Raw genomic sequence first — 70,672 nt, forward strand, 5'->3', positions numbered from 1 at the left:
CCACTCGGTAGGATTTTTCAAACTTAGGCGAGTGCTGGACTGCAACTAAGCCCCCGAATGGGAGGATTGCTCTCCACTCGGTAGGATTTTTCAAACTTAGGCGAAACGGATTCGCAGCTAAGTCACCCACTGGGGGATTTCGTATGCAAACAAAAGTGATAGCAGTTATTGGAACACTCTTATCTTTGATAAAAATGTACTGCAGGAAATTTTTCCTTATTACATCTCGTCCGAGTGAGAATTCAAGTGTAAAATGGGCGGAGCAGTTCCGCATTCCAAGCTCGTGGTTCGTCGATCTGGCGATCAACATTGTAGAGGTGATATGCTCCATTGTGGAGGACTCTGGTGACGATGAAGGGGCCTTCCCAAGTAGGAGCAAGTTTGTGTGGTTTCTGCTGATCCACTCGGAGGACCAAATCTCCTTCTTGGAAGGCTCGGCTCTTCACATTTCTGGCATGGAATCGACGCAAGTCTTGCTGATAGATGGTCGATCTGATCATAGCCATTTCCCTCTCCTCCTCTAGGAGGTCGACTGCGTCTTGCCGGGCTTGCTCTGCTTCGTCTTCATTATAAAGCTCGACTCTGGGGGCGTTGTGAAGTAGATCGCTCGGCAGGACGGCCTCGGCTCCGTAAACCAGAAAGAATGGCATTCTTCCAGTCGACTGGTTCGGGGTGGTCCTCAGTCCCCACAAAATTGACAGAAGCTCATCGACCCAAGCGCCTGCTGCGTGCTTGAGATCACGCATCAGTCGAGGCTTCAGTCCTTTGAGAATTAGACCATTTGCTCTTTCAGCTTGTCCGTTCGACTGGGGATGCGCGAACGACGCGTAGCCGACTCGTGTGCCTTGAGAGGCGCAAAAAGCTCTGAACTTGTCTGAATCGAAGTTTGACCCATTGTCAGTGATGATGCTATGCGGGACCCCATATCTGAATATCAACTCTCTGATGAAACTAATAGCAGTGCTAGCATCAAGATTTTTGATAGGCTTGGCTTCAATCCATTTGGTAAACTTGTCGACTGCCACAAGCACATGTGTGAATCCGCTCCTGCCTGTTCTCAGTGGACCAACCATGTCCAGTCCCCAAACAGCGAAGGGCCAGACGAGTGGAATGGTCCTCAGAGCTGATGCCGGCTTGTGCGACATATTGGAGTAGAACTGGCAGCCTTCACACTTGTCGACTATCTCTTTCGCCATTTCGTTTGCCCTGGGCCAGAAAAAACCCGCTCGGTATGCTTTGGCCACAATGGTCCGAGAGGACGCATGGTGACCACAGGTCCCCGAGTGGATATCATCAAGGATCATCTCACCTTCTTCTGGCGTTATGCACTTCTGACCGATTCCAGTCGCGCTTTCTCTATACAACTGTCCTTTTATGACTGTGAAAGCTTTAGATCGACGGACGATCTGTCAAGCCTCTTCTTCGTCCTCTGGAAGTTCTTTCCTCAAGATATACGCGATGTATGGTATCGTCCAGTCGGGAGTGATAGCCAAGACCTCCATGACTAGGTCGACCACAGCAAGAATTTCGACTTCAGTCGGATCTGTGGCACTTTTCGGTTGCGGGGCTTCTTCTGTGAAAGGATCCTCCTGGACTGACGGCGAGCGGATGTGCTCCAAAAACACATTGCTGGGAATGGCTTCTCTCTTGGAGCCTATCTTTGCCAGATCATCAGCTGCTTGATTTTTCAGTCGGGGGATGTGATGAAGCTCTAACCCCTCGAATTTCTTTTCTAGCTTTCTTACTGCTGCAGTAGCCAGTCATAGCTGGGCTTCTGACGTCCCACTCCTTCATCACCTGATTAACCACCAAATCTGAGTCACCGTAGACCATGAGGCGCCGGACGCCGAGTGAAATGGCCATGCGCAACCCATACAAGAGTGCTTCATATTCTGCTTCATTATTGGAGGAATCGAAGTGAATCTGGAGAACATATCTGAGCTTATCTCCTTGGGGGGAGACCAATACTACCCCAGCACCGGAACCATTCAGCATCTTAGATCCATCGAAGAACATGGTCCAGTGCTCCGAGTGAACTTGGGTCGGAAGCTGCTGTTCAATCCACTTGGCGACGAAATCTGCAATTGCTTGGGACTTGATAGCCTTCTTTGCTTCAAACTTGATATCTAGGGGAAGGAGTTCAATCGCCCACTTCGCCACTCGACCAGTTGCATCTCTGTTGTGCAAAATCTCTGACAGTGGAGCGTCGCTGACGACTGTAATGGAATGGTCAGAGAAGTAGTGTGCAACCTTCTTCGTGGTCATGTAAATCCCATATACAAGCTTCTGGTAATGGGGATATCTTTGCTTCGAAGGAGTCAAAACTTCAGACACATAATATACTGGGCGCTGAACTCTGAAGGCCTTTCCTTCTTCTTCCCGCTCGACCGTAAGTACTATACTGACAACTTGTCCCGTGGCCGCAATGTAAAGCAGCAGAGGCTCTTTACTGATTGGGGCAGCAAGCACCGGCTGGGTGGAGAGCAGAGCTTTGAGCTCTGCGAACGCTGCATCAGCTTCTGGAGTCCACTCGAACTTGTCAGACTTCTTCATCAGTCGGTAAAGAGGCAACGCCTTTTCACCGAGACGAGAAATGAATCGACTTAGAGCGGCCAAGCAACCTGTAAGCTTCTGGACATCATGTACACGCACAGGGCGCTTCATCCGGAGTATGGTGCCAACTTTCTCGGGATTGGCGTCGATTCCTCATTCGGAAACAAGGAAACCGAGTAACTTTCCACCTGGAACTCCGAATGTGCACTTTGATGGATTGAGTTTGATATCATATCTCCTGAGGTTAGCAAAGGTTTCGGCGAGGTCAGTCAGTAGGTCGGAACCTTTCCGTGACTTAACCACAATATCATCCATGTATGCTTCTACGTTCCGACTGATCTGAGTGAGCAAACACTTCTGAATCGTCCTCATGAACGTGGCTCCAGCATTCTTGAGGCCGAAGGGCATGGTGATGTAACAGAAGCACCCGAATGGGGTGATGAAAGCCGTTTTGATCTCGTCGGGTCCATACAGACGGATCTGAAGGTACCCTGAATAAGCATCTAGAAAATACAAACGCTCACACCCCGCGGTCGAGTCGACTACCTGGTCGATGCGGGGGAGGGGGAAATGATCTTTCGGGTAGGCCCGATTGATATGTTTAAAGTCAATGCACATGCGAAGTGACTTGTCCTTCTTGGGGAACATGACAACATTGGCGAGCCACTCGGAGTGGTAAATCTCTCGGATGAACTCCGCTGCTAAGAGCCGAGCCACCTCCTCGCCAATAGCTTTCCTCTTCTGGACGGCGGACCGTCGAAGATGTTCTTTCACAGGCTTGAACTTCGGGTCGACTCGTAGACGGTGCTCAGCCAGCCCCCTGGGAACTCCAGGCATGTCAGAAGGGTTCCATGCGAAGATGTCCCAGTTCTCACGGAGGAACTGGATGAGCGCTTCTTCCTATTTGGAGTCGAGCGTCGTTGAGATGTGAGTCGGGGCAGCATCAGGGTCGGTCGGGTGAATGTGGGCTGGCTTTGTTTCACCGGACGACTGAAAAGTAGATTCTGAAGCAGGCTTCTTGGCTCGTAGCAATTCACTCGGATCAGCAGTCTTCTGGTACTCTTGCAGCTCAACAACTGCCATCTGAGCGTCAGCAATCTTTAAGCCTTTCTGAAAACACTCTTCTGCCTTCTTCCGATTGCCTGTAACAGTGATCACACCTTTGGGACCAGGCATCTTCAACTTGAGATACACATAACATGGTCGAGCCATGAAGCGTGCGTAAGCTGGCCTGCCTAAAATGGCATGATAAGCACTTTGGAAGTCCACAACCTCGAATGTCAACTTTTCCTTGCGGTAATTCTTTGAATCACCGAAAACCACATCAAGAGCGATCTGGCCGGGTGATTCGGCTTTCTTCCCAGGAATGACTCCGTGGAAGCTCGTGTTACTGGTACTGAGCCTGGACATCGGAATGCCCATTCCTTTCAATGTTTCAGCATACAATATGTTCAGGCCACTGCCACCATCCATCAGGACTTTGGTCAGTCGAGTGCCTTCGACAACTGGGTCGACCACCAAAGCTTGCCTCCCAGGGGTGGCAATGTGCGTAGGGTGATCAGACTGGTCGAATGTGATGGCAATCTGAGACCACTTCAGATAACTGGGTGTTGCCAGAGCAACCATATTCACCTCACGGTTGATGACTTTCAGTCGACTTTTGCTTTCGACATCAGCAAAAATCATCAGGGTGGAATTGATTTGGGGGTATCCATCGTCACTATCTTCCTTGTCCTCAACTCTGTCCGACTCTTTTTCCTTATCTTTGGACTGTTTGCCCTGAAACTGCTGGATCAGGAGCCGACACTATCGAGTGGTATGCTTTGGGTAAATAAAATTACCCTCTTCATCTTTCTTGGTGTGGATGTGACATGGCAGATCCAAAACATCATTTCCATCTTGATCCTTGACTTTCTTGGGCTTCCAGGGGCCTTTGGGTTTTCCCTTGAAATTTCTCTGGGTTACGGCCAGGGCCTTCCCAGGGGCGGCTGGCTCGGCCTTCCGCTTCTGCTTCCGACTGGAATTGCCTCCGGTTTCCTGGGCGACTGCTTTCTGCTTGCCACTCTGGAGTCGATCTTCATCTTCTCCGTTAGCGTATTTGGTGGCAATTTCCATCATCTGATTCAGGGACATTTCTCCGGTCCGACCGAACTTCAGGTTCAACTCTCTGTTCTTGACGCCTTCTTTAAAGGCACAAACTGCTTGGTGATCCGGTACGTTCTCAACTGTGTGATGCAAAGTGATCCACCTCTGAATGTAATCCCTCAGAGTTTCACTCGGTTTCTGCACGCAAGACCGCAATTCTGTAAGGCCTGCTGGTTGCTTGCATGTTCCTTCAAAGTTCGTGACAAACACTCGAGAGAGATCCTCCCAAGTGTAGATGCTACTGGGTGCTAACTGATTCAGCCACGCTCTGGCCGAGCCCTCTAACAGGAGAGGCAAATGCTTCATAGCCACCTCATCATTGCCGCCACCAATCTGGACAGCCACTCGGTAGTCTTCGAGCCAAGTGTCAGGCTTAGACTCGCCGGTGAACTTGCTGACTCCAGTCGCCAACCGAAAGTTGGGAGGAATCACTGCGGCCCTGATGGCTCGACTGAAACACTCTGGCCCCGAAACACGTACTCTGCTACTGGCAGGCGCATCTCTGTTGTGGCCTTCCCGATGAGCTCTGTTCCTGTCAAGCAAACCTTGAACGAGGATAGATCTCGCGTCAAAGCCTGGGTCCCTGGGGTCGACTGGAATCCTCTGCCCAACACTATGAGGACGCCTGTCATCTCGATGTCGAGGCGCATATGACCCACTCCTTGGGGGAGGGGTTGGCACTCGACGTCGATCATCACGATCGGATCGGTGATCATACTGCTCATTCCTTCTGTACTGATCATGCCGGTCACCACGTCCCTCACGCCTCGGGGGCGATCTCGGGCTGTGAGCTGACTGGACTATATCTGTTGCAACGGATCGACTGTGGATCCTATTCCGCGACTGAGAAACAGCGGAATTCTGGTTTCCCGCCGCCCGGAGCAACGCTCTGATCTGCAACAAGCCCCTGCCAGCCTCTGACTGGGAGGGCTGAATCGATTCTGCTATACGGGTCGCGGCGGCCAAATTCTGAACTGGGGTTCGGTATACCTGCGTCGGCGGGAAGAGCTGACGTCGACTAGACTCGGGAGCCCGCTGACGTGCTTGCTCGTCGAGTGCTCGCTGGAGATTCTCCAATCGAGTGCGCTCGGCCAAGTTAGCCAAGCGCGCGTCCTCCAAGGCCCGGGCCTCGGGGGTCTCTCCGACGATAGGAGTGTGGAGTGCGTCCATATTCCGGCGGCGAAGCTCCTCTCGCTGTAATGACGTGAGAGGTTCGGGGAGATACTCATCGTGGGGATGCGACGGGTCGCCCCCACCCGCGCCTCCATCAGCGCGAGGGAAACCGGGAGGACTGTGCGTTCCATCGACCGCCAGAACCTCAGCCGCTGGGTCGCTGCTGTCGCACTCAGATGCGGTCTCCGCGGAGCCAGTCGACAGGTCGAACAGGCCGCAGAGGGATTCGTCGAGCTCGATTGCCGCGACTTGTGGGGCGGCCGACTGGCGAGCCACGGCATGCCTCACCCACCTCTAAAGTCTCGACCGACCGGAGCGCTTGCGCCGGTGGGAGACAGAGCGGGGAGACGATACGGGGGCCGACCGATACTGGGTCGACGGCTGCCGCAGGAGGACGCCACGAACGCATGCGCGGAAATGCGTCGCACCGCGGACGGGGAGCGCGTCGATGTCGAGTGGTGCCTCCTGAAGCCAGGCGGAGTCGTCGGCGATGAACGTGAGCGCGCCGAGGCGGATCTCGCGGCCCTCCACCAAAACTCCGCACGAAACCATGATCAAAGGGATCGGAAAAATCACAACTTCTCCAATCAGGCGCTAAGATTCCTGCCCCATGGTGGGCGTCAACTGTCGTGGTTCTAACTCTGACAGTGATGTAGGGGGGTGTGTATGGAGAGGCTAGATCTCAGATATTGGGAAGTTGTAAACACACGAGGATTACGAGTTCAGGCCCTTCTCGGAGGAAGTAACAGCCCTACGTCTCGGTGCCCGGAGGCGGTCGATTGGATTATGTGTGTATGAATAACAGGGGTGCGAACCCTTCATACTGAGGAGGGGGGTGGCTTATATAGAGTTCGCCGGCCCTCTCCTGCCCTCAGTGATGCAGGGTTTAAGGTACATTTAAGGTTGGGCGTTACTGGTAACGCCTCTAATAAAGTGCTATAATGACCATAAAGACTACTTAATAGCCGACCGTTTGCCTGTGGAGTGACTTTAGGTCTCCTGGCAGTCGAGTGGTTGACTTCATGGTCGAGTGATAGCTTCTTGGTCGAGTGTCTTGAACCCGTCGAGTGGGATACCTTCAAGTCGATTGAAAGATGACTTCTTCTAGGGATGTCCTTGGGTAGGGCTCTTTGGACAGGTCCGTGCCCCTACCCTAGGTACATAGCTTCATCAGGCACCTCTAGACACAAGTTGATCTTCGTGATCGTTCCTTAGCCGTGTGCGGTGCCCCCTTCCACGATGTTACACCTCAGTCATATTGTAGTGGTGCTTAGGCGAAGTCGTGCGACGGTTGAACATCAAGATCGTCACCATGCCGTCGTGCTGACGGAACTCTTCCCCGAAGCTTTGCTGGATCGGAGCCCGGGGAGCGTCATCGAGCTGAACGTGTGCCAAGAACTCGGAGGTGCCGGAGTAACGGTGCTTGGATCGGTTGAACCGGGAAGACGTACGACTACTTCCTCTACGTTGCGTCAACGCTTCCGCTTCGGTCTACGAGGGTACGTAGACAACACTCTCCCCTCTCGTTGCTATGCATCACCATGATCTTGCGTGTGAGTAGGAATTTTTTTAAAATTACTACGTTCCCCAACAGTAGTTTTGTAGTTGCCCTAGTTGCAAGTCCACCATCGACTCGCAACTGTCGCCCCGTATTTTATCTTTTTCATTCCACTTGGAATTGAACCCTCGACTTTGCAATTGGGTCTTTTTTGTTTGATGACACTTGCAAGTCAGCTCTCAACTTGCATCCGGGTTCTTTCTTTCATTCCACTTGCTAGTCAACCCTCAACTCGCAACTGTGCGCCCGTAGTTTTTCTTTCATGCCACTTGCAAGGCGAACCCTCAACTTTGCAACCGGGTTCCTTGTTTTGTTCCCACTTGCAAGTCAACCCTTGACTTGCAACCGGGGTCTTTTGCTTGATGCCACTTTCGCAAACGGTGTTTTGTGTGTAGTTGTATTTGCTGAAGATTGTTTTACCAACACACATGCAAGTCGGGTCTTTGATTGTTGCATTTGGGGTAGAATTTTTTACATAACTATAGGCTACCCGTATTTTTTTGCAATCTCGGCACATGATTTTTTTGCATACAACTGAGCTACCAGTTTTTTTGCAGGTTATCGGTTGACTCACAAATAGGTAGCCTTCTAAAGGTTTCCTTTTATTGAAATGTCAAATATGTTTTTTTAACTTAACAACCTACCACTTTTTATGGTGCGGCTGCATGTTTTTTCTTTTACAGGGGTCTTTCTGCATGTTTTCCAAAAGAAGAGTACCAGATCTTTTTTTCCCTCCAAATATCCACCCACCGTTATTTGTGTGGCTCTGCTGTGGGAGACAAGAGAAGGGAGAAGAGACGGGGGTGAAACACTCCGCATCTGCCGTTCCCACGGTGGTCGTCCTCGTCGTCCAACCCTGCGCGCCCGACGAGGACCGCGGCATCCGCACCTTCACCAAGCAGTCCGCGGCGGACAAGCGCCCCAGCTATGGGCACCGCCCACGAGCTCTGCGCCGGACGGTCCGGTCAAGGTAATAAGGCCGGCTCCTCTCCCCCCTCGTTCACCTACATAGCTTAATTTTGCCCGTTGCCATTTCGTCAGCTGTGTTTGCGAGGAGTCAGGAGCAAACTTGTTTTGTTGTTGGATAGATCTCTGTTCATGTCATGTGTAGGAAACCACCCAGGTGTTTTGTAAGCCGGTTGTATAGGGGTGGGGTAGGGGATACGCGAGGGGGAGCCATGGAGCTTCGGCTACAGGAGGTTGTTGCCTCAGCCAACAATGAATGGCAGGAGCCATATACGTCGATTTTTGTTGTCGGTGTTTTGTCTAGAGTCAGCAACAAACAAATTATACTGTGTGTTGAAGCTAGCATCTACACTAATGAATTCAGCTTAGCTTCTGGTAGTTGTTTTTTGTCTGCCCATTATTGTGCTGGGGGGAGGGGTGTTAGTTGATGACAATGAGGTTAAGCAGGCTGTTTTTTATTTGATCTGTAAGTTTTCAGACTTTAGACTGTAAATTAAGTTATTGTTCACATCTCTAGGGTATAAAAACAGAATTCATAGTGTTTTACTGAAATGCAGAATCCAACACGCTGAATTCAGAGTGTTTTGCAGAGCATACCACACATTCTGAATCTGTTAGTTTTTAGAATTTGGGATTCACGATGTTTTATTTTTCATTTTTGATCTGCAAGTTTAGAGTGTGGGATTCAGGATGTTTAGCACACATTTTTTAGTTGGATTCGGAATGTGGGATTTCCAGGATGTTTATTTTCAGAGAGAGCATACATTTTTGAGTATGTAAGCTCAGTGATTGAGATTGTTGGATTTAGGCTTTTTTCATTTTTTTTCATTTTTCAGTCTGTATGTTCAGTGATTAACATGTGTATCTGTGTCGTGCATGAGAGGGCGATGTGTCCTCAAGGTTTTTGTTTCCCAGTAGTAGTGTAGCTTTTAGTAGAGGGACACATTCTCAATTTTTTTGATAACCAACTTCAGTGAGACAAAAGCAAGTTTTTTCTTAATTTAATGGTTAATGTTTTCTCCCTGCCCCAGAGAATTATCTGAATGTGCACAACGCGTATGAAAAATGCTTGAATATGCATAACGCCTCAAGTTGCCTGAACAAAGCAGAGTGTACAAAAATGTCCGTAAGAATGTTTATAATGTACACAATAGCGTTTCGACATAGAGTCAGTGGTTTTTGCAAGTTGTTCTTTCATGTTTTTTTTTCAATGTACACAATAGCTTTTCGACGTAGACTCAGTGGTTTTTGCTGTCCTCATGTTTGGTTTACGATTTTCATTTTCCCTATCACTGTAAGAGATTTACCTTTTTTGTTGGTGCTCATGTTTTTGGTGCAAATGTTCGTGTCTTTTTTTAAACAGGAGCTTTGCAAGCAAAGATACAAATTCTGACCAGTTGGAGTTGAACAACAATAATCAACAACATGACTCAGGGAATGACAGCATGACTGACCAGCAGGAGCAAACATCTCGTGGCATTTGTTCACAAGCTACGTAAACTATAGTTGATTTGACAGAAAGTGATGCATCAGACGGCATGTTGCTTGATGGCTTGAGAACAATCGTAAGTATGTTCTAAACTACAGGAAGCTACTCTTTTCCTTTTTGTGTTTGTTTTCCTTTTTCTTGTATTTTTATTTTTCTCCTCTTTGATTTTCATAAGTTGAATTCTCTGACAAAAACTTCATTTATTTGTATAGTTGCAGAAAAGACAAGAGAGGAAGCAGGAAATGAGTGTTTTAAAAGAGCAAAGGAACAAGGTACTCGTTGACAAAGAAAACTACTTCAATATTTTTTTCTACTAACGAGGCCCAGGTCTGTGTACACATGTGGCCTTTTCCTTCTCAAACAAACAAGAACAAACAAACAAAAAGCCCAACAAAAACAAGGGCAGGTTGCGGGGGTTGTTGGGCTGGAAGGGATGGGCTGCCCACACAACAAACAAACTGGTCGACACGAGGTGATCGGGGAGCAACCACGCGTATTGTTTGTCAACAAGTGGGGACAGATTAGATGATGATGTCAGATTAGTGGGGACACGAGGTGATCCTGATGTGAGATGATGAGTATCTCACATCTAGATGTAACATAGACATACCTTTTTTTTAATTCATCAATAATTCTTGGACATTTTTAAATCCATGGAATATCTTAAATTTTATTTAAAAAAAATTCGTGAACATTTTAATAATCCATGAACATTTTTTGAATGTACATTTATTTTTTAGTTCTGGTGAAAATACCACTAGTCGATATTGTTCATTGAACAACAATTTTTTCTTCAGAGGAGCGAGCGCCACCATATAAAAAATAACGAGCAAAGTTTACGAAGAGAACACCATTTGGCCAGCCCGCCAGAGGTTATAGGAGCAATCCGGGGCTAAAGGCGCTGAATAAAGTGTTTCCCACCTGCACCATGTGTTTCTCAAAAAAAAAAAAGAAACCTGCACCATGTTTGGCTGATTGTCGCCTTTTTAATGTGTCTTTTGTCCATCAGTTTGGAAAGGTTTTAGAACCTTTCGTGTATGGGTTTTTCTATATATATTTTTGCCGGCATTACCTTTTCCACAGGGTTGTTTCATTCTCTTTTATTAATCTTTTTTGTTTCATTTTATTATATAAATTCATGTGTATTTTTAAAAATCCTGAATTGTTTTTCAAATTTGCATCTTCCTCTATTCTCCTTCAAAGCATTAGAATAAAAAAAGACACCAGCTAGCGAACGACATGCAAGCAAGCAACAACTAGTGCTGCTTGAGCCCGGTCCAACACCCTCGCCAGAGCGCGACACCTGTATCACTGAGTGGAACAGGAGCGATCGCTGAGTAAGACATCATGGTCGGTATTCGCCCCTCAGTCATTGATATGAAAAAATTCACAAAGAATGAACATAATTATCGATATGGAAATTTTTTATGGAGAAGCAACATAACTAAAACTAATCTTCTACCAATAATATAACAATCCAGAGACTGATTGCAATGAGAATAGCCCAATGGTGACTTTTGATTTCGGTGTGCAATTCACACCTAAACTAGACTGGAATCAGCTGAGCTACACTCTGACTCTAATGACTAGCACAATTAACATAAATAATCACTACTATTAAAGGAGAGTTTCTAGGTTTGCCTCACCTCCTCCTGGGTTTTTTCCTCCCCATGCCCCCTCTCTTTTGGTTTCCTCTAGATTTTTTTAGTAATTTAAACGAAAATTGCACAAAACAAAACCAACGTACATAATTCTAAATCAAAACGATACTTTATTTCTATGTCATACTCATTCTCTCCTCTTAGTTTGCTTGCTATTTTTTTCACGATCACCAATATATACTCCAAAAAAATTGGTAATCAATTCACGGATAAGAATCAATCAGAAGACGGTAATCTTCATAAATATTTTGTAGTCAAATCATGAAAATGAATCAATCATAAGACAATAATCTTCATAAATATTAGGCAATGAATACAAAAACTACATGAATCATGCACAATGACAAAAAATACTCAGGATCAACTTCCTAAACTGAAGGCACCTGATTTTCCAGGATTACTAATCTCTCACATGTCCTTCCAAATCATAAAGCGACGGCCCACATCTTCCTAACACACCATCCTTCCCTCCTAAAAAACCTCGTTCTTCCTCTTCTCCACCATACACACACAGTAATGCTAGACGTACAGGCACTTACAGGCTGAATTTAGTTACACGCTGACATGGCAAAGTGGAATTGGAAAGAAGGGAGTGAGGCGGGCCGCCCCGGGGAGAAATCAGGAGGGGCAAAGAAATTTAACGAAGGGCCCCGTAAACTGCGTGTAACAAGCTCGTATGTCTAGGATTATTGATACACACACGTTGTCGGTGTCAAAACCGGCGGATCTCGGATAGGGGGTCTCGAACTGTGCGTCTAGGCGGATGGTAACAGGAGGCAGGGAACACGAAGTTTTACCCAGGTTTGGGCCCTCTTGATGGAGGTAAAACCCTACGTCCTGCTTGATTAATATTGATGATATGGTTAGTACAAGAGTAGTCTACCACGAGATTAAAGAGGCTAAACCCTAGAAGCTAGCCTATGGTATGACTGTATGTTATTGTTGTCCTACAGACTAAAACCCTCCGGTTTATATAGACACCGAAGAGGGCTAGGGTTACACAAGGTCGGTTACAAAGGAGGAGATATGCATATCCGTATTGCCTAGTTTGCCTTCCACGCCAAATAGAGTTCCATCCGGACACGAGACGAAGTCTTCAATATAGTATCTTCATAGTCTAACAGTCCGGCCAAAGGTTATAGTCCGACTGTCCGAAGACCCCCTAATCCAGGACTCCCTCAGTAGCCCCTGAACCAGGCTTCAATGACGATGAGTCCGACGCGCAGTATTGTCTTCGGCATTGCAAGGCGGGTTCCTCCTCTGAATACATCACGGAAGAATTTGAATACAAGGATAGTGTCCGACCCTGCAAAATAAGTTTCCGCATACCACCGTAGAGAGAATAATATTTCCACAAATCTAATCTGCTGACACGTTTTGGCAACACGACATTATGCCATGGCCCGATAATTATTCGAACCGTTTTTCTTCAACCAGCTCGACACATAACGCGAGGCAGTTTTTTGACACGTCTTGTCAAAGCAGAGATCGTGTTCCCTAATTACGGGATTCTCATCAATACGGTCGTGGGTAACCCAACCGTATCTAGAACTCCTAGATTATAGGCAAGTCCCAAACGGCTACGGGGAGGACGCTTGATATTCACCCTCTTCATAAAGGGACAAGGCTTTTACTCTTTCCCTCCCGTGCTCAATCGAATCCTTCCCCCACCTCGAGTTCTAACACCCAAAGCCCAGGTCAGGTGCTCCGGACCCTCAATCATGTCCGGATCTAGCCTTCAAGGCCGGTGGATGCCCTCCTCCGTTACGGAAGAAGATATTAAGAAGTTGAGGGAGGCCAGATACCTGACCGCCGAGGTTTGGCATCGGCTGCCCGCCTGAGGGCAGGCCGTCCCTACTCCTGAACCCAACGAAGACGTCGTGTTCATCTCCCACTTCCTTTGAGGTCTAGGCCTCACTCTGGATCCCTTCGTCAGGGGGCTGATATTTTATTACGGGCTAGATTTCCACGATCTAGCCCCAGACTCCTTTCTCCACATCTCATCATTTATTGTTGTATGTGAGGCTTTCCTCCGCATTACCCCTCACTTCGGCCTATGGCTCAAGACCTTTGATGTGAAGCCGAAGATGGTCGAGGGGCAGCATGTAGCGTGCAGAGGCGCATTAATAAGCAGGATCACCGGAGCTCCATGGCCGAAGGGTTCTATTCCAGAGGTGTCCGGATTATGGCAACGGGAGTGGTTTTACATCACAGCTCCCAGAAGTACCAAGTGGGCGGTTGCCCTGCTTTCCGCTCAGGCCCTCCACCACAACTGATGTCATGGATTAGCAGAGGGCTGAGGTGGGGTCCCGCCAAGGACGTGCATGTACTGCAAAGCCGCATTCAAAATCTCTTCGAAGAAGATTTCAGTTTGATTATGGTAATGCAAGTCATGCTGGTTCGATGAATCCAGCCATGCAAACGCCGGCCTCTTCGCATGTGGGAGTTCAACCCAGAAGGACCGCGCGCTATTCAGAATTTCCTCAACCTGACGCACGAGGAGATGTATAGATCATTCTTCAGACCCCAGATAGAGTGTCCGGATACCACCGAGGACGTGGGCCTGAGCAACAACCGCACCGCCGACCAAGTAAGTTATCCTCTAGCCGAACACACTGTCTTTCATTTATCATGACGTTATTCTGAGAAATCGCTCTTTGACCAGGACTGGATAACAAAGGCGAAGATGATTCGGTGTTCGGCCCCCCTTCCTGAGGGTTTGGAAAATCCGGTACTGGAAAAGATACTCGAGCTAGCACCTTGCCCAGAGCCCTCAAAGGAAGACAAAGGGGGAATAATGAGGGCGAAAGCGGGCCTCCACCGCTACCTATTCCGACCGAGGGAACGAGCGCCTCCGTGTGGGAGGATAACCGAGGGGAGGAATCTGACATTCTCTCACCACGGGGAAGGAAGAGGACTACCTCTGAAGATCCGGAAACCAAGGTTTCCAAGCGGGAGAAGAAATCTCCACCGGAGGGTCCTGCCTTGGAGGGTGCTCTTGCCGCACAAAGTCCGCGCGGGGATCAGCCCTCTAACAAGCTGTAAGTAATCAAAAAGTACTTTAATAGTGAAGATATATTACCTTACCCCTGAGGAAAATAACCGAAGTATTTATCTTGCAGTTCGGATCTTAGCCCTTCTCAGTAGAGCTCGTCTTCGGGGGATCTTCTTCCGGAGATGATGGAGAGCGAAACGCCTCCCCCGGACTCCTCCGCTCAAGAAGCGAGCGACCTTGAAGTGTCGTCACGGAGGGCCTCTCCGGATCCGGTGAGGTCAGAAGATAATCCTATAGTCACCCGAAGTCCCCAGTGTCCGGCTCTCGAAGAGAGCAAACAGAAGAGTCCGGCACCGACTGGTATGCGACGTACTGAGAGAGCTGTTGGAGCGAGCGGCCATCTCAGAAGAACACCGTACCTTGATGGGTACTGTGATGGGAAGGATTTCATCCGCCGAAAGCGGGTTGCATGATGCCTTTATGAGTCTACTGGCGGGCTTTGAGGTATGTAAAAATGATGTACATTTGTGATGGTACCGCACATTTTTAGGTGTGCCCTGTGTAGATAGTAGCCCCTGAGACTCTGGTTGTCACCGAGAACGGCGGCAATCAGAGGATCGTAGTCCCAGGCAATAACCATACCGCTTTAATGTGCAGGTAGTGGGAGCTCCGGTGGCTAGCCGGACTCATGACTTTGCCGAACTGAAGCGGCAACTGGATGCGGCGGATGCCGACATCGAGCTTGTTAACAAGAGGCTTGACGAGGCACAGGGTAAGCGGTATTTTCTGGTGAATGTCACGTAGTAAGAGCAGCATGATGCCAGTATCTTTAATATGTTGTGACTGCAGATGGAGCTGCCATCGTGGAAACCCTGCGGGCGGAACTTGCCCGAGCCAAAGAACAAGTAAGGATTAGTAATGCGGCTGCTTTGAAGGTGGCCAAAGAGTTGACAGCCGAGAAGGCCGCACATTGCGAGAGCAAAGAGAAGATGGCCAAGATAGTCGTAAAGTTAAAAGACACTGCCGACCATTGCCAGTTCCTTGAAAAAGAAAACTGAGCGAAGGCAACGGACCTTGAAAAGGCCACGATGGCGAACAAAGACACCCACTCTGCTATGAGAGCGAAGAAGGAGGAGCTGCGTGAAGCCGGGGATATTGCGGCTGGGAAGCCCTTTATGCTGCGGAGGAAGTTCGGAGATCCGCGGTATGCCCCTCTGGATCGGCTGTGGAGTTCGGCAGACGCATATATGGACTTGGCGGCGAGCGCTGTCGATGCAGCCAAATACTTTGAGATCAAATAGATCGTGAAGTGAACAAGCTGTTCTGGTCACAATTTAACGTTCCAGAGCGTCCGCTTCCGTTGACTGATCAGCTAGCCGAATGGGCCGAACTCAATAGGTTGTCTGGACTCGCCATGAGGTCTGTCGTGGATCAGTTGTGGTCGGAAAAGCCGAAGCCGAACAGCTATTTCAGCTTAGTGCAGCAGTTCCTTGGTGCGGTGCCGCGCATCAATGCGATGAAGAGGTCGGCGTGCATAGAAGGCTCGCGGATGGCCCTTGCCCGTGTTAAAGCATACTGGCGGAGATGGATGCTACCACTGTTGCGGCGTAGGGTTCGGCCATAGGCCGAGTGGCTGCCGAGCACTATTTCGAAGAGGTTCTCGAGGGTGCTCGTTTGATAGAGGCCCAATGCTCGAAGAATATTATGTTTGAGTGACATGTATTCCTATTGTAAACATAATGTTTTTATGAAATTCATTAAGGTTGTGTTTATACTTTTGCCTGAAAGTAATATGATGCCTCCTGTGCGGCCGTTTATGTATACATGTGTATAACCTGAAAGATTGCAGTCGTCGGCTTCAGCCCCCACACATATAATGCAAAGGTGTTCGCAGAAGACGCGTGTTCACACTTAACCCAACGTCTTGGTCCTATTAAGGAGGTGATAGCACAGCGAACGAGGCAACCGGACTATGATGCTTTAACACTTTCACTTAGTCATAGGAGTTTGACGGTGGGGTTACTATATAGCCCCTGGTGGCTTCGCACTCTCCCGAATCCGGGGTGCGTACATGCCTGGCTGGGAAACGGCCCTTCGTTAAGGCGGAGGAATTCTAACATTCTGATAGGTCATCGAGTGCTTGACCAGTCTCACGCTATATCATGACAGTCAGTTTTCGGCTTTCTCTACTGAGGTGCTCGTCCGGATGACCCGGAGCACAATCGCAGTAGTTCTCCTAGTGCTACCTTAGCCGATAGAGCGGAACGTAAGGTACCAAAACATATGAGCCGGGCAAACCCAATATTTGACCAAAGACATGATTCGGAGCTGATACATATAGGGCCAAACTCACGACGCCGAACACTCCCTAAAGTATTCGGTCTTTATGGTATGAACCAGGCCTAATCAGTGCCCTTTGTAAGAAGCCCCTGGTGTTCAGGTACGTGCATTATTTTAACGTGGCCACATGCCAAGACGCCAGCATCCTTCTCAATTGTACTGAGAATCCGAGGGGTGTGTGTCAACAAGAGACAGTAAAAAAGGTTGACACAGGGTCTTAATCTAAAAAGAATCCTTGAAACGGGTCCCTGCTGCACGTCTACGCCTGTGTCTCCGTTGTGCCGTATCCTGGACGGGTGTAGCACGGTAGTCATCTGTAAAAGAGAGGAACTTAGGTGAAAAGTTGTCGTGCAAAAAGGTAGGTTTTTTGAAAAAACCATGTATAAATTAAGATGAGTAAAAATTGCCACTTGTCTGCGCGCGTTGAGCCCCTTGTATTTGTGATAGGGGTGTGGCCATCAAACATGTACAAATTATATACAACTACGCCGGACTCGTCTAACCGTGTCCGTGGTCTTGACGACCTATCGAATACTTTAGTTGGTGAGGCCGTTTTAGTGTGCGGCTGCCCAGGCAGCCGCATTCTCTTCGGCGCGCAAGGATCGCTCCATATTTCCATTTACTGTAATAATGCCAAGTGGACCGGGCATCTTAAGCGTGAGGGAAGCGTAATGCGGTATTGCATTAAAGCGGGCGAAAGCTTCGCGTACAAGTAGTGCTTGATAGCCACTTTGGAAAGGAGCAATGTGGAAGGTTAAATTTTTGCTACGGAAGTTATCGGGGAAGCCGAATATAACTTCTAGTAGCAGGGAGCCCGTGAAGTGAGCCCCTGGGCCTGGCGTTACTCCTTTAAAGGTAGTATTGTTGTGGCAAATTTTCGTTGGGTCTATCCCCATTTTGCGGATTGTGTCCTGATATATCAGGTTTAGACTGCTGCCGCCGTCCATCAGAACTCGTGTGAAATGGTATCCGTCAATTATTGGGTCTAATACCAAGGCAGCCCATCCTGCATGCCGGATATTTGCTGAGTAATCCCGATGGTCGAAAATGATCGGTTGAGCCGACCAGTGGCAGGACTCCACGGTGATAGGCCCTTGGGCATATTTCTCTGGGAGTGCCGCTTTATTTCTTCCCTTGATCACGTGTAACACATTTATCGTTTTGACTTCTGGTGAAATTTTTTTTTGTTCCCCAGTGTCTTGCTTGAGAGGCTCATCCTCGTCTTCGCTTGGTGTATCCTTCCCCTTGTGTACCGCGTTCAGCTTGCCGGACTGCTTGAAAACCCAACATTCTCTATGGGTATGATTAGCGGGTTTACCAGGGGTGCTATGGATCTGACATATTTGGTTCAGAATTTTGTTCAGGCTGGACAGTTCATCTCTGACGCCTTTAGGGGGCGGCTTTTGCTGACCTGGCCGAGAGCTTCTGAATCTGGCGTTTACTTCCATACTCTTCGGGCTTTCTTCTTTATTCCGGCGCTTATTATTTTTGTTGTGTCGTGATTTCCTGTTTTCATCTCTAACTACGGATGTACTTGGGTCGCTGGTGCTGCATCTGGCTAGCCAGCTGTCCTCACCCGCGAAAAGCGGGTCATGAGGCTTGTTAATGCTGCCATTGTTATCGTGTTTTCTTGGCCGAGGTGTCTGGCAAGCCATTCGTCGCGGACGCTATACTTAAAAGCTGCCAAGGCTTCGGCGTCCGGGCAGTCGACTATTTGGTTTTTTAGTAAGAAACATGTTCCAAAGCTTTCGGGCTGACTCTCCGGGCTGTTGAGTTATATGACTCAAATCATCCGCATCCGGAGGTCGGACATAAGTCCCTTGAAAATTTGCCCGAAAAGCATCTTCGAGCTCTTCCCAGCTTTCAATGGAGTTTTCGGGGAGGCTTTTAAGCCAGTGCCGAGCTGGCCATTTGAGCTTGAGGGGTAAGTACTTGATGGCGTGGAGGTCATCTCCACGAGCCATATGGATATGAAGGATATAGTCATCAATCCAGACCCCAGGGTCTGTTGTTCCGTCGTATGCCTCTATGTTTTCGGGTTTGAATCCCTCTGGGAATTCATGGTCCAGCACCTTATCGGTGAAACATAGGAGGTGTGCGGCACCCCTGTATCTGGGTTTACCGTGTTGTTCGGATGTTTGTTGTGTTGCATCGTATGCTGGAGCGCGCTTGCGTGGTCCATAGATGGATCTGGTTGCGCCGTCCTTTTGATGCGAGCCCTCGCGTGGATCGCGTATTGGCTTATGTGCAGCGTTGTTTGCCGCTCTATGTTGGCCGCGAGGTTGTCTATCCGGCCAGGTGGCCGTTTTAATTTTTGGTTGCGGGGGATCTAAGACCTCCTCATCGAATTCAAGTAGCAACTTCCGCTTCGGGTAGCTCTTGGTGGGGCAATTACCGCCGTACTTCGCTGCTGTATTGAGTACTTTACTCCATCTGATTTTAAGTGTGTCTTGCGCAGCCTTGAGCCTTTGCTTCTGCTTTTTTAGACTCCTCGCGGTGGCAACGAGTCTTTGACGGGCATTCTGTTGCTCCGGGTGTCTGTCCGGTGTGATGTCATCCGGACTGTTATCTTTGACAGAATCGGTTGTTCGGTTAGATTCTCCGTGTTGCCGTGGTCCGGCGATGGTTCACCCTTCTCTAACGCTGAGTCTATATGATTGTTGTTTCTGCCGAGGCGGGATTTGGAGCGGCGCTTACGCCCTCGCTTTGACTGCTTCTCGAGGGGACAACCCTTTATTGCGTCCTTATGTTCCTCGTGGTCGTTTTCTTTTGGTGTGTCCATCATGTATACGTCATGTGAGGGAGTGGGCGTCCAGTGCCATGTGGGCAGTGGTTCCTATTCGTCTCCTGCATCGTTGTCCATACCGTCGATGTTTTCGGAGTCGAAGTCGAGCATGTCGGTTAGGTCATCGACAGTGGCTACTAAGTGGGTGGTGGGTGGGCGGTGAATTTTGACGCCATCCGCATCCCAATCCAGCCGGATATAGTTCGGCCAGGATTCTCCTGACAAGGAGAGAGACCTTAATGAGTTCAGTATGTCGCCAAGGGGCGAGTGCTGAAAAATATCCGCGGAGGTAAACTCCATGATCGGCGTCCAATTGGATTCGTTAGGAACGGGCGCAGGCGGTTCGGAGTCCGTGGCCGGAGAGAGATCCGGCAGTTTGTCAACACGGCTCACGTGCAGAGTAAGGTCGATGTTCGGCTCGATCGCCAATGGGGGTAAGGCCTCCATGGCGGGGTCCATCCACCCGTCCATGGACGACGCAACTGGCTCCGAATTGTGGGTCGGAGCGGCTGCCGGTGCGATCTCCTGAACACTGTCGAATGGTAGAGCTAAATCGTACTTATCATGACCGCGTGACGCACAAGGCAGAGGCTCGAATCCGTCGAAGATAAAGTCTCCGCGGATATCGGCCGTGTAGCTTAAGCTTCCAAACCTGACCTGACGGCCAGGGGCGTAGCTTTCAATCTGCTTCAGATGGCCAAGCGAATTGGCCCGCACTGCAAAGCCGCCGAATACAAAAATCTGTCCGGGGAGAAAAGTCTCACCTTGGACTGCATCGCTAACGATGATAGAAGGAGCCATCAAGCCTAACGGCGACGACACAGAGGAACTCTCAATGGAAGCACCAATGTCGGTGTCAAAACCGGCGGATCTCGGGTAGAGGGTCCCGAACTGTTCGTCTAGGCGGATGGTAACAAAAGGCAGGGGACACAAAGTTTTACCCAGGTTCGGGCCCTCTTGATGGAGGTAAAACCCTACGTCCTGCTTGATTAATATTGATGATATGGGTAATACAAGAGTAATTTACCACGAGATCAGATAGGCTAAACCCTAGAAGCTAGCCTATGGTATGATTGTATGTTATTGTTGTCCTACGGACTAAAATCCTCCGGTTTATATAGACACCGGAGAGGGATAGGGTTACACAAGGTCGGTTACAAAGGAAGAGATATGCATATCCGTATTGCCTAACTTGCCTTCCACGCCAAGTAGAGTTTCATCCGGACACGAGACAAAGTCTTCAATTTAGTATCTTCATAGTCTAACAGTCCGGTCAAAGGTTATAGTCCGACTGTTCGGAGACCCCTAATACAGGACTCCCTCACACGTTATCATGGGAGGGTGCTTGAGGAGCCTGTGGACATTCATATCGAATTTCACCCGGATAAGCAGACTTATGTCGCAACCATGTTACCACCGTCGATGCACCGTATCACGACAACAACTCCCCAGCCTAGTTGCCTCGCAGCCTGTTGGACGCCGCACTGAGTTGGCGTGATAAGGCAAGCTCGACGGTGCCGCGTGCATTGTCCCATCGATGCTTGTGCGTGTTGGCGAGCAAGCCCGCCGCGCCAGGGTGGCAATCTTCTTTTGACTCTAAATATATTTACCATCTGCAGTTCCATGTCCAAGTTAACTATGACTTACAACATGTGCTATACAATGTGCATCCTCACATGATGACCATGCATATTTCTTTGGCATGCATTATTACATTTTTTTGGTTGATATTAATATAGTTGGGCGATGTTTCTGATAAACTGCCGAGCGTGCTGAACTAATCAAAGAGCCTCCAATAAAGAAGCCCAGGCTTGAAGAGACTCTGACATGACACATGTTACGTCTTGGTGGCATGCTACCACGATGGAACCCCTCTGTGATGAAATATATGTTTTTGTATATGGTATAACACCGTGCCGCCTGTGAAAGCCAGAAAAATAAGCTCGACTAGCTCTCGTCCAGACAAAATTAATAAAGAATAAATTATAAATGCCTGTTGATGTTGAACTAAGAAATATTCTCGTTCATAATTATCACTCTTCTGCATTATTTATTTTCACTTGTTTAGTGACTTCATCGTTCATCTAACACTTTTGAAGGACTCTATGGAAAACATGCGACTCATGTAGAGTATGTCTGATTCTAGAGTGCCCTATTCTACATATAGTAAAATAATAAAGAAAAATATAAATTATTATTGGAAGAGTCTGTACATCTTTGTTTCGTCAAACATCGTTGGCAACGCACCGTATTATGCTACTCCATATACTAGACTCATGTCGTGGCTCGTTCAGTTGCTACACACGAACAACACACGGCACCCATTGACGCACGCAAAGAAGCACTTCCCCTGCATCGATACCGGCACCGACACCACACCTCCTCTGGTCGCCACCCGCTGGCCGCAGTAGGAGAAGCACGTCACAGACGAGCCACTGCAGGTGCTTACGTGAGGCTGCGGCTGCTGCTGCTGCTGGATGGGCGGCGGCGCCAGTGCTGAGGAGCCACGGCAAGGGCTTGTGTGAGGCGGCTGCTGCTGGATCGGTCGTGGCGGCGCCAGCGAGCCGGTAATGCTCATCTTGACCCCGCGCAGCATGAGCTCGACAAGAAGCCACGCCGTGTTGCGCGCGTCGTCCAGCCCGCAGTGCAGGCGTCCCTCCCAGTCCAGTCCCGCCGCGCGGACCGCCTCCTGCAGGGTGAACCGCCCTCCGCCGCCGAGCGCCGCCTGGAAGGGAACCCTCAGGTTGATCCACTGATCGAAGTAGGAGGGCTTCTCGATGCCCTTGAAGCGGCACTCGAACTCGAGCATGGTGCGGCAATCCCAGTCTCCCCACGTGACGACGGCCAATCGGCCGCCGCATCTCTTGGCCCCTGCCCCCGTCGTCGCCGCGCTCAGCCAAGCGTCGTGCAGCCGGAGCGCCTGGCCGAGGTCGACGCCGCCGTCGACGTCCTCCTGCCGGATGCCGGTGAGGTCCCTGCAGAACTGGGTGAGCACGGGGTGGTGTTTCGGGCGGATGTAGCGGCGAAACGCGGACTCGAGGCGGCCGGTGGCGGCGTCGACGAGGACGGCGGGGAACTCGATGATCTCCTGCGGGTAGATCCGCGCGTCCTTCTCGCACGTCGCCTCGAAGTCCACTACCAAGAAGTAGTCGAAATCTTGCTGCAGCTCATGGCCCTGCCCCTGTGCGCACGGCACTCTGCCCGCCGCCATGATCGGCTCCATGCTGTTCACCCGCGCTCTGAGCAGGAGCGGATCGCCTCGCAAACTCAGTACCGGGTAAACTCGGGATTGAATCAGTGTGAGCAAGCGAAAACCAGGGCGGCGATATCCCCCTCTTAAAGCCGCGGCACCGGAGCAAACACTGTACGAGGCGAAATCGGATTCATTTTCGTGGTCGTTCGCGCAGGCGCATCCGGATCCCAGGCGGACCTGGCAACCGACCTCATGACGAGCTTCTACGCTTTGGTAAGAACAGTTAACCAAAACATACCAAAGGCTGTGATTGGCGGGAAAAAGAAAGGACTGCCACGCACGCTGCCCGTTCGGTTTTGCGCCACTCTCCGGAGTGGAGTTCCCCCGCCCCGCACCGCACGTACTCGGTGCTGGCAGTTCGAGTTCAATTCACAGCGTTCTTTACCAACCGTTTGGTTTCTCGGTTTCGGGCATAGTTCCAACCTCCCAGTTCGCACACGCACCTACGTAGGACGCTGCGGAAGAACAACCGGCTGGAGGAGCCGGAGATCGATCGATGGGGGCGGACGATGGTCGTCGCGACGACGACGGCTGGCAGTGCCGGCCGCTGGGGCTCCTGATCGGCCTGCCGTTCGCCGCCCTCGCGTTAGTGCTCTCGCTCGCCGGCGCCGTCGTCTGGATCCTCGGGTGCGTGCGCGTCTCTTCCTGGCTGCTCCCTCGACCCTCATGCATGCCAGCCCCATCTTCTGGGTGCTTGCGACATTGGCTTAAACTTTGGTTTCTCTGCTACGGCTTGTTAGCATAACGTGAGTGTGTGTCTGAACTCGTTTTCTCTTGGTAGGTCGGCGCTGAGCTGCGTGTGCCCGTGCTGCGTGTGCTGCGCGGCGGCGGCGAACCTGGCGGTGGGCCTCGTCCAGATGCCCGTCAAGGTCATCCGCTGGTTCATCAGGCAGATCCCCTGCTAGGCTGCTCAATTGTACTTCTGGAGTAAATGTTGTCATCTTGTTTTCAGTTGTACTCCCTTCGTCTGAAATTACTTGTCATAGAAATAAATAAAAGTAGATGTATCTAAAATTAAAATGCGTCTAGATACATACATTTTTATTATAAGTATTTTAGGACAGAGGGAGTAGTATGCATGCTTGCTGAACGAGAGGCCGGAGATATGATTTGGTCGTGTTTCCTTCCCACGTCTCACCTAAATAAACGACGCCGCGTAGAGGCAAAACATGTTCTTTCTCGAGACATTTTAGGACGATGCTTTTCACGACCCTGACACAACTTCATATGTATCTCTTATATGAATCTGGATGGTTGAAATGGAAAACGAACGATTGTACTCTCTTCGTTCGGAATTATTTGTCGCAGGTATGGATGTATCTAGATGTATTTTAGTTCTAAATACATCCATTTCTGCGACGAGTAATTTGAAACGGAGAAAGTAAAAGTTAACATGAGCTCCGGTTTTTTAGGGTGCAACCCATTTTGCATTCTTAGCATCTACTCCGGACGTGTACAATCTGACCTCTCAAACATCTAATCAGACAACTTGAACATTGTCCGGACAGATGAGGGGAGGAAAGGAGTCGCCCAAGCACAACCCTCACTTTGTCCCGACGTGTCCGGTAAGTCCACAAATTCCTATATTCAATTCATATGTGGGAAAGATATGAGGATGTTCGGGCAGCCCTCTATGTAGGATGCGGCCTACCTCGGACCACCTTTTCTCTTTCTTCATGCCCATCAATCAGATGCATTTGACTGGGCAATTTGGGAGAATGTAGGGGACATGATTACATGCATGCACAAGTGAAGACTCAAAACGGACACGCCCGGTCACTGACCGAGCACATCCACGGATGTTTGGGGATCAAAATTAGTCAGTCCTGATTATATATGCTCTTACAAGCTTTGGGTCGGCCTCAGGAGGTCCACCTTGACGAGGCGGTGCTTATGAAATTACTTGGAGAGTAGGCGATGGTTCTCAAATTAAGATTTGGGAAAATCCATGGATACTGAGCAGTCCTACACAGAAAGTTATGACACCGAGAGGTAAAATTTTGATTACAAGAGTTTCTGAACTCATTGATGCCGAAAAAAGGACGTGGGATGAACAGTTATTAAATGATATATTTTGGCCTATTGATGTGCAACGAATTATGAACATCCCTTTGGCAATGGGTATGATGGATGATTTTGTCTCATGGCACTTTAACAGAAGTGGGATTTTTTTGTTAGACCGGCTTATCATGAAGAATGGCTTACCACGAAAGTTGAGAATGACAAACTCAGTTCAAGCCTCAAGTACTAGTCCAGTCTGGCGAACCATTTGGAAATTGCGTGTGCCGGCAAAAATAAAAATCCATGTGTGGAGAGCTTTGCTTGGAGCAATTCCCTGTTATGGAGTCCTTGCGAATAGGCATATGATAACAACTTCCTCCTTTTCGGTTTATATGGCTTATCTCAAAATCTTAGTTTTTTCATTTTATAAGGCTCAATTTGGTTGTTCCTCATCACAAGTTCAGATTTCAAGGTGCATTAAATCGTTGCATGCAAGTATTAAGAGAAAATTGATCAATGCGTGTACTTTATGCATGCATGCATTGCAATTAATACATTGGTAAACATAATTTTTTGAAAAAAACAAGAGCATTAATTGGGTGCTTTTGCAAATTACAAAAAGTATTCCATCACTTACCATCTATCTTAGTTGGTGAGATTTTTGAATTGAGCCTATAAACCGGAAAGGAGGGAGTAGTTCCCAATGCCTGCTTTGTACATCCGACTATGAGAGAATTAGGCACGCTTTGTTTCTGTGCCCAAGAGTGCAAGAAATATGGCGAATTCTTGGTCTGAGACCCTTGATCAATGAGGTATGTACATCTGAAAGGGAAGGGGGTCTGTGCCGGCGGATATGCTACTGTCCAGGAATCAAATTCAGTCATTGGTGGCTGATGTTAACCGCAATGATCTACTGGCCATAGGTGTCTAGTATGTGTGGTGGGAGCGTCGCCAGTTCACTCATGGTGAGCTCCTTTTTGAGCCAACGAGATCAGCACAAGCAATTTTAGCTTTGGCAAAAAACTTCACACAGGCACAATTCAAAAATATGAGAATCAAGAGACATGGATGGAACAAGCCGCTGGATGGTCTAGTTAAACTCAATGTTGATGTTACATTTGATCAAGACAGAGGGTACTGGGAGTACGGGTGCAAGTTTACGTGATGACACAACTTTTTTCTTGGTTGCATCTTGTGTTGATATTCCGTTCATGGAAGATGTCGGGACATCAGAAGCTCGGGGTTTTAGGGATGGGCTTCTTCTGGCTAATGATATGGGCTGCAACAAAATCTACGTGGAGGTGGATTGTATGGAGGTAATTGAGATCATGCAGAATGGCGGCAATTCCCTTGGCCCAGCGGCGGCAATCTATGAAGAATGCTCTTTTTAGCTCGCAATTTTTTTTGATATATTTTCATCACGGTCCTAGGGAGGCTAATATGGCGGCGGATATATTTTCTAGGAACTCGAAGACTTCTCGAATAATTCTCTAGAAGTCGGAGCCTCCGAAGTTTTTAGTAGACGTTTTATCAAACGATGTATCTTTATTCTCACATGAAATATAAACCGCCATAATGGCATTTCCTAAAAAAAAAGAGTATCTTCAACTTATACAAATCAAACCAAAGGAGCCCTGAGTCGGGCTTTTTTTGTTAAGGGTCAGTTGGGGTTTTTTGCTCTTTATTTTGATGATCATTCGGGCTTTTTTTTCTGGGCACATTCTTAACCACAAGCGCATCAAAAGATAGATGGGCTGACAGGTCCCACCGGACGGCCCGCGCCGCAGAGCCCAACCGCGACCGAATTCTATCTACCTGTACACGTATGGCATGCTTCTGGAAGCTTCCACCCCTTACTAATTTCCTCGCAACCCGGTGCGAGCCGCCTTTCCCGTCACGAGCACGAGACGGAACCGGGCACCGAGGCCACCCACGGCTCGGCGCAGCGGCGTGCGATAAGGGAGACCGACCGAGGGAGCGAGCGAACCTCTCCGGTGAGGGGACGGGGACGACAAGGCCGGCAAGATTCGAGGGGCCGGCGGAACCAAGCGGAAGGCAGCAGAGTCGTCGTCCACGCGGGGCGGCCGCCGGCGGACGGAGCCGGCAGCTCCGGCGCCCAAAGAGATGGGGGTCGACTACTACAAGGTCCTCGGCGTCGACCGCGGCGCCAGCGACGACGACCTCAAGAAGGCCTACCGCAAGCTCGCCATGCGGTGGCACCCAGACAAGAACCCCACCACCAAGAAGGAGGCGGAGGCCAAGTTCAAGCAGATCTCCGAGGCGTACGAGGTTGCTTTTCTTTTTTGATCTCCTCCTGCCAAGATTAGATTTCCTTTTTCTTCCGCTCTTGAACAGTTAGCGAAATCTGTTCATCGCCAATCATGAAAGTTCACGTTTTGATCCTTGTGTATCTGTGTATGCGATCAATTCAGATCGACAGTCCTTGCGGTAGGTCTGTCTGATGGAAAGATTTCCTTCAAGTGCAAGTTTGGACATAATGGTGTATGCCCTTTGTTGTTGCTGTAGGTCTTACTGCACCCAGCGATATGATCTGCTATCCTTTAAACTTTTAATTGTGTACGCTGGAGATAGGTAGAATTGCATTGCATCTTTGTTTAGAATCCGGGATTTAGAAATAATGTTAAGTAGGGACCCTAAACAACTGTTGCAAGTTCAAAGACACTTATCTGTTGATGCAAACATTAATCCACTCCTTTGGCATCTTTTAGCGCAAGCATCTGTCATGGTTAAATTGGCAATTACTACATTGTTCATTGGTTGGTATTTTCTGTTGTGCAGTTTAGAAACGATATTTTGGACCGGATCCTGCCATTTTTTAGCAAGTTTAACTTCCAATAATTAGTTAAGACTCTACTTCCAGCCATTTACTATAAATGTGCATTGATGCTATGTGTTGCCTTATGACCTTTCAGGTCCTTAGCGACTCCCAGAAACGCACAATATATGACCAGCTAGGGGAAGAAGGGCTCAAGGGACAGCCGCCTCCAGGGGCAGGAGGTCCTGGTGCATCTTCTTTCTACCCTGGTGGTGGCCAGTCAACCTCATTTCACTTCAATCCGAGGAGTGCGGATGATATATTTGCTGAGTTTTTTGGATTTTCTGGGCCTTCCTTCCTGGGTGGCATGCCGGGTGGCAGCATGAGAGGGGAACCAAGATCTTATGGTGGGGGCGTGTTTAGCAACGAGTATCTCGCTAAGCGATTTGCAGAGGGTTCTGCCGGCAATATGCCGCGCCCATCACACAAACCAGCACCCATTGAGAATCAGCTTTCAGTGACCCTTGCGGATTTGTATAAGGGTGTGGCCAAAAAGATGAAAATCTCAAGAGAGGTCATAGAGACCAGTGGGTAAGCTTCCTTGAATTTCCTGAACTTTTCATCTAAGCACGTCGATGTGAGAAATCGCGGTATGTAACCTCCTATAGGCTATAGGGATTCAACGGATTATCGGTGGTGAATTAATTGCATTAGAAACTTTTATTTGGAGCAAGCATATTGTTCTTCAATGGGCTGTGTATGTCCACTGTTGTTGTGACAAATTAATTTAGTTTCTATGGCCTGTGCGTGTCCACTATTGTTGTGACAAATTAATTTAGTTTCCACTCAACTATTAGAAATAGCAGTGTAATTTTTTCATAGTAGTCAACTTATCAAGATGGCCTTGTGAAGCTAAGTTGCATTTTGTTGTTTAGCGGCTGGCTTTATACTTTCTGGATAGAATTGAGAATTTGTTTTGAGCCATAGATTATCTGGTATTTGTATAGTTTTTGTAGCACAGGGATGATACCTATGATAGCTATTAATAACTGCAGCAGTCCTTTTGATTTTCTTATTTCCTTGCTGAGCACAAGAAACCAGTCTCTTCATTGCTCACTCTTTCTATTCAATCTTACAGCTATGCAGTATGAATAGCATGTTTTTCATGAGTTTTACTTGTACACTGATACAAGTCGGAATCCGACTCGGATTCGGCTATCCAAGTTGGGAATTTTTTTGGATTGACTTTTTATTCTTCACATAGGTGGGGAAAACGGATAACTAATCTAATTTTAGTGCAAGTGGTGACAATAGTTAACACTTATGTATGTTGTAAATTATGTAACAATAGTTGGGAAAACGGATAACTAATCTAATTTTAGTGCTAGTGGTGACAATAGTTAACACTTATGTATGTTGTAAATTATGTAACAACAGATTAACTTGCCAAAAAAAATGCAAGTGCTGTTGTTATAGTATGTTCTGCATGGGCGTACTTGGATGCGGACGTGAGTGTCAGAATCCGACTCGGATTCTGCTGTACAGTTTGTTAAAAAATCTGGACATGCCAAATAACACCTGTTTTCTGACACGTTTTCTCTGAAGAGATGGTCGTTACATGTTTCCTTTTAGGATAGCTTTTCATCTTTCCCTTGTGAATGCCTTCTGATCTTTTTCCAGTTGGTCTGCTTTGCTAACACGTAGAGAACATTCGAAAAAGGGCTAGGTTCATGTATATGCATATTAATTGTTGCCTAATTTTCTGTAGTCAGTGCCCAGGTGGGTATTCTTGTTAACCATTTTTTCATGTGGTAGTGAAGCCCTGCATAGGTCATTCTACAGCGCAGGCTGCATAGGCATCAGGTGGTCTAGCTTTGATGTGTCTTTAAGAGACACTTCTGAAATTGTTATGTCTTCATGGTTGTCATTTCCACCCTAAGGGTGTGTGCATTGTGTTGATGTTTGCTTATGTTAGGCAACATTTTTATGGATGGTGTTTAAATATATTTAGCTGTGTGGCTATGTTCTTGTGAATACCTTGTGTTATGCTTTGACATAAAGATATCAATGTATTGTTTCAGGACCATGCTTTTATTGGTGCCCGCTTGCTAATTTTACTTACATTTTCAGGAGAGTTTCACAGGTAGAAGAAATTCTGACGATAGATGTGAAGCCCGGTTGGAAGAAGGGGACAAAGATCACCTTCCCTGAAAAGGGAAATGAATCTCCAAGCATGATGCCTGCTGATATTGTCTTCATCATTGAAGAGAAGCCCCATGATGTTTTCACCAGGGAAGGAAACGATCTTGTCATGACACAGAAGATCTCCTTGGTGGAAGCACTGACTGGCTATACCGTGCAACTCACAACGCTCGACGGGCGGAGCTTGTCTAGACAAGTTAACTCGGTAATCCACCCTAGCTATGAAGAGGTGATCCCTGGAGAGGGGATGCCAATACCCAAGGAGCCCGGTAAGAAGGGAAATCTGCGCGTTAAGTTCAGCATCAAGTTCCCTTCCAGGCTGACATCTGACCAGAAAGCTGGGATCAAAAGGCTGTTGGGTTCTTAGCCCTGTGTGCCATTTTCTATAGACTGATGAAAGCGACTGTGAATATCTCCAGCATGTGGCTAGGTAGATTTCTATCTGTCCGGTTTGGACAATGAGCGGAATTGGTCTTGGTTATTCCGTTTACATACCTGTAGAAATGATGTTGTCATTCTATGTGTTGTTTTTCCCCATAACTTGGTAGAGGCTTTTTCACATGTGACCAGGCTGGTTGTTGTCAATGTTTTAATCTGTTCTTCCTCGGGATTGCAGGAAGGTTTGAGTCCAGAAACGTTATACAGATTTTGTTCCCTGTTGTGTCAGGATAATTCCGCTGTGTTATATATATTTGAACTAGCTATGGTCCTGTGTACAAATGACATAGGAACTATGGTGCATTCTCAGTACCAATTTAGTGTACAAATGACACGGGAAGTCTGATGCATTCTCAGAACCAATTTATGCTATACATGAGCTTCGTCAGCTAGACCATCTCTATTATATAGAGCACAGGGAAGTCTGGATTTTTAAAGTAAGGGCGTTTCCAACGTTGACTCTCAAAACGCCCACATTCTCCCCTTTGAGTGAAATTGTAGCAAAAGAAAGGAAAATCCATGGACGAGCCCCTCCACCTGAACGTGTCTGAATTCCAATACGTTGGGCCATTTTTCTTTCACTCCGTCCATGTTTCTTCGTTGCTCAGAATCCGCATCCTCCTGTGGATGCCCACATACGTCCGAAAGTGTCCAATATGTTGGGCCATTTTTCTTTCACTCCGTCCCTGTTTCTCCCTTGCTCAGCATCCGCATCCTCTTCTATCTCTTTGGCCGCCACCCGGGCATTGTTGGATGTCTGCGGACTTTGTAGGCATGAGGCAAGGGGGCTCAACCTTTTGGAAAAACATGCATGCTTCATTTCATGAGCAAAGTCATTTCACGCCTTACGACTTAGCACGTGATCCATGAACGCAATGTGAAGTTGCTAGGCCATCAATGGTCGCAGTAGATTACACAAGTGGAGAGAAAGTGCCCACGAGGCTCTTCAACCATGGAGATTGTAAGTTTTTGCTTTCTGCTGCTCTACATGTTGGTCATGCATTCACTAAATGTTGCAACTCGATAATCACCCCCTTGTATAGCTTGGACGCGCTGTCATGCACTACCACAGAACTAAGGGCTGGCAATTTACATTCATACATTGTTTGATGAAACTTATGGGGCACAATGCATGAGACGACATATGCGGTTGACTCAAGTATTGTTGAATTTAAAATCGATGAATTTGAAAAATTTGTTGAACATCCAGTTATCTCAGATGTAATATCTATATTTAAACTATTGTTGTACTAGGGGATACTTACATGTTATTTATTGATGAAATATGCCATTTTCTATTATTATCTTGAGTATTGCGGACTTGGGGAAAAAAACAAAGATGGGCATTTAAGGGACATCATTGGATGGTCGGCTTCTGTATTCATGTCTACGGACGAGTCTGGAGAGGCCCCAGGCAAATACCTGTGACCATTTTGAGGGTCGAGATGCCCTAACACCATTCTCTGCTAAACTTGCATATCAAACGTGTGTATGGAGGATGAGTGTATATGGTCTAACTGACGAGGCGTGTCAGAAAGTAAAAAAAAAAAGAGAGCTAGAGACACAGCACAGAAGACTTGATGGTCTGAGTCCAACATTGCATAGCAGAAGAACTAACGAAAGGAAGGGTACAAAGAAGATAACTCGGTTCTCACACACAAAACGAAAAGCCTTTACAAATACGAGCGTTTATTACTGCACATCTGAGCTCTCTCATCTGATGGAAACAACCAGTCTTACCATCTGCAATGTAGCTGTTCGACCTCACAAGGGAACACTTTAGCAGATAACTGAAAAACAAAAAACAAATAACGAAGAAGAGATCCGTCCATGTCGTCTCCGAGGCAATGCAACTCGAGCGCCGGAAACCATCAGACCATATTCACAGCAGTCACCTCATCAGGCGGCCTTCGCCTGCAAAGATTTGAGCAAGATAAATAAGATTGCGGCATTAACATGGCTCTTGGATCATACAAGGAAAAAATGTTTATAACTCCATATTTGTCTTCTCTACAACCATGGTTAGCATTGACCATACCAATCCAATTGTTGAAAGGTTTTCATCTTGTTATTTATACTCTTTGACTAGCTGATTTTGACCTTTTGAGGGTCTTGGTTGATTAGAAAAATATGCGATATGTTCTTGGGGTAACCAAGAGGAAGAATTATTTTTAGTAAATTACCTTTCCTGGGGTAACCAAGAACAGAAAAATATGTTATGTTGCTTGGATTAATCAAGAAAACTTTCAATTTATTTGGTCGTTCAGTGTTGCCAAAGCTGTATAATCATATTCCAGTTAGAAACAGCTCATATTGGTTCCTCTTTACATGTATTCAGATTAGGAGATACTGGAATAATTGAGGGGAAGCTTACCCTTTTCTCCTCCTCGATCTTAGCTTTGATGTACGAGTAGAGGGCAACACCAGCTATTGCAACGCAAGTCCCGATTCCAGTCTGTGTGGTAATTTTGTTGCCTGCTCACACAAGATTTAGCAAGGGTTAAAACTAGGCATAAACCCATGCCACAGAAAAAAGGACAATTGGGCAAATAATATTTAGTCATAATAAATAATGGGACATTTTATTTACCAAAAATGATGATCGAGAAACCAATGACGAAAACCCTTTTTAACACATTGCCAACAGCATGTGTCAGAGGGGCCACCCGTTCCAAAGTGTTTGTAGCAATCTGCCATGAGCCATGTAACGGATTATAACAGATGAAACCATCAAAAATGGAATGTGCTAGTCTGGCAACATCACGATCAACTGCTGCTAAATGTTGATCTCTACATTGCATAAGAAACAGATGCCGGTAAAGTCATTGTATGGCTCATGTTATTACAAATGGTATGGTGTAATGCCATGAGAAAGCTCAAATGCCACACCTAATTATTCCAACAAGAGCCTATGCAACTGGTTACCTGATTATAGAGATGGTAGAACAATCCCACCAGGAAAAGATCTGATACAAATTTTGTCATTCCTACTTTTGCAATTGCATCGTTTAATCCATACTGCATTAGCTGTGGTCCTTCAATCTGCAAGGTTGGTCATTCAAAATAAGAAACGTGAAGCATAACACAAGAAACCTTTTTTGTTTGGGCTATATTTATCACACTTACAATAAGTGCAGGTGGTATGCAGACAACTAGAGCAATTATTGAGATGTAAGCATACACGTTGGTGCTATCCATGTCAGTCTGCAACGACAAAAATGGTTAGTAAAAACAAAGGAATTGAACAGCAACAGCCCAAAAGGCAACAAAAGATGAGGAGTCAAGCGACAAGAAGAAAACAGGCACAAACCATGGCTTTCTTGGAATAAATACTCCGGTAAGTGAACGAGATGTTAGAGATCATAGCATTGATGAAACCCTTCCAGCTAAATGACAGTTCAGTGAGGGATGCCATTGAAACACCTGGTCATGTTCAAGTAGTTAAATAGGTTGAAGAAGAAAAAGGCATGGACCAAAGAAGTTACTAGTACTATTTAGCACATGCTATCAAGTGAAAAATGATAACAATGACAGGAAAGGAATTGTGCCACTAGAGAAACTTGTCTGATCAAGGTATTATCGGTCTTTTAATCACTGTATCCAATAATTTTAACTGGTTTCTTATACTAAAAATTAATTTCTACAGCTTTACTAGCAAACTGGTAACAGAAGGCTTAATTGAGAAATTACCAAGCACAACAGGGGCAAGAGACAACCACAGAGACAAGGGAACTGTCTGTCCAAGGACAAACTGGGTAGCAGCTGCATTGAAGAAGGGCTCCAAAGCTGCATAGCAATTATGTAACACAGAAGAATTAGCATATAAAACAGAAAAGGGACAAGAGAACTCCAAACTGAAATCTGCACATGAAAGAGGCACCTTTAATAGTGTGGGCAAACGAGACTGCAACAGTAGCAAAGGACACGTTGCTTGTGACATGACCAAGAGCATGGCACAATGCCACCGGAAAGAGCAGCTTCAGGAGCGTTGCATTGATAGGCTACGGAAGATAGCGGTAATTTGTGTTAATTTTTATGCAAATTTCAAGATAAGAAACATGGCCTTGATCAGAAGCAGCTATTGATATGATAAATTCTTCTAATATGTTGTCAATATAGAGGCATGCTATTCTAATGAACGCATACTTTTCTAATGTATGAAAAGATGAAGGGTGGATCAAGTTTAGTTTAAGCTCATTGACCACACAAAGAACAACAGATTTGCTTTACGGTTCAAATAAAGAGTCTCTACAATTTACTTAACAACTGCAATTCTTTTTTAAAACCAGAAATTGTAAGATTTCCTACATTTTATGCAGAGGCTTAAACATGGCAGTGGCATATGATCCATGAGTGCAACATTATAATGAAATTTACAGGAAGCCTATCAGTTGAACAATATGAAACTTTTATGAAATCTTTGTTCCTACAGTCTCAGTGAGGCCGCTGAACTTTTATGAATTTACAGGAGACCCATCAACTGAGGACCATTCTGACCACTGTGTGAATTCTCAAAGAAAACACAATGCTACAGCAAGATGGTTCGAATTACCGCACGCTTCGGGAGACCAACGGCCCAGCTGAGGAGGCAGTACACAACTCCCACAAGTAGATGGATCACCGAAACAAAGCTGCAATCAGCAGTGCCATTTTCCAGTGTAAGTTGCAACCCAGTCACAGTCGCTGATCTTCATCGTTTCAAAACAAAGGCAAGGATGCATATCAGCATATGACACACTTACTATGGGTAGGGGAAGTAGTTGTAGATCTTCTTGTTGAGGATGTTGAATATGACGTTCAGGAAGTACCTGCAGGATCACTTGCGCCAGAATGCACAAATTAGCTGAATAAAATCACTGCAAGATCGATCCACGAAAGCCAAAGGGTGGCCGTGTTGCTGTTGAGTGAGGCAGCGAGAACGTACCACATGAAGAAGAAGAAGCCGGTGGTGATTGCAGGGTACTTCTCCAGCAACCCTGGCGACTTGGCCTCCCTGTTGCAACCACAGTCATCAGAAAGTAATAAAATTGTTAAAAGCGCACTCCCACGCACAGAGCACGGATTTTGTGGCTGTGAGCCCCACCGATCAGCGATCAGTGTGGCTGCAGGTGGGACCAGAATATTTGAAGTCGTGCCGCTCGCATGTGCAGCGGCGCAAATGTGGGTGAATTTTTTTTTCCGCGCGGCGCGTGGGAGCGAGGAAACCAAACTGTGTGCAACTAAACAAAACGGCCGGCCAGAGGCGTTTCCAGAAGCTTCCAGCGTGCAGACGTGGCGGTAGAGAACGATCACTCACCCGGCGGGCTCGGCGGAGGCGGCGGGCGGGCGGAGCGTGAGCCTCTTGGAGGCCTGGAGCGGGAGCAGGCCGGCGGGGAGGACGAGGGCCGGGCGGAGCTGGCGGCCCCAGACGAGCTGGGCGCCGTCGTGGACGGCGCCAGCGCGGGCGGCGGCCGGCAGGGGCGAGGCGAGGGCGGGGCCGCGGCGGAGGCGGAGCAGGCCTGCGACGCCGGCGGCGGCGCCGCCGGCGGAGAGCGTCCCGAGGGCCGGCATTGCTGCAGCAGCGCGGGGAGGCCTGGGGCGATCGCGTTGGGCGCGGGGCTGGGCTGGAGCGGGGTGGGGCGGCCGGTTTTGGATAAGTTTATGGGTGGGAGCGGAGGGATTTGGGTGGCGGAGACGCGCGCGGGGGAGGATAGGCCGCACCGATTGCCGATAGAGTTTGGGGAAGGAGACGAGAGGAGAGGACGGGACGGGGTCGGGTCGGGCGGGGCGGGGCGGGGCGGACGTCGCCGTCCGGGCGCGGCCCCGCTGCGCGAAATGGGAGAAGGTTTTGGACCGGGACGGGAATCGGACGTCGACGCGGTGATGCTCGTGAGGCCGGGCTTGGAAAGTAGTGGCCGGCGTCCACACAATGCCGGGGAAGATCCAAAAGCTACTATTTCCCGATGGGAAATGTAACCATTTTATGCCTATTATTGTTAGCTCGTGGCACGGGAATCGGCCTCCTGCTCGAAAGCTATGGCACATTTTGCCGCTTATAACTCCCTTCATTTTCGTTTACTTGGCGGAATATAGCATTTTGGCCGCTTTATTCCTCCCCACTGTGATATTCCCTCTGTAAACTTTTGGAGTAAGATGTATTTTTTTTAGCATCAGTACAGACACAAGCGCTCATATACACGCGCATACACTCACCCCTATGAACGCACACACGCACACTTTATCCTATGAGCATCTCCGAAAGACTGAGCCGACATATCATTTTGGCCGCTTTATTCCTTCCCAGTTCCCACTGTGATATTCCCTCTGTAAACTTTTGTACTCCCTCCTTTCATCTATATAAGGTCTAATGCATTTTTTGAGGCTAACTTTTACCAAATGTTAAAGCAATAATATCTAACATGTAATTTACACAAAGCACATCGTCAAATTCGTATGTAAAAGAAGCTTTCAATGATATAATTTTTATATTATGCATGTCATGTACTATTAATCTTGTCAATAGTCAAAGACGGTCTTGAAAAAAGTATTAGGCCCTATATAAATGGAAGGAGGGAGTAAGATGTATTAGGTCACTGGAAACGTCTTATAAAAGTAAATATGCGTGCACTAGTCAAAAATTGTAAAATAAACAAAACTAAAGTTGGTGGAAAGAGGATGCTTTGATTTCTCTTATTTAAAAAGGTCGAGCTCAGTCATCGTCTGATTTGACACAATGATTTTGTATTTACGCTTTTAAGCTCGCACCCGATTGAAGCAACAAGTCTCTGTCAAAACAAAAAAACTCTACCAACAATGTTTTTCTTCTTTTTTCATAAGTCCATCTGCAAGAAACCTCAAAGTTAAACATATTTGGTTTGGAGTAGTTTGAGAGTTGACTTCTGCGTGAACCACTGGCAACTACGTTCCAGCTCTATTCAATCACCACACCAACCAACATGCTAGGCTAGATAGTATCATGCTACATGATGGCAGCGAACTTGCCTTGCGTAATCTGCTAATCCCGGTGGCAACAAATTAGCGATAGGAGAATGTTGCTTGATGGCTCCAACTTCACCATCAAGTGAGCTTACAAATCTATCATGCAACGGATTACAAACCCCAAGCAAGAGGCCATCTAGGCTTCCAAAGTTTCTTCAAAGGTTAAGATTTTTGGTTGGCTCCTTTACCTCGACCGACTGAACACACGCCAAAACCTGCACAAAGAAAAAGAAAATCATTGCTTCCATGATCCATGGACTGCCCTACATGCAATACCATGATTAAGTACATAAGTTCATTTCTTCTTCACTTGCACCACTGCAAGGAATGTTTGACGCGCTATCAACATCGTCCCCTCGGCCAGCCCCTTCGACAACATCTAGACAGTAGATCCAGCACATGGTTTTCCAGGCAATCGCCACCTTCGTTCTGCTCATCACTATGTGGAAAATATGGGATGCTAGAAATGCAAAGGTGTCTAGGTAGCAAAATGTACCCACCCCAATAGCATGTCTAAATATTAGGGACGATCTCAAGTTTTGGTCAAATCGCTTGAAATCTTCCGAACTTAGGGGCCAGACAGGTTCTTATGTATAACGATTTGACCCCCATATATATAAGAACTTGAACCCCCATATATATAACGCGACCAACTTTCCTCTCGCTAAACCCCTACAAACTCTTTCCCAAGCCACAAGGTTAGCATTTTTATAAAATAAAAATATTCATGGGAGGCGCCTCCCCGCCCCGCCCCCTTGACACTAAAAAAAGCTCCATGGGTGCAACAGTAATGTAGCATCTTCAAATTCATGAAAATATACATACAAAGGGTGTGAAAAATTCTAGCAGAAAACCCACGCATAATGCGCATATGTCATACATTAAAATCTGTCCCATTTGGACTCGCGGGTCTTGTCCGGTGTGTGAAGGGACTGCTGGGTGATTGCATGATGCCTCCTAAATGGGACGCCCATCACGTGACACTTTTAGCTTGTTGCTGTTCAAAAAAAAAAATTGGTTTTACATTCAACAATTTTAGGAAAAGTATTTTTTAATAAAAATTTATGTTATGGAAACTTTTAAAAAGTGTCCACGTAAGTAGATATACATGCTCATTTTTTTTACAAAAATGCACAAAGAAATATTCATGCATCTTTCAAAGAAAGTCATATCTTTTAAAAAATAAATCATAAATGTGAATGTATGTTCATATATTGTGGAAATAACGCTCACGTCCAAACAAAATGAAAACAATCATAAGTCAATGAAAATGAAAACAAAAAAGCCAGAAAAATTGTAATAAAAAAAGAACAGAAAATGAAAGTTTCTTTTAGAAAAAGGAACCAAAAAAGGATGAAAACAGAATGGGCCAAGACCAGAAAGGCACATGGTGCGCGTTCCATCGACAATCTGTTGCATCGAGCGCCAAATAGGATTTACCAGTGAGCAACTCAATATTCTAAAAATATTTTTATATTTCAAAGTATCATTAAAACATCTCCATGGCTCAAACAAATACATTTGAGATGTTAAATATATTCGTATATATATGGAGAAATAACATTTCCATGTCTTTTACATAATGTTTCGTTGCTATTCTAGGACAATGTTTTTGTAGACACATGAAAATTGTGTAGTATATAAAATATTTATATATTCTAACTATTCAATTATTTTAATAATAAATTGTTAAAATAAAAATAGTAATGTGTTTCAAAACAAATACTCATATATTTCAAAATAAATATTCGTGTATTTTAAAAATATGTTCATGACTTCCAGAGAAATGAGTTTGTATTAGCGTGAAATATGCATGTATTGAACACGCACAAAATCAAATCAAAATATAAAAGTAACGATACGTTATTTAAATAGAATAACATGGTCACAAAAAGTGAAATACTAGTAATAAATAGATAAATAATATCAGACAGGACAAAAGAAAAAAAATCAAATAGAGAATATAAAAAAAGTAAAAGAAAGAAGAAAGCTATGGACATAGACCCATATAAACAGGTCACTGGGCCAGCTGAAAGCGCAATCCTATTTGGTGCGCGGTCAAGTATGGGGGTTCAAGTTCTTATGTATATATTTTTTTCTTTGGGAAAATAAACTTGCCGATTATGCTCAGGCCCAAATTAAAACACCTCTTATCAAACAACATAGAGTATTCCTATTTCCCTTTTTAGATACATTGCGTTGCGTTATAGATTTGCAACAAATTTAAATCGGTGTGCTTATCATTGACATAATTAAATTGATACTTTCATATGCTATATGCATGACCTAAGAGATGGTAGATCATACTACTAGACATGTTTAAATTGTGGGCATGCTAGCGATCCTAATAGGCACACCATTTAAATAATAACTGAACAAAATCATACTTTCTTCTTTTATATAGTGGTGAGCATGAACAATAACTTCAGAAAATAGCACTTAAATATTGTCAGTCCCATGTGTACGCATCATATATATATATATATATATATATATATATATATATATATATATATATATATATATATATATATATATGTGGCAAAATGAAGCAAATATGGAACTGGTCCAATTATGTCTATCAAATAATTTTACATTGACATGAGTACTTTGCTTTTAGAAAGAGACCTGAATGTACGTGCATACGAGATATTTGGTGTTAATTTACGATCAAAGGAATATGTTCAGCCATTTGTACTAAGGCAACATATTTGATGTGCATAATATCATATCAATGCATGGCACTAAACCATATTCCAGACAGGTAACGTTTAGGCCAGTTCGTGGAGGAAGTGGTTAAGAGGAAATATCTAAAAGAAGTAATGGAATAAAAATGAAAATGCTAGTTATCAACTAGAGGGGGGGGGGGGGTGAATAGGCGATTTTTATGAAAGTTTTCAAAACACGAGGTATTTGAAGACAATCAATCAAGTTGAAGTAACATGGTATGAAGTGGAAGATAAAATACCCTAGACAGACCATAGTCAAGTAAGCAATATAGAGAAAGCACGAAGACAAATGGCAGCTAGGTAGAACAGATCAGAATGGAAGACAGTATGAAGCCACACATGTAATAGTCTTCGCACAGTGAAGTCAAACAGATCAGGCAAGCAAGCAATGACTTCACGAAGACAAACTGAAATGTAAAGAAGGTAGGGGATAGAACCAGTAGCTTGGTGAAGACAAGGATTTGGTAGACCATTTCCAGTTGCTGTGACAACTGTATGTCTGGTTAGGGAGGCTGAGATTGAACTCAGAAGACTATGTCTTCACCTTATTCCCCTTGAGCTAAGGACACCCCGTCCTCGCCCAATCACTCTGATAAGTCTTCAAGGTAGACTTCCAAACCTTCACAGACTTCGTTCACCGGCGATACACAATGACTCTTGAATCCTCAGAACGTGACGCCTAACCGACTGGAGGATGCACAGTCCTCAAGTGTAACAAGTCTTGAGGTCACATGGACATAAAGACTTCAGTGATGCCTAACACTCTTCGGCTCTGGGTGTTTGGGGCTTTGTCCTCGCAAGGATCTCTCTCTCAAAGGGCTTCAGAGGTGGGTTGCTCTCAAACGACAAAAGCCGTGCACTAACTCTGAGCAACCACCAATTTATGGTGTAGGGGGTGGGCTATTTATAGCCAGGAGGCAACCCGACATGATATGTATGAAATGACCCTGGGCCACTAAGGAACCGACACGTGTCCAACCGTCAGATTTCAAACAGACGCGGGGCTTGGGCTACAAGCAAAGCTGACTCATCCAACTCTGGATAAGACTTGCTCTCATTGTCTTCGCTCGAAGACATAGGATTTTGGTTAAGCATCACATGAGTCATCCGACTTTGTTCACTTGGACCCCACTTAACAGTTCAATGGTTCCTATGACTCAATAAAGAAGAAAAGGAAACTACGAAAGAAACTATGTCTACGCACTCCATAGTCTTCAAGTGAATGTCTTCACACGTCATTATCTTCAATGTGAATGTCTTCACGAACCACCATTGTCTTCAATGTCTTCATACATTTTTAGGGGTCATCTCTGGTAGGAAAATCAAATCAATGAGGGACTTCTACCTGTGTTATCCTGCAATTCTCACAAACACATTAGTCCCTCAACCATGTTTGTCATCAATACTCCAAAACCAACTAGGGGTGGCACTAGATGCACTTACAATCTCCCCCCTTTTTGGCGATTGATGACAAACTGGTTGAAGTTTTCAACGGGGATAAAAGTATGTGAAAGTTAAAATACATGGGCATTGGCTTCATAGGTTAGAAGAGGCTCCCCCTGAAGATGTGCATATAATTTTTTTTGCCTTTAAATGCAAATGCGCATGGCAGGTTTTGCTTTATGGAGATCCTCTTCAACACATGAAGACAATTCATCATGCATATACAAATGTAATGAAGATAATGAAATGCACAATGAGAAATGGGCGTCTACATAATGACTTCACGCGGGATTTATCATCACATCAAACGGTAGCAGAAAAAGTGGCAGACGACCATCAAGTTTTAAGTGTTACAACTCAAAAGCTAACAGTTCAAGAATGAGAGTTGTAAGAACTTAGCAAAAAAATCACCACTACAAAAAAATACACTTCCGTAATGATACGTGTCTATCATAGTAGGTCACGTTTTCTGTCATGCATGTACATCCATGACGATTTTATGACAGAATCAAGATAGTCATACCTGTGTTGTCGTAGAAATGTTCCATGACAATACCAAAATTATCATCACGGAAGTGTCCACTTCCATGATGATAAATGGCGCATCATAGAAGTGTTTTCGTCAAGGGTAACCGACACATGGCATCCACCGTAACGGATCGCCGTTAAGCTATCGGGTTTCGGTTTGGATCCGATAACCACATGTCGGCTCAGCGTTGGGACAGATGTCATCCAGTCATTGGACAAGAGGCGCCTATGATACGTCGACACATGACACAACCCTAGAGAGACCCATTCCGATGAAAAGGCCGGCCCATTTTACTTAGTCAAAAGGTAGCGGGTCGGCCCACGGAAAGCCTGTTAACGGCTTGTTCGCATCTAGCCCATTTACAGCCCGCTAACTCGCGACCCATTATGGCCTATCTGAATTAGGCCCAATAGCGTCATTTGGGCCGTCCAATATGATTCCAGCCCGTTGTAACTTCTGGCCCATGTATGGCCCATGACGTCTTTCGGCCCATATGAAGCCCTTTGTAACTCTTAGCCCATTAACGACCTGTGGTGAAACTGGCCTGTAATGAACAGTGTATTGCTTTATACCCATTAACGGCCCATTATTCCGTCGACCGTTTCCAGCCCATGTTAACTTCTGGCCTTTTAAGGGCCCATTTATTCTTGGGCTCATTTTCAGAATTCGGTTACTTACGGTCCATTACTGGCCTGTTCCGCTTGTGGGCTAAATTCAGCCAGTGGTTACAGTTAGCCCGTTTATGGCCCGTTAACCCGTTGGGCTGTTTTCATAGCGTCATCAAATATGACCTATTAATGGTCCGTTATGGTCGGGTCATCAAATACAACTGATCAATGTCTTTCAGCTTGTAGTTGAGACTCAAGAAACCGAACTGATCCAGACAGTGAGTTTGAATAGCTTGTGCCAGCGGTAGTGGCCAGTAACTCGAACACTACACCAAGACATGACTTTGGGGTTGTCTCACTATCTTCAAGATAGTTTTCCTTAGCTGTTTCATCAGCTTTGTTGGAGACCAACAAGGATGTCTCACTATCCTGAACCTTATCTCCATTACTTCATTTACCATTGCTTAATAAGGCACTCTTCTCCAATATTCTGTCAGCATTCTAAAAGAAGAAACTAAAGGAAATATGCCCTAGAGGCAATAATAAAGTTGTTATTTTATATTTCCTAGTAAAGACTTTAGGGCATATTTCCTTCAGTTTCTAAAAGAAGAAACTGAAGGAATTGTATTAACCGGAAACTTCATACATGTGTGGATACATAGACAAAACAACGTGTCCCTAGTAAGCCTCTACTAGACTAGCTCGTTAATCAAAGATGGTTAAGTTTCCTAACCATGGACATGAGTTGTCATTTGATAACGAGATCACATCATTAGGAGAATGATGTGATGGACAAGACCCATCCATTAGCTTAGCATATTGATTGTTCAGTTTTATTGCCATTGCTTTCAGTTGGAAATATGCCCTAGAGGCAATAATAAATTAGTTATTATTATATTTCCTTGTTCATGATAATCGTTTATTATCCATGCTAGAATTGTATTGATAGGAAACTCAGATACATGTGTGGATACATAGACAACACCATGTCCCTAGTAAGCCTCTAGTTGACTAGCTCGTTGATCAATAGATGGTTACGGTTTCCTGACCATGGACATTGGATGCCATTGATAACGGGATCACATCATTAGGAGAATGATGTGATGGACAAGACCCAATCCTAAGCATAGCACAAGATCGTGTAGTTCGTATGCTAAAGCTTTTCTAATGTCAAGTATCATTTCCTTAGACCATGAGATTGTGCAACTCCCGGATACCGTAGGAGTGCTTTGGGTGTACCAAACGTCACAACATAACTGGGTGACTATAAAGGTGCACTACGGGTATCTCCGAAAGTGTCTGTTGGGTTGGCACGAATCGAGACTGGGATTTGTCACTCCGTGTAAACGGAGAGGTGTCTCTGGGCCCACTCGGTAGGACATCATCATAATGTGCACAATGTGATCAAGGAGTTGATCACGGGATGATGTGTTACGGAACGAGTAAAAGAGACTTGCCGGTAACGAGATTGAACAAGGTATCGGGATACCGACGATCGAATCTCGGGCAAGTATCGTACCGCTAGACAAAGGGAATTGTATACGGGATTGATTAAGTCCTTGACATCGTGGTTCATCCGATGAGATCATCGAGGAGCATGTGGGAGCCAACATGGGTATCCAGATCCCGCTGTTGGTTATTGACCGGAGAGCGATCTCGGTCATGTCTACATGTCTCCCGAACCCGTAGGGTCTACACACTTAAGGTTCGGTGACGCTAGGGTTGTAGGGATATGTATATGCAGTAACCCGAATGTTGTTCGGAGTCCCGGATGAGATCCCGGACGTCACGAGGAGTTCCGGAATGGTCCGGAGGTAAAGAATTATATATAGGAAGTGCTATTTCGGCCATCGGGACAAGTTTCGGGGTCACCGGTATTGTACCGGGACCACCGGAAGGGTCCCGGGGGTCCACCGGGTGGGGCCACCTGCCCTGGGGGGCCACATGGGCTGTAGGGGGTGCGCCTTGTCCTATATGGGCCAAGGGCACCAGCCCCAAAAGGCCCATGCGCCAAGAGATAAGGAAGGGAAGAGTCCCAAAGGGGGAAGGCACCTCCTAGGTGCCTTGGGGAGGAGGGATTCCTCCCTTGGCCGCCGCCCCCCTAGGAGATTGGATCTCCTAGGGCCGGGCCCCCCTAGGCTCCCTATATATAGTGGGGGAAGGAGGGCCTCTCAACCTACGCCTTTGGTGCCTCCCTCTTCCTCTCCAACACATCCTCCTCCTCCATAGAGCTTGGTGAAGCCTTGCCGGAGTACTGCAGCTCCACCACCACCACGCCGTCGTGCTGCTGCTGGAGCCATCTTCCTCAAACTCTCCTTCCCCTTGCTGGATCAAGAAGGAGGAGACGTTGCTGCTCCGTATGTGTGTTGAACACGGAGGTGCCGTCCGTTCGGCGCTAGGATCATCGGTGATTTGGATCACGACGAGTACGACTCCATCAACCCCGTTCTCTTGAACGCTTCCGCGCGCGATCTACAAGGGTATGTAGATCCACTCCTCCCTCGTTGCTAGATGACTCCATAGATAGATCTTGGTGACACGTAGGAAAATTTTGAATTTATGCTACGTTCCCCAACAGTGGCATCATGAGCTAGGTCTATGCGTAGTTTCTATGCACGAGTAGAACACAAAGTAGTTGTGGGCGTTGATTTTGTTCAATATGCTTACCGTTACTAGTCCAATCTTGATTCGGTGGCATTGTGGGATGAAGCGGCCCGGACCGACCTTACACGTACTCTTACGTGAGACTGGTTCCACCGACTGACATGCACTAGTTGCATAAGGTGGCTAGCGGGTGTCTGTCTCTCCCACTTTAGTCGGATCGGATTCGATGAAAAGGGTCCTTATGAAGGGTAAATAGCAATTGGCATATCACGTTGTGGTTTTTGCGTAGGTAAGAAACGTTATTGCTAGAAACCCACAGCAGCCACGTAAAACATGCAAACAACAATTAGAGGACGTCTAACTTGTTTTTGCAGGGTATGCCATGTGATGTGATATGGCCAAGAAGAATGTGATGAATGATATGTGATGTATGAGATTGATCATGTTCTTGTAATAGGAATCACGACTTGCATGTCGATGAGTATGACAACCGACAGGAGCCATAGGAGTTGTCTTTATTTATTATATGACCTGCGTGTCAATGAACAACGCCTTGTAATTACTTTACTTTATTGCTAACTGGTAGCCATAGTAGTAGAAGTAATAAGTTGGCGAGACAACTTCATGGAGACACGATGATGGAGATCATGATGATGGAGATCATGGTGTCATGCCGGTGACAAGATGATCATGGAGCCCCAAGATGGAGATCAAAGGAGCTATATGATATTGGCCATATCATGTCACTATTTGATTGCATGTGATGTTTATCATGTTTTTGCATCTTGTTTGCTTAGAACGACGGTAGTAAATAAGATGATCCCTCACAATAATTTCAAGAAAGTGTTCCCCCTAATTGTGCACCGTTGCGACAGTTCGTTGTTTCGAAGCACCACGTGATGATCAGGTGTGATAGATTCTAACGTTCACATACAACGGGTGTAAGACAGATTTACACACGCGAAACACTTAGGTTGACTTGATGAGCCTAGCATGTGTACAGACATGGCCTCGGAACACAAAAGACCGAAAGGTCGAGCATGAGTCGTATGGCAGATACGATCAACATGAAGATGTTCACCGATGATGACTAGTCCGTCTCACGTGATGATCGGACACGACCTAGTTGACTCGGATCATGTAATCACTTAGATGACTAGAGGGATGTCTATCTGAGTGGGAGTTCATAAGATGAACTTAATTATCCTGAACATAGTCAAAAGGTCTTCGCAAATTATGTCGTAGCTCGCGCTTCAGTTCTACTGTTTAGATATGTTCCTAGAGAAAATTTAGTTGAAAGTTGATAGTAGCAATTATGCGGACTAGGTCCGTAAACTGAGGATTTTCCTCATTGCTTCATAGAAGGCTTATGTCCTTAATGCACCGCTCAGTGTGCTGAACCTCGAACGTCGTCTGTGGATGTTGCGAACATCAGACATACACATTTTGATAACTACGTGATAGTTCAGTTAAACGGTTTAGAGTTGAGGCACCGAAGACGTTTTGAAACGTCGCGAAACATATGAGATGTTTCGAGGGCTGAAATTGGGATTTCAGGCTTGTGCCCACGTCAAGAGGTATAAGACCTCCGACGATTTTCTTAACCTGCAAACTAAGGAGAAAAGCTCAACTGTTGAGCTTGTGCTCAGATTGTCTGAGTACAACAATCATTTGAATCAAGTGGGAGTTGATCTTCCAAATGAGATAGTGATGTTTCTCCGAAGTCATTACCACCAAGCTGCTAGAGCTTCGTGATGAACTATAATGTATCGGGGACATATATGATGATCCTTGAGATATTCGCGATGTTTGACACCACAAAAGTAGAAATCAAAAGGAGCATCAATTGTTGATGGTTTGTGAAACCACTAGTTTCAAGAAGGGCAAGGGCACGAAGGGATACTTCATGAAACGGTAATTCAGCTGCTGCTGTAGTGAAGAAACCCAAGGTTGAACCCAAACCCGAGACTAAGTGCTTCTGTAATAAGGGGAACAACCACTGGAGCAGAATTACCCTAGATACTTGGTAGATGAGAAGGCTGGCAAGGTCGATAGAAGTATATTGGATATACATTGTGTTGATGTGTACTTTACTAGTACTCCTAGTAGCACCAGGGTATTAGATACCGGTTCGGTTGCTAAGTGTTAGTAACTCAAAATAAAAGCTACGGAATAAACGGAGACTAGCTAAAGGTGAGCTGACGATATGTGGTGGAAGTGTTTCCAAGGTTGATATGATCAAGCATCGCACGCTCCCTCTACCATCGACATTGGTATTAAAACCTAAATAATTGTTATTTGGTGTTTGCGTTGAGCATAGACATGATTGGATTATGTCTATCGCAATATGGTTATTCATTTAAGGAGAATAACGGTTACTCTGTTTATTTGAATAATACCTTCAATGGTCTTGCACCTGAAATGAATGGTTTATTGAATCTCGATCGTAGTGATACACATGTTCATGCCAAAAGATAGTAATGATAGTACCACCTACTTGTGGCACTGCCACGTAAGTCATATCGGTATAAAACGCATGAAGAAGCTCCATGTTGATGGATCTTTGGGCTCACTTGTTTTTGAAAAATTTGAGGCATGCGAACCATGTCTATTGGTGTATATGCATGAAGAAACTCTATGCAAATGGACCGTTTGGACTCACTTGATTTTGAATCACTTGAGACATGCAAATCATACCACATGGGCAAGATGACTGAAAGCCTCGTTTTCAGTAAAATGGAACTAGAAAGCAACTTGTTGGAAGTAATACATTTTGATGTGTGCAATCCAATGAGTGCTGAGGCATGTAGTGGATATCGTTATGTTCTTACTTCACAGATGATTTGAGTAGATGTTGAGTATATTTACTTGATGAATCACGAGTCTGAATTATTGAAAGGTTCAAGTAATTTCAGGGTGAAGTTGAAAGATCGTCGTGACAAAAGGATAAAAGATCTATGATATGATCATAGAGATGAATATCTGAATTACGAGTTTGGCACAGAATTAAGACATTGTGGAAATTGTTTCACAACTAATACAGCCTGGAACACCGTAGTGTGATGGTGTGTCCGAACATCATAACTGCACCCTATTGGATATGATGCATACCATGATGTCTCTTATCGAATTACCACGGTAGTTTATGGGTTAGGCATTAGAGACAACCACATTCACTTTAAATAGGGCACCACGTAATTCCGATGAGATGACACCGTATGAACTATGGTTTAGAGAAACCTAAGCTGTCATTTCTTGAAAGTTTGGGGCTGCGACGCTTATGTGAAAAGGTTTCAGGCTGATAAGCTCGAACCCAAAGCGGATAAATGCATCTTCATAGGACACCCAAAACAGTTGGGTATACCTCCTGTCTCAGATTCGAAAGCAATAAGGGATTGTTTCTAGAATCGGGTCCTTTCTCGAGGAAAAGTTTCTCTCGAAAGAATTGAGTGGGAGGATGGTGGAGACTTGATGAGGTTATTGAACTGTCTCTTCAACTAGTGTGTGGAAGAGCATAGGGAGTTGTTCCTGTGGCACCTACACCAATTGAAGTGGAAGCTTATGATAGTGATCATGAAACTTCAGATCAAGTCACTACCAAACCTCGTGGGATGACAAGGATGCATACTACTTCAGAGTGGTACGTAATCCTGTCTTGGAAGTCATGTTGCTAGACAACAATGAACCTACGAGCTATGGATAAGCGATGGTGGGCCCGGATTCCGATAAATGGCTCGAGGCCATAAAATCCGAGAGAGGATCCATGTATGAAAACAAAGTGTAGACTTTGGCAGAACAGCTCGATGGTTGTAAGGCTATTGAGTACAGATGGATTTTAAAAGGAAGACAGACAATGATGGTAAATGTCACCATTAAGAAAGCTCGACTTGTCGTTAAGATGTTTTCCGACAAGTTCAAGGAGTTGACTACGATGAGACTTTCTCACTCGTAGCGATGCTAAGAGTCTGTTGGAATTATATTAGCGATTACTGCATTATTTATGAAATCTTGCAGATAGGATGTCAAAACATTGTTTCCTCGACGTTTTTTGGGGAAAGGTTGTATGTGATACAAACCGGAAGGTTTTGTCAATCCTGAAAGATGCTAATAAGTATGCAAAGCTCCAGCAATCCTTCTAGGGACTGGAGTAAGCATCTCGGAGTTGGAATGTATGCTTTGATAAGATGATCAAAGTTTTGGGTGTATACAAAGTTTATGAGAAACTTGTATTTCCAAAGAAGTGAGTGGGAGCACTATAGAATTTCTGATGAGTATATGTTGTTGACATATTATGGATCAGAAATGATGTAGAATTTCTGGAAAGCATATAGGGTTATTTGGAAAGTGTTTTTCAATGGAAAGCCTGGATTAAGCTACTTGAACATTGATCATCAAGATCTATAAGGATAGATCAAAACGCTTAATGGTACTTTCAAATGAGCACATACCTTGACATGATCTTGAAGGTGTTCAAGATGGATCAGTCAAAGAAGGAGTTCTTGCCTGAGCTGTAAGGTATGAAGTTAAGACTTAAAGCTCGACCACGACAGAAGAAAGAGGAAGGACGAAGGTCGTCCCCTATGCTTTTGTCATAGGCTCTATACGGTATGCCATGCTGAGTACCGCACCTGAAATGTGCCTTGCCATGAGTCAGTCAAGGGGTACAAGAGTGATCCAAGAATGGATCACAAGACAGCGGTCAAAATTATCCTTAGTAACTAGTGGACTAAGGAATTTTCTCGATTATGGAGGTGGTAAAAGAGTTTGACGTAAAGAGTTACGTCGATGCAAGCTTAACACCTATCCGGATAGCTCTGAGTAGAGATATTGGATACGTATAATGGAGCAACAATTTAGAATAGCTCCATGTAGAACAGTTATTTGGTATGGCTCCAAATATAGCGTAGTAGCTGCATCTACAAGATGACATAGAGATTTGCGAAGTACATACGGATCTGAAAGATTCAGACCTGTTGACTATAACATCTCTCACAAGCATAACATGATCAAACCCAGAACTCATTGAGTCTTAATCACATGATGATGTGAACTAGTTTAGTGCCACTAGTAAACTCTTTGGATGTTGGTCACATGGCGATGTGACCTGTGAGTGTTAATCACATGACGATGTGAACTAGAATATTGACTCTAGTGCAAGTGGGAGACTGTTGGAAATATGCCCTAGAGGCAATAATAAATTAGTTATTATTATATTTCCTTGTTCATGATAATCGTTTATTATCCATGCTAGAATTGTATTGATAGGAAACTCAGATACATGTGTGGATACATAGACAACACCATGTCCCTAGTAAGCCTCTAGTTGACTAGCTCGTTGATCAATAGATGGTTACGGTTTCCTGACCATGGACATTGGATGTCATTGATAACAGGATCACATCATTAGGAGAATGATGTGATGGACAAGACCCAATCCTAAGCATAGCACAAGATCGTGTAGTTCGTATGCTAAAGCTTTTCTAATGTCAAGTATCATTTCCTTAGACCATGAGATTGTGCAACTCCCGGATACCGTAGGAGTGCTTTGGGTGTACCAAACGTCACAACGTAACTGGGTGACTATAAAGGTGCACTACGGGTATCTCCGAAAGTGTCTGTTGGGTTGGCACGAATCGAGACTGGGATTTGTCACTCCGTGTAAACGGAGAGGTGTCTCTGGGCCCACTCGGTAGGACATCATCATAATGTGCACAATGTGATCAAGGAGTTGATCACGGGATGATGTCTTACGGAACGAGTAAAAGAGACTTGCCGGTAACGAGATTGAACAAGGTATCGGGATACCGACGATCGAATCTCGGGCAAGTATCGTACCGCTAGACAAAGGGAATTGTATACGGGATTGATTAAGTCCTTGACATCGTGGTTCATCCGATGAGATCATCGAGGAGCATGTGGGAGCCAACATGGGTATCCAGATCCTGCTGTTGGTTATTGACCGCAGAGCGATCTCGGTCATGTCTACATGTCTCCCGAACCCGTAGGGTCTACACACTTAAGGTTCGGTGACGCTAGGGTTGTAGGGATATGTATATGCAGTAACCCGAATGTTGTTTGGAGTCTCGGATGAGATCCCGGACGTCACGAGGAGTTCCGGAATGGTCCGAAGGTATAGAATTATATATAGGAAGTGCTATTTCGGCCATCGGGACAAGTTTTGGGGTCACCGGTATTGTACCGGGACCACCGGAAGGGTCCCGGGGGTCCACCGGGTGGGGCCACCTGCCCTGGGGGGCCACATGGGCTGTAGGGGTGCGCCTTGGCCTATATGGGCCAAGGGCACCAGCCCCAAAAGGCCCATGCGCCAAGAGATAAGGAAGGGAAGAGTCCCAAAGGGGGAAGGCACCTCCTAGGTGCCTTGGGGAGGAGGGATTCCTCCCTTGGCCGCCGCCCCCCTAGGAGATTGGATATCCTAGGGCTGGCGCCCCCCCTAGGCTCCCTATATATAGTGGGGGAAGGAGGGCCTCTCAACCTACGCCTTTGGTGCCTCCCTCTTCCTCTCCAACACATCCTCCTCCTCCATAGAGCTTGGCGAAGCCCTGCCGGAGTACTGCAGCTCCACCACCACCACGCCGTCGTGCTGCTGCTGGAGCCATCTTGCTCAACCTCTCCTTCCCCTTGCTGGATCAAGAAGGAGGAGACATCGCTGCTCCGTACGTGTGTTGAACACGGAGGTGCCGTCCGTTCGGCGCTAGGATCATCGGTGATTTGGATCACGACGAGTACGACTCCATCAACCCCGTTCTCTTGAACGCTTCCGCGCGCGATCTACAAGGGTATGTAGATCCACTCCTCCCTCGTTGCTAGATGACTCCATAGATAGATCTTGGTGACACGTAGGAAAATTTTGAATTTATGCTACGTTCCCCAACAATCATGTCATATACATATTCCGTTGACTATGAGATTATGCAACTCCCGGATACCGGAGGAATACCTTGTGTGCTATCAAACATCACAAGTAACTAGGTGATTATAAAGATGCTCTACAGGTATCTCTGAAGGTGTTTGTTGGGTTGGCATAGATCGAGATTAGGATTTGTCACTCCGAGTATCGGAGAGGTATCTCTGGGCCCTCTCGGTAATACACATCATAAGCTTGCAAACAAACGACTAAGGAGTTAGTCATAAGGTGATGTATTACAGAATGAGTAAAGAGACTTTCCAGTAACGAGATTGAACTAGGTATGAAGATACCGACGATCGAATCTCGGGCAAGTAACATACCGATTGACAAAGGGAATTACGTATGTTGTCATAACGGTTCGACCGATAAAGATCTTCGTAGAATATGTAGGAGCTAATATGAGCATCCAAGTTTAGCTATCGGTTATTCACCGGAGAGGTGTCTTGGTCATGTCTACATAGTTCTCGAACCCGTAGGGTCCGCGCGCTTAACGTTCGATGACGATTTAGTATTATATGAGTTATGTGATTTGGTGACCGAATGTTGTTCGGAGTCTCGGATGAGATCACAGACACGACGAGGAGTCTCAAAATGGTCGAGAGGTAAATATTGATATATGGGACGATGGTATTGGACACCGGAAGTGTTCTGGAGGGTACCGCGTACTTATCGGGTCACCGGAACGGAGTTTCGGGCACCCCCAGCAAAGATATGGGCCTTATGGGCCAAGTGAGGGAACACACCGGCCCTGGTGCACCCCTATAGAGGCTAGCCCTATGAGGAGGATATGGAAAGAGGGGAGGGCAAGGAAAGTGTGGATTAGGATTCCTACTTCCTTCCCTCTCCCCCTGTCTTTCCTTCCACCTCGGTAACATATGGCAGGGGGGCGCGCAACTTGGGAGGGACTCCAAGTAGGATTCCTCCTACTTGGGCGCCTCCTATGGCTCCTCCTCCCTCCCACCTATATATATGAGGAGGGGTGTGCCCAGCACACAACAGATAATTGCCTAGCCGTGTGCGGCGCCCCCCCTCCACAGATTACACCCTCGGTCATATTCTCGTGGTGCTTAGGCGAAGCCCTGCGCAGATCACTTCACCCTCACCGGCACCACGCCATTGTGTTGATGGAACTCATCTACTTCCTCGGCACTCTACTACATCAAGAGTTCGAGGGACGTCATCGAGCTGAACGTGTGCAGAACTCGGAGGTGCCATACGTTCCGTGCTTGATCGGTCGGAATGAGAAGAAGTTCGACTACATCAACTGTGTTGTCAAACACTTCCGCTTTCGGTCTACGAGGGTACGTAGACATACTCTCCCCCTCTCGTTGCTATGCATCTCCTAGATAGATCTTGCGTGACCGTAGTTTTTCTGGAATTGCTTGCTACATTTCCCAACGGTGGCATCCGAGCCAGGTCTATGCGTAGATGATATGCAGGAGTAGAACACAAAGATTTGTGGGCGGTGATAGTCATACTGCTTATCACCAATGTCTTATTTTGATTCAGCGGTATTGTTGGATGAAGCAGCACGGACCAACCTTACATGACCACGTTCATGAGACCGGTTCCATCGACAGACATGCAACTAGTTTTGCATAAAGGTGGATGGTGGGTGTCTGTTCTCCAACTTTAGTTGAATCGAATTTGACTGCGGCCGGTCCTTGTTGAAGGTTAAAACAGCAAACTTGATGAATCACCGTTGTGGTTTTGATGCGTAGGTAAGAACGGTTCTTGCTAGAAGCCCGTAGCAGCCACGTAAAGCTTGGAACAACAAAGTAGAGGACGTCTAACTTGTTTTTGCAGGGCATGTTGTGATGTGATATGGTCAAGATATGATGTGATACATGTTATTGTATGAGATGATCATGTTTTGTAAAAGTTACTGGCAACCGGAGGAGCCTTATGGTTGTCTCTTTATTGTATGAAATGCAAACGCCATGTAATTTCTTTACTTTATCACTATGCATTAGCGATAGTTGTAGAAGAAATAGTTGGCGAGACGACCACGACACTACGATGGAGATCATAGTGTCAAGCCAGTGACGATGGAGATCGTGACGATGCTTTGGAGAGGGAGATCAAAAGCACACGATCATGATGGCCATATCATGTCACATATTTTGATTGCATGTGATGTTTATCTTTTATGCATCTTATTTTGCTTAGTACGGTGGTAGCATTATAAGATGATCCCTTAACTAAATTTTCAAGGTATAAGTGTTCTCCCTGAGTATGCATAGTTGCTACAGTTCTTCGTTTTGAGACACCATGTGATGATCGGGTGTGATAGACTCTACGTTCGCATACAATGGGTGCAAGACAGTTTTGCACATGCGAAATACTCGGGTTAAACTTGACGAGCCTGGCATATATAGACAAGGCCTTGGAACACTGGAGACCGAAAGATAGAACGTGAAAACATATAGTAGATATGATCAACATAGAGATGTTCACCATTGATGACTACTCCATCTCACGTGATGATTAGACATGGTTTAGTTGATTTGGATCACGTATCATTTAGATGACTTGAGGGATGTCTATCACAGTGGGAGTTCTTAAGTAATTTGATTAACTGAACTTAATTTATCATGAACTTAGTCGTGATAGTATTTTCATATCTATGTTGTAGATCAGTAGCTTGCGATATAGCTCGTATATTTTTGATATGTTCCTAGAGAAATGTTGAAATATGATAGTAGCAATGATGCAGACTGGGTTCATGATCTGAGTATTATCCTCATTGCTGCACAGAAGAATTACGTCCTTGATGCACTGCTAGGTGACGGATCTATTGCAGGAGTAGAAGCAGAAGTTATGAACGTTTGACAAGCTCGGTATGATGACTACTTGATAATTTAGTGCACCATGCTTAACGTCTTAGAACCGGGACTTCAAAAATGTTTTGAAATGCCACAGAGCATATGGGACGTTCCAAGAGCTGAAATTGGTATTTCAGACTCATTCCCATGTCGAGAGGTATGAGAAGCAGACGTTATGAACGTTTGACAAGCTCGGTATGATGACTACTTGATAGTTTAGTGCGCCATGCTTAACGGCTTAGAACCGGGACTTCAAAAACGTTTTGAAACGCAACAGAGCATATGAGATGTTCCAAGAGCTGAAATTGGTATTTCAGACTCATGCCCGTGTCGAGAGGTATGAGACCTCTGACAAGTACTTTGCCTACAAGATGGAGGAGAATAGCTCAGGCAGTGACCATGTGCTCAGAATGTCTGGGTACTACAACTGTTTGAATCAAGTGGGAGTTAATCTTCCAGATAGTGACTAATAGAGTTCTCTAGTCAGTATCACCAAGTTACTAGGACTTCGTGATGAACTATAATATGCAAGGGGTGACGAAAACGATTCCCAAGAACTTCGCGATGCTGAAATCGGCGAAGGTAGAAATCAAGAAATAGCATCAAGTGTTGATGGTTAACAAGACCACTAGTTTCAATAAAAAAGGCAAGGGAAAGAAAGGGAACTTCAAGAAGAATGGCAAGCAAGTTTCCACTCTCGCGAAGAAGCCCAAAGCTAGACCTAAGCCTGAAACTGAGTGCTTCTACTACAAAGGGAATGGTCACTGGAAGCAGAACTACCCCAAAAACTTGGCGGATAAGAAGGATGGCAAAGTAAACAAAGGTATATTTGATATACATGTTATTGATGTGTACTTTACTAGTGTTCATAGTAGCCTCTGGGTATTTGATACCAGTTCATTTGCTAAGATTTGTAACTCGAAATAGGAGTTGCAAAATGAACAAGATACTAGCTAAGGGCGAGGTGACGATGTGTGTTGGAAGTGATTCCAAGGTTGATAAGATCTCCATCGCACACTCCATTTACCTTCGGAATTAGTGTTGAACCTAAAATAAATGTTGTTCGGTGTTTGCATTGAGCATGAATATGATTGGATCATGTTTATTGCAACACAATTATTCATTTAAGTCAAAGAATAATTGTTATTCGGTTAACATGAATAAAACCTTCTATGGTCATACACTCAATATAAATAGTTTATTGAATCTCGATTGTAGTGATACACATATTCATAATATTGATGCCAAAAGATGCAAAGTTGATAATGATAGTGCAACATACTTGTGGCACTAGCGTTTAGGTCATATTGGTGTAAAGCGCATGAAGAAACTCCATGGAGATGGGCTTTTGGAATCACTTGATTATGAATCATTTGATACTTGCGAACCATGCCTCATGGGCAAGATGATTAAAACTCCGTTCTCCGGAACAATGGAGCGAGCCAATGACTTATTGGAAATAATACATACCGATGTATGCGGTCCGATGAGTGTTGAAGCACGTGGCGGGTATTGTTATTTTCTGATATTCATAGATGATTTGAGCAGATATAGGTATATCTACTTAATGAAACACAAAGTCTGAAACATTTGAAAAGTTCAAAGAATTTCAGAGTGAAGTGGAGAACCATCGTAACAAGAAAATAAAGTTTCTATGATCTGATCATGGAGGAGAATATTTGAGTTACAAGTTTGGCCTTCATTTAAAACAATGTGGAATAGTTTCACAACTCACGCCACCCGGAGCACCACAGCGTAATGGTGTGCCCGTGCGTCATAACCATACTTTATTAGATATGGTGCGATCTATGATGTCTCTTATCGATTTACCACTATCGTTTTGAGGGTATGCATTAGAGACAGCTGCATTCACGTTAAATAGGGCACCGTCTAAACCTGTTGAGATGACACCGTATGAACTGTGGTTTGGCAAGAAACCTAAGCCATCATTTCTTAAAGTTTGGGGTTGCGATGATTATGTGAAAAGTTTCAGCCTGATAAGCTCGAACCCAAATCGGAGAAGTGTGTCTTCATAGGATACCCAAAAGAAATTGTGGGGTACACCTTCTACCACATATCCGAAGGCAAGATATTTGTTGCTAAGAATGGATCTTTACTAGATAAGGAGTTTTTCTCGAAAGAAGTGAGTGGGAGGAAAGTAGAACTTGATGAGGTAATTGTACCTTCTCTCGAATTGGAAAGTAGCACATCAGTGAAATCCGTTCCCGTGATGCCTACACCAACTAGAGAGGAAGCTAATGATAATGGTCATGAAACTTCAAATCAAGTTACTACCGAACCTCGTAGGCCAACCAGAGCACGTTCCGCACCAGAGTGGTACGGTAATCCTGTTCCGAAGTCATGTTACTAGACCATGGCGAACCTACGAATTATGAAGAAGCTATGATGAGCCCAGATTCCGACAAATGGCTTGAGGCCATGAAATCTGAGATAGGATCCAGGTATGAGAACAAAGTGTGGACTTTGGTGAACTTGCCCAATGATCGGCAAGCCATTGAGAATAAATGGATCTTCAAGAGGAAGACGGACGCTGATGGTAGTGTTACTATCTAAAAGCTCGACTTGTTGCAAAAGTTTTTTGATAAAGTTCAAGGAGTTGACTACGATGAGAATTTCTCACCCGTAGCAATGCTTAAGTCTGTCCGAATCATATTAGCAATTGCCACATTTTATGATTATGAAATCTGGCAAATGGATGTCAAAAACTGCATTCCTTAATGGATATTAAAGAAGAGTTGTATATGATGCAACCACATGGTTTTGTCAATCCTAAAGGTGCTAACAAAGTGTGCGAGCTCCAGCGTTCCATCTATGGACTGGTGCAAGCATCTCGGAGTTAGAATGTATGCTTTGATAAGGTGGTCAAAGCATATGGTTTTATACAGACTTATGGTGAAGCCTGTATTTACAAGAAAGTGAGTGGGAGCTATGTAGCATTTGTGATATTATATGTGGATGACATATTATTGATTGGAAATGATATAGAATTTCTGGATAGCATAAAAGTCTACTCGAATAAAGATTTTTTCAATGAAATACCTCGGTGAAGCTACTTATATATTGGGCATCAAGATCTATAGGGATAGATCGAGATGCTTAATAGGACTTTCAAAAAGCACATACCTTGACAAGATTTTGAAGTTCAAAATGGATCAGTCAAATAAGGAGTTCTTGCCTGTATTGTAAGGTGTGAAATTGAGTAAGACTCAAAGCCCGACCACGGCAGAAGATAGGGAGAGAATGAAAGTCATTCCCTATGCCTCAGCCATAGGTTCTATAAAGTATGCCATGCCATGTACCAAACCTATTGTGTAACTTGACATGAGTTTGTCAAGGGGGTACAATAGTGATCCAGGAGTAGATCACTGGACATCAGTCAAAATTATCCTTAGTTACATAAGAGGACTAAGGAAATGTTTCTCGGTTATGGAGGTGATAAAGAGTTCTTCGTAAAGAGTTACGTCGATGCAAGATTTGACATCGATCTGGATGACTCTGAGTCCCGATCTGGATAAATATTGAAAGTGGCAGCAATTAGCTAGAGTAGCTCCATGCAGAGCATTGTAGACATAGAAATTTGCAAAATACATATACAGATCTGAATGTGGCAGACCCGTTGACTAAACTTCTCTCACAAGAAAAACATGATCACACCTTATTACTCTTTGGGTGTTAATCACATGAGAATGTGAACTAGATTATTGACTTTAGTAAACCCTTTGGGTGTTGGTCACATGGCTATGTGAACTATAGGTGTTAATCACATGGCGATGTTAAATATAGGTGTTATTCACATGGCGATGTGAACTAGATTATTGACTCTAGTGCAAGTGGGAGACTGAAGGAAATATGCCCTAGAGGCAATAATAAAGTTGTTATTTTATATTTCTTTATATCATGATAAATGTTTATTATTCATGCTAGAATTTTATTAACTGGAAACTTGATACATGTGTGGATACATAGACAAAACAACTTGTCCCTAGTAAGCCTCTACTAGACTAGCTCGTTAATCAAAGATGGTTAAGTTTCCTAACCATGGACACGAGTTGTCATTTGATAATGAGATCACATCATTAGGAGAACGATGTGATGGACAAGACCCATTTGTTAGCTTAGCATATTGCTCGTTCAGTTTTATTGCTATTGCTTTCTTCATGTCATATACATATTCCTTTTACTATGAGATTGTGCAACTCCCGGATACCGGAGGAATACCTTGTGTGCTATCAAACGTCACAAGTAACTAGGTGATTATAAGTATGCTCTACAGGTATCTCCGAAGGTGTTTGTTCGGTTGGCATAGATCGAGATTAGGATTTGTCACTCTGAGTATCAGAGAGGTATCTCTGGGCCCTCTCGGTAATACATGATACGTCTCCAACGTATCTATAATTTTTGATTGTTCCATGCTGTTATATTATCAATCTTGGATGTTTTATAATCATTTTATATCATTTTTTGGTACTAACCTATTGACATAGTGCCAAGTGCCAGTTGCTGTTTTTCCATGTTTTTTACATTGCAGAAAATTAATATCAAACGGATTCCAAATGCCACGAAACTTTACGGAGATTTTTATGGACTAGAAGGAACATAATGGGCCCTGGCTGCGCCTGGGGGGGTGCCCCGAGGGGAGCACAACCCACCAGGGCGCTCCAGGAGGCCTAGGCGCGCCCTGGTGGGTTGTGCCCACCTCAGGTGCCCCCGAACCGCCTCTTTGCTCTATAAATAGCCTAATATTTCCAAAACCATAGGGGAGTCAACGAAATATTGATCCAGCCGCCGCAGAGTCCAGAGCCACCAGATTCAATCTAGAAACCATCTCGGATGGGGTTCACCACCTCCATTGGTGCCTCTCTGATGATGCGCAAGTAGTTCTTTGTAGACCTTCGGGTCCATAGTTAGTAGCTAGATGGCTTCCTCTCTCTCTCTCTCTTGATTCTCAATACAATGGTCTCTTGGAGAACCATATGATGTAACTCTTTTGCGTGTGTTTGTTGGGATCCGATGAACTTTGAGTTTATGATCAGATCTATCTCTTTTTATATCCATGAAAGTATTTGAGTTTCTTTGATCTCTTTTATGCATGATTTCTTATAACCTCGTATTTATTCTCTGATATTTGGGTTTTGTTTGGACAACTTGATCTATTTATCTTGTAATGGGAAGAGGTGCTTTGTAGTGGGTTCGATCTTACGGTGCTTGATCCCAGTGACAGAAGGGGAACCGACACGTATGTATTGTTGCTACTAAGGATAAAACGATGGCGTCTATCTCTACATATATAGATCTTGTCTACATCATGTCATCGTTCTTATTGCATTAATCCGTTTCTCCATGAACTCAATACACTAGATGCATGTTGGATATCGGTCGATGTGTGGAGTAATAGTAGTGGATGCAGGCAGGAGTCGGTCTACTAATCTTGGACGTGATGCCTATGTAATGATCATTGCTTGGATATCGTCATGAGTATTTGAAGTTCTATCAGTTGCCCAACAGTAATTTGTTCACCCACTGTTTGTTATTTTTCTCAAGAGAAGCCACTAGTGAAACCTACGGCCCCCGGGTCTCTTTCTCATATTATTTGCCTTTGCGATCTACTTTTCCTTTGCGTTTATTTTCAGATCTACTAAACCAAAAACCCAAAAAATACCTTGCTGCAATTTATTCTTATTTATTTTATTTAGCGTTCGATCTATCAATCTACTACAAATTTACCTCACGTCCGTTTGCCTATCTTGAGGCGCCGTACCCCGGAAGGGATTGACAACCCCTTTAACACGTCGGGTTGCGAGAAGTTGTTATTTGTGTGCAGGTGCTGTTTACGTTGTGTTGCTTGGTTCTCCTACTGGTTCGATAACCTTGGTTTCACATATGAGGGAAATACCTACCGCCGCTGTGCTGCATCATCCCTTCCTCTTTGGGGAAATACCGACGTAGCTTCAAGTGACATCAAAAGGAATTTCTGGCGCCGTTTCTGGGAGGATCTTCAACATATACCAAGTTCCTAATCACAAATCTCATCTCCTTGCAATTTACATTATTTGCCATTTGCCTCTTGTTTTCTCTCTCCTCCACTTCACAAAAATTTGCCGTTTTATTCGCCCCTCTTTTCCGTTCACCGTTTTCTCGCCGGATCTGTTTTTGAGTGCAATCTTTTTGTGTGGTCATCATGACTCAAGAGAGCAGCAAGTTGTGTGATTTCTCAAATACCAACAACAATGATTTTATTGGCACTCCGCTTGCTCCTCCCGCCACTAGTGCAGAGACTTGTGATATTAATACTGCTTTGTTGAATCTTGTTATGAAAGATCAATTTTCCGGTACTCCTAATGAGGATGTCGCGTCCCATCTTAATACCTTCATGGAATTATGTGATATGCAAAAGAAAAAGGATGTGGATAATGATGTGGTGAAGATGAAATTATTTCTGTTTTCTTTGCGTGATTCTGCAAAAATTTGGTTCTCTTCTTTGCCTCACAATAGTATCAATTCTTGGAATAAGTGCAAAGATGCTTTTATCACTAAGTATTTTCTGCCCACGAAAATTAGTTCCCTTAGAACCCAGATCATGAATTTCAAGCAACTTGAACATGAGCATGTTGCACAATCTTGGGAAAGGATGAAAATGATGCTAAGGAATTGCCCAACTCATGGGTTAAATGTTTGGATGATCATACAATTTTTTTATGCGGGGTTGAATTTTGTTTCTCGTAATCTTTTAGATTCCGCCGCGGGTGGTACTTTTATGGAAATTACTTTGGGTGAAGCCACCAAATTGCTTGATAATATTATGGCAAATTATTCGCAATGTCATATTGAAAGAGATCCTACTAGTAAAAAAGTTAATTCAGTTGAAGAAATTTCTTCTTTGAGTGAAAAAGTTGATGCTCTTGTGAAATTGATTGCTAGTGGAAGTGCTCCTATTAATTTTAATGATATGCCTTTGTCTACTTTGATTGAACAAAATAGTGATGCCATAGACGTGAATTTTATCTCTCGAAATAATTTCAACAACAATGCTTATAGAGGTAATTTTAATCCTAGGCCTTTTCCTACTAATTCCTCTAATAATTATGGTAATTCCTATGGAAATAAATCTTATAATAATAATAGGAACACCTCTGATCTTGAGAATAATATTAAATAATTTATCAATACGCAAAAAGTTTTCAACACTTCCATAGAAGAAAACTTGAGTAAGATTGATGATTTGTCTAGAAGTGTTGATAGAATTGCTCATGATGTGGAAACTCTCAAGATGAAATTTTTTGTGCCTAAGGTTGATGAAGCAATTAAAGCTCTTTATGTTTCTATGGATGAAAGTAATAAAAGAACCGCTATGCTTAGAGCTAAAAGAGAATTTTTAGAAAAAGCGTTTTATAGTGATTTCTTTCGCAAAAGTGATGAAGATCTTAAAACGATTGGTGTTTCTTCTATTGATTCCTTGTTTAGTAAAGTTAATATTGATGATAAAGGGACTGGAGAAGAGTCAACTTTAGCTAGAAGGCGTCCCAATATTTTGGAGGGTGAAAATCTTGTTGAGAAAATTGATAAAGTGGGTTTGGAGAGGTCAAAACTTTAGCTAGTGATGTGCTCACTCTTTTGGATTACAAAGACTTTAATTATGATAGTTGCTCTTTGATTGATTGTATTTCCTTGTTGCAATCCATGATAAATTCACCCCATGCTTATGAACAAAATAAAGCTTTTACTAAACATATTGTTGATGCTATGATGAAATCTTTAGAAGAAAAGTTGGAATTTGAAGTTTCAATTCCTAGAAAATTGCATGATGAATGGGAACCTACTATAAAAGTCAAGATTAAAAATTATGAGTGTTTTGCTTTGTGTGACTTGGGTGCTAGTGTTTCTACTATTCCGAAATCTTTATGTGATGTACTTGGTCTTACCGATATTGAATCGTTTTCTTTGAATTTCCACTTGGCGGATTCCACTATTGAAAAGCATATGTGAAGAATTAATGATGTTCTTATTCTTGTAAATAGGAATTATGTGCCCATAGATTTTATTGTTCTTGATATTGATTGCAATCCATCTTGTCAAATTATTCTTGGTAGACCGTTTTTACGCACTATTGGTGCCGTGATTGATATGAAAGAAGGCAATATTAAGTTCCAATTTCCTTTGAGTAAGGGTATGGAACACTTCCCTAGAACAAGAATTAGGCCACCATATGAATCAATCATTAGGGCATCTTATGGATCTCGAACCAAAGATGACAAAACTTAGATCCTTGCTTTATGCCTAGCTAAGTGCGTAAAAGTATAGCGCTTGTTGGGAGGCAACCCAATGAATAAAATTTATTTTTGCTTTTTTCTTCCTGTTTTGGAGTGTTAGCACAATTATGCTACTGTTATGATTGTGTTTTTATGTTTTAATTAGTGTTTATGCCAAGTAAAGCCTTTAGGATCTTCTTGGGTGATAGTTGTTTGATCTTGTTGAAAAAATAGAAACTTTTACGGTCACGAAAATAATTGTCATTTTTTTACCAGAGGGCGATAAAATACCCATTCCACTTGAAATAGATCAATATACAAATTGCTCAGGTCGTCCTAATTTTTCAGAATTTTTGGAGTTATAGAAGTATTCTAAATAGTCAGATTGCTATAGACTGTTCTATTTTGACAGATTCTGTTTTCTTTGTGTTGTGTGCTTATTTTGATGGCTCTATGGTTTTCTTTGATGAGTTTTTTCCATAGAAAAGTTGGAATATAGTATATATAATGCAAGAACAAAATATGAATTGGTTTGATACATCACTTATAGTAGTGATTTATTATTTTCTTATACTAACGGATCTCACGAAGGTTTTGTTGAGTTTTGTGTGATTGAAGTTTTCAAGTTTTGGGTTATCTTACGATGGATGAAGGAATAAGGAGTAGAAGAGCCTAAGCTTGGGGATGCCCCGGCATCCCAAGCTATTATCCAAAAATGATCAACCAACTAAGCTTGGGGATGCCCCCGAGTGTCATCCCCTCTTTCTTTTAACGACCATTGGTATTTTACTCGAAGCTATATTTTTATTCGTCACATACTATGTGTTTTACTTGGAGCGTCTTGTATGATATGAGTCTTTGCTTGTTTTATTTTGTGTTTTAAGTCTTTATCCCTTGCTGGACACACCTATTTGAGAGAGCCAAAATCATGTCATGACTTGTTAGAATTGCTATCTTTGCTTAACTTAAATCCTTTATGAGCTATGGACTTGCTCTAGTGCTTCACTTATATCTTTTTGAGCACAGTGTGCTTTAGTATTTTTGAAGAAATGCTCTCTTGCTTCACTTAGATTTATTTGAGAGTTAGTAAATTTTTCAAGAAATTCTCTCTTGCTTCACTTAAATTAATTTGAGAGAAAGAAATATTATGCTCATGATCTTCACTTATATTTGTTTGAGCTTAAGAAAAGCAACACATGAAAATTAGTCCCAAAGTGATAGATATCCAAGAAGGATATAATAAAAACTTTCATGAAGATCATTGGACAAAATAAACTTGATTCTTAGTAGTAGTTTTGAGATATGATGATGTGATATGTGAGTCTTCTTGATGAGTAATTATGCTTTAGTAAGAATATTGGTGTTAAGGTTTGTGATTCCCTATGCAAGCACGGAAGTCAATAGTCATGCAATGAAATTATATCCTACTTGTGGTGCATTATTCGGTGTTAGTTATGCTTAATGCTCGCTTATGAGATTATTCGTTTCTTGGTTGGTCGCTTCTCAATCTTTTGCTAGCCTTCATTTTGCACTAAGTATGATCTCTACTTGTGCATCCAAAAACCTTTAACCAGTTTTGCCACATGAGTCCACTATATCTACCTATATGCGGTATTCTTTTGCCGTTCTAAGCAAATTTTCACGTGCCATCTCTAATTTTCAAAATAAACGTCTCTTTTGTGTGTTCGTTTCGCTCACGGAGCAGTGAGGGGTGGCTAATATTTTCCATGCTAGATGTGTTATTCTCACGATGAGTGTTTATTCACTTGTCATTGCACGAGAGTAAGGCAAAGGTATTAGGGATGCCCAATCCTGAAATGAAAAAAATGAATTTACTTTATGTTGTCAAATAATAAATTCCTTGGAAAGTGTTAGTATGGAGGGCAACCGTGGATACGGCTAGCCATGGAAAGTGAAAGTATGGTGGAAAAAGAAATAAACTTTATATTCTGTTTGGGAACCGCCTATGATATATCTAAGCATGGAAAGTATTGGGAACTCTAAGTCGTTTTCGTTGGTGGGATGGATACACCTCCCAAAATGTTTTTATCTCTAAGTTTTTCGCTTTGAGCTTCGGCACGTCTACAAATCACTACTTCCCTCCACGAAGGGCCTTTCTTTTACTTTATTCAATTTTTATTTTTGAACTTGAGTCTCCATCTTCTCTTATAAAAGCACCAACTAGGAGGCAATATGATCGTACTTGAGTATTGGGTGTAGCTAATATGCGAGTGTGTTTAACGAATGGATCAATGGTTGAGCATGATGGGCTAGGGATAACTTATTTTAGCGTTGATATTTTTAAATACATGGTTGCTTGTTGATATGCTTTAGTATTTAAATTATCATGTCAAAACTAGACTATTACTTTGAACAATATAAAAGTCCAAATGTCCATGCTATAAATAAAAGAATATGATATGACATGTTAGGCAGCATTCCACATCAAAAATTCTGTTTTTATCACTTCCCTACTCGAGGACGAGTAGGAGTTAAGCTTGGGGATGCTGATACGTCTCCAACGTATCTATAATTTTTGATTGCTCCATGCTGCTATATTATCAATCCTGGATGTTTTATAATCATTTTATATCATTTTTTGGTACTAACCTATTGACATAGTGCCAAGTGCCAGTTGCTATTTTTCCATGTTTTTTACATCGTAGAAAATCAATATCAAATGGAGTCCAAATGCCATGAAACTTTACGGAGATTTTTATGGACCAGAAGGAACATAATGGGCCCTGGCTGTGCCTAGGGGTGCCCCAAGGGGAGCACAACCCACCAGGGCACACCAGGAGGCCCAGGCGCACCCTGGTGGGTTGTGCCCACCTCGGGTGCCGCCTGGACCGCCTCTTTGCTCTATAAATACCACAATATTCCCAAAACCCTAGGGGAGTCGACAAAATATTGATCCAGCCGCCGCAGAGTCCAGAACCACCAGATCCAACCTAGACACCATCTCAGATGGGGTTCACCACCTCCATTGGTGCCTCTGCGATGATGCGTGAGTAGTTCTTTGTAGACCTTCGGGTCCGTAGTTAGTAGCTAGATGGCTTCCTCTCTCTCTCTCTCTCTCTCTTGATTCTCAATACAATGGTCTCTTGGAGATCCATATGATGTAACTCTTTTGCGGTGTGTTTGTTGGGATCCGATGAACTTTGAGTTTATGATCAAATCTATCTATTTTTATATCCATGAAAGTATTTGAGTTTCTTTGATCTCTTTTATGAATGATTGCTTATAGCCTCGTATTTATTCTCCGATATTTGGGTTTTGTTGGGGATATGACTATTGGGTATGACCCTCCCAGGAAGGGCCGGGTTATACTAATGACGGTTCATCAAGACAAGGCCCGTGAAGATGTTGAATATGGTGGTTCAGATAGTAGGCTTACTAAGGACCTAAAGCCCAAAGGCGGCTTAAGGACCATAGGTATAAACCGCCATATGTGTATGACTTGTATTGTAAGGCAGGCGTAGTTAGTCACCGAGCGGGACACGTTGTGTATGAGCCGGCCGGGACTCCGTGAGCCGCGGGGCGTCAACCTGTGTATATAAAGGGATGACCTGGCGGTGGTTTAGGGCAAGAAACAAGAGAGATCATAAGCCAGGTTAAGCGTATTCGCTCCCTTGTAATCGAAACCCAAGCAATACCACCTCAATTGGAGTAGGCTTTTACCTTCATAGCAAGGGGCCGAACCAGTATAAACTCTTGTGTCCTTTGTCCCGTTTAACCCCTTTAAGCTAACCTAGTTGTGATGGCTCGACTAAGTCCTTTCGCTAGGACATCTGCCATGACAATTCCATGACAGTTGGCGCCCACCGTGGGGCCAGCGCATGGTGGTTTCGAGTTCTTACAGGGCAGCTTCGAAGGGATCAAGGGATACGTTGTGGGCCGGATGACCAAGAGTCATTGCGGCAAGCTCTACATCGACGATGCAGGCTGGGGTCCCGAGGCCGGCTCAATCGAGTACGGGTGCCGGGTCCCCTTTGACAATCCACGTCTTCATCGGCAAGATCGGCGAACCAGGCCCTGAGCCGGACATCTGCACCGACATCATCGAGATGGCTCATCGTGCACGACCCACCTTGGTTCAACCCGCCGTGAAGCGCGCCTTCATTGGATTTATCCATGAGGCAGAATTTGAAGGATCTGTGTCTGGCGGTGAGACGGCCATCTACTCCGACGGTGAATCGTCCACAAGCGAGACTAACTCAACGTATGAGGTGCAAGACAACCGGCTTGGGGGATGTTCTGATGGCGATAGTATTCCGGACCCCTATGAGCCGCTGAACCGGGTCGCGATTTTCATGGCCAGTACACAACCAGGGCAAAATTCTATGACTGCAACAGCGATGATTTCCGGATCAGCAACGACAACGGCGGCCGGGGTAGGAGGCCCTATGCGCCCGCCGGCTCAGGTCTTGTTCGGCTTGTTGGACACTCTGACAACGTTGTTAACAGCAGAGGTTAACCCGGCAAATCAGGCTCAGCATAACATGGAAGTTGCAAAGCTACGAGATGAGATAGCTCAAGCCAAGGAAGTTCTGGCGGCTGAGAACGCTAGGATGACTGCGGAGCGGGCTGCTCTGGATGTTTAGGCACAACGAATTCAGGGAGAGTCCTTTCGGCTCATGTTGGTTCAGAATGCTTCAAATGAAGTCATGAGGAGGAGGCATCAGACTCGTCTACCTTCGATTTATGAGGCGAGAAACCTCTTCAACACGTCTGGAGCAGGGGCGAGCAACCCTCCGGTGGTGAGCTGGGCGGCCGAAGCACCTGGTACTGGAGCGTCGGTTCAGCCACGGGCGGCAGACCCGCCACGTTTGAATAATAATCCACCTCAGTATGTTCCGACACCTCTGGGTCATTATTCTAACCCGTTGGATAATATGATTGCTGCGGCAACACGACTGGTGGCTCTACTAGTTGATGGTGCGTCCCCAACGACAATAGAGACGCGGAGGGCCAGAGAGCTTCTTTACATGGTGTTGGAGCATCAAGCAGCTTATTCTTACAGTCGCGAGCGAGTTCATTCAACTCCTCGTCCAAGCCGTAGTTATAACAGACACATTGACTCCCCATCGGTCTCAAGCAGTGAACGGTGCCTTAACCTACCCCATGGACATGACCCGGCACGCGGCGGTGCTAATGCTCAGACTTTGGTGGATCAAGGTCGAGCGCGTCGAGAGGCTGAGCTGGCGCTTAGTGCACGGCTCATCAACATTCTCCGGCTTATCCAATGACTTCAGTAGAGGCAGGCGTAACCTCCAAAACCTTGGGTGTACCATGTTTAGTGCCAACACTGCGGAACGAGCGTTTGCCCAAAGATTTCAAGGGTCCTCATAAGGTGCCTAACTACACAACTGACTTGCCCCCTGAAGCGTGGGTTGAGAGTTATGAGATGGCCATGGAGCTGTTGGATGTTAGAGATGATGAGTGTGCTAAATATTTTACCATGATGCTGGATGGAACGACCCGTACTTGGTTGAAAGGTCTGCCTGTCAACTCCATTGGATCATGGGCCAAGTTAAAAGTCCGGTTTTACAGAATTTTAAAGATACATGCAAGCAACCTATGTCGATTGTAGATTTGGACTCCTGTGTCCAAGAAGAGGGCAAGTCAACAACCCATTGGGTGCGCCGGGTCTCAACTATCCGGCACTCATCGGATTGTATCAATGCCGGCTCAGCAGTTTTGATGTTAGAAAAGAATTGTCGTTTCATGCCCCTTAAGAAAAAGCTAGGGCGGCTCAAGTGCCACTACAGTGACATGGGGGAGCTGATGGCGTCTCTGGTTAAGTATGTTGAATCTGATGGTACCAAGGACCCCGAGTCTGATGATGAAAAGCCAGGAAAGGGAAAGAAGAGTAGCAACACCAAAGGGCGGCAGTATAACCCGGCAAGTCAGGGAGGCAACAACAAGCGTAAGGCTGATAATAGTTTGGATTTTGTGTCTAACACCAATATGCAGAATAATGGTCAGCGTCGTAAGGGAAAGCTGCCTCCTCGGTTTGGAGGGCCAAGTTTCAATCTTGAGCAGCTGCTGAATCAACCCTGCCCAAAGCATAGCACACAAGAAAGGCAATTCGCTCACCTCTGGAAGGATTGCTTCATTATGAAGGAGTACAAAAATTCCAATCTTTTTCAAAACAATCATGGGCCGGGCGGCGGCTCAGGTTTCGACTCTCACGGTCCGGGTTACGGCGGCGGCCGTTCTAATTCCGGTTTCCAGGGTCAAGGTGGCTTTAATCAACAGTCCGGTCAGGGGAATCAGCAGCAATAGTCTGGTTATCAGAGCAACCCGAAGCAGTTGAATAGTGGGCAGTATCACGTTTTCACCACGAGTTTGTGCAAGAGGGATCAGAAGCTCCATAAAAGGGCAGTGAACGCCATTGAGCCGACGGTTTCCTGTTACTTGCGATGGTATGAGCAGCCCATTGTGTGGAGTCGTGAGGATCACCCACCCCGGGTTGATAATCTAGGTCACTTGGTGCTGGTGGTGGCACCTCAGGTCGGAGGGTACAAATTTACTAAGGTACTCATGGATGGAGGTAGCACCATCAATATCCTTTACCATGATACTTTCCTTCGCATGGGATTAACTGAGAAAAATCTTAAACCATCCAATACTGTTTTCCATGGAGTGGTGCCTGGTAAGTCAGCGTACCCGGTGGGCAAGATCGCTTTGGAAATAGCCTTTGGAGATGAGTATGATTCTAGAGCGGAGACTTTAACATTTGAAGTTGTTAAAATCCAGAGCCCGTATCATGCTCTATTTGGACGATCGGCTTATGCAAAATTTATGGCGAGGCTGCGTTATGTTTATTTGCATCTTAAGATGCTGGGTCACAAGGGCACTATCACGGTGCGTGGAAGTCGCAAGATAGCCTTGGAGTGTGAAGAAGGCGATGTTGCTTATGTTGAGTCTATTTGTGCAACAGAGGAATTGAAATTTTACAAGGATAATGTTGACCTGGTAGATATGACGTCTCTGAAGAAGCCAACCACAGAGCATGACCCCTTGTTAAAAGTTTAACTCGACAGATGACACTAAGTTAGTTGACTTTGTTCCTGGCAATTCGTCCCAGCAGTTCAGCATCAGTGCTAATCTGGATCCAAAATAGGAAAGCGCGCTCATCGAGTTCATCCGTGAGAACTGGGACATCTTTGCATGGAGACCTTCTGATATGCCAGATGTACCGAGGGAACTCGCTGAGCACACTCTTAATATTGATCCAAAATTTAAACTGGTCAAGCAATTCCTTCGTCGCTTTAATGAAGAGAGGCGTAAGGCCATTGGTGAAGAAGTGGCTCGGCTTTTGGAGGCTAGGTTAATTGTTGAAGTTTTTCATCCTGAGTGGTTGGCTAACCCAGTGCTTGCACTTAAGAAGAATGGCACTTAGCGTTTGTGTGTGGATTAC

At 45.0% G+C, this 70,672-nt stretch overlaps 6 protein-coding genes across 8 annotated transcripts; 4 read left to right on the top strand and 2 right to left on the bottom strand.

Annotated features, from left to right (window-relative positions):
• Positions 1 to 8,184: 8,184 nt before the first annotated feature.
• LOC125552664 (uncharacterized) lies at positions 8,185 to 21,667 on the top strand. Of its 3 annotated transcripts, none has more exons than XR_007303719.2 (6): positions 8,185 to 8,399; positions 9,759 to 9,960; positions 10,097 to 14,135; positions 14,211 to 14,586; positions 14,668 to 15,312; positions 15,390 to 21,645. XR_007303719.2 is itself a non-coding variant. In XM_087546690.1 (6 exons), the coding sequence occupies exons 4-6, from the start codon at positions 14,964 to 14,966 to the stop codon at positions 15,596 to 15,598; spliced, it is 405 nt and encodes a 134-aa protein (XP_087402816.1). In that variant the 5' UTR covers positions 8,185 to 8,399; positions 9,759 to 9,960; positions 10,097 to 14,586; positions 14,668 to 14,963; the 3' UTR covers positions 15,599 to 21,667. The 3 variants fall into 3 exon arrangements, 1 of the variants encoding a protein (XP_087402816.1); XM_087546690.1 differs by having other exon boundaries at positions 10,097 to 14,586; positions 14,668 to 15,044; positions 15,198 to 15,312; positions 15,390 to 21,667; XR_007303720.2 differs by having other exon boundaries at positions 9,759 to 9,964; positions 10,097 to 14,586; positions 15,390 to 21,649.
• Positions 21,668 to 21,778: 111 nt separating this feature from the next.
• On the bottom strand, positions 21,779 to 22,956 carry LOC125548218 (uncharacterized). The gene has a single exon (XM_048711880.2). It carries the CDS (start codon positions 22,886 to 22,888, stop codon positions 21,956 to 21,958), a length of 933 nt encoding a protein of 310 aa, XP_048567837.2. The 5' UTR covers positions 22,889 to 22,956; the 3' UTR covers positions 21,779 to 21,955.
• A 325-nt stretch (positions 22,957 to 23,281) lies between these two features.
• On the top strand, positions 23,282 to 24,150 carry LOC125554139 (taximin). Its single transcript, XM_048717739.2, has 2 exons — positions 23,282 to 23,545; positions 23,700 to 24,150. The coding sequence occupies exons 1-2, from the start codon at positions 23,415 to 23,417 to the stop codon at positions 23,821 to 23,823; spliced, it is 255 nt and encodes an 84-aa protein (XP_048573696.1). The 5' UTR covers positions 23,282 to 23,414; the 3' UTR covers positions 23,824 to 24,150.
• A 2,637-nt stretch (positions 24,151 to 26,787) lies between these two features.
• On the top strand, positions 26,788 to 30,601 carry LOC125552667 (uncharacterized). Its single transcript, XM_048716296.2, has 3 exons — positions 26,788 to 27,208; positions 27,853 to 28,286; positions 29,826 to 30,601. The coding sequence occupies exons 1-3, from the start codon at positions 27,044 to 27,046 to the stop codon at positions 30,262 to 30,264; spliced, it is 1,038 nt and encodes a 345-aa protein (XP_048572253.1). The 5' UTR covers positions 26,788 to 27,043; the 3' UTR covers positions 30,265 to 30,601.
• A 1,305-nt stretch (positions 30,602 to 31,906) lies between these two features.
• Positions 31,907 to 36,014, bottom strand: LOC125552665 (triose phosphate/phosphate translocator, chloroplastic-like). The gene is made up of 12 exons (XM_048716295.2): positions 35,632 to 36,014; positions 35,260 to 35,328; positions 35,078 to 35,143; positions 34,888 to 34,966; positions 34,216 to 34,336; positions 34,026 to 34,121; positions 33,646 to 33,758; positions 33,462 to 33,539; positions 33,261 to 33,377; positions 32,926 to 33,025; positions 32,710 to 32,810; positions 31,907 to 32,249 (listed from the first exon to the last, which is right to left on the bottom strand). Exons 1-12 carry the CDS (start codon positions 35,883 to 35,885, stop codon positions 32,235 to 32,237), a joined length of 1,209 nt encoding a protein of 402 aa, XP_048572252.1. The 5' UTR covers positions 35,886 to 36,014; the 3' UTR covers positions 31,907 to 32,234.
• Positions 36,015 to 69,843: 33,829 nt separating this feature from the next.
• Positions 69,844 to 70,287, top strand: LOC147979060 (uncharacterized). The gene has a single exon (XM_087515010.1). The coding sequence runs from the start codon at positions 69,844 to 69,846 to the stop codon at positions 70,285 to 70,287; it is 444 nt and encodes a 147-aa protein (XP_087371136.1).
• The last annotated feature ends 385 nt before the right edge of the window (positions 70,288 to 70,672 follow it).

This window comes from Triticum urartu, chromosome 3A (genome assembly GCF_056163025.1).
Source record: "Triticum urartu cultivar PI428250 chromosome 3A, HENAU_Tu73, whole genome shotgun sequence".
NCBI lineage: Eukaryota > Viridiplantae > Streptophyta > Magnoliopsida > Poales > Poaceae > Triticum > Triticum urartu.

Coding starts and splice junctions, on each gene's coding strand:
- LOC125552664 (XM_087546690.1), top strand. CDS start 14,964: ATGGGTACTGTGATGGGAAGGATTTCATCCGCCGAAAGCGGGTTGCAT. Junction 15,045..15,197: donor GTCTACTGGCGGGCTTTGAG/GTATGTAAAAAT, acceptor TTTAATGTGCAG/GTAGTGGGAGCTCCGGTGGC. Junction 15,313..15,389: donor GAGGCTTGACGAGGCACAGG/GTAAGCGGTATT, acceptor TTGTGACTGCAG/ATGGAGCTGCCATCGTGGAA.
- LOC125554139 (XM_048717739.2), top strand. CDS start 23,415: ATGGGGGCGGACGATGGTCGTCGCGACGACGACGGCTGGCAGTGCCGG. Junction 23,546..23,699: donor GCCGTCGTCTGGATCCTCGG/GTGCGTGCGCGT, acceptor TTCTCTTGGTAG/GTCGGCGCTGAGCTGCGTGT.
- LOC147979060 (XM_087515010.1), top strand. CDS start 69,844: ATGGGATTAACTGAGAAAAATCTTAAACCATCCAATACTGTTTTCCAT.
- LOC125552665 (XM_048716295.2), bottom strand. CDS start 35,885: ATGCCGGCCCTCGGGACGCTCTCCGCCGGCGGCGCCGCCGCCGGCGTC. Junction 35,329..35,631: donor GCCTCCGCCGAGCCCGCCGG/GTGAGTGATCGT, acceptor TGGTTGCAACAG/GGAGGCCAAGTCGCCAGGGT. Junction 33,540..33,645: donor TTTATTCCAAGAAAGCCATG/GTTTGTGCCTGT, acceptor TTGTCGTTGCAG/ACTGACATGGATAGCACCAA.
- LOC125548218 (XM_048711880.2), bottom strand. CDS start 22,888: ATGGAGCCGATCATGGCGGCGGGCAGAGTGCCGTGCGCACAGGGGCAG.
- LOC125552667 (XM_048716296.2), top strand. CDS start 27,044: ATGGGGGTCGACTACTACAAGGTCCTCGGCGTCGACCGCGGCGCCAGC. Junction 27,209..27,852: donor AGATCTCCGAGGCGTACGAG/GTTGCTTTTCTT, acceptor ATGACCTTTCAG/GTCCTTAGCGACTCCCAGAA. Junction 28,287..29,825: donor GAGGTCATAGAGACCAGTGG/GTAAGCTTCCTT, acceptor TTACATTTTCAG/GAGAGTTTCACAGGTAGAAG.